Consider the following 71,093-nt stretch of genomic DNA (forward strand, 5'->3'; position numbering starts at 1 on the left):
GGAAGCCGAAAAATTAACCCTGGGTGGAGACACTGAGGTGGTGGTACCTCACGGAGTACCCCAGATACTAGGAACAGGGGCGGGGGACAGACACCTGAACCCTAGTCGGTATACTAAGTATGAGGTGGGACTCTTACTAGCCCCGAACCTAACCTTTAAAACAGTTAGTTCTCTCAACCCAGCTACTTTACTGCCTGACCCTCAGGCTCCCAGTGTTGCTGGCCCGACTCATGACTGTATCGAAGTCCTGCAGCAAGAAACTAAACCCCATCCCGATCTTTCGGATTTGCCCTGGCCCAACCCTGATCTCGAGGCGTACGTCGATGGTTCTAGTTATGTACTAGACGGGAAGCGGTATACGGGGGCTGCTGTGATAATTAAAAGCACAGAGATGGTGCATCCATTTAAACTCAGGCCCTCTCTATCCGCCCAAGCGGCAGAATTAGTAGCACTCATTGAGGCCCTCCGACTGGGAGCTGGGAGAACCATCAATCTGTATACTGACAGTTGCTATGCGTACATGGTAGTGCATGCTCATGGGACCTTGTGGCAGGAAAGGGGTTTCATTACAGCTTCAGGCCAAAGAATTGCTCATGGGACCCTTATCAAATTGTTACTCGAAGCCTTGATGCTTCCCCTGCGGGTCGCCGTAATTCATGTCCGTGCACACGGAAAGGCTCCTGAAGCGGAGCAGCGCAAGTATAATCGATTGGCTGATTTGGCTGCGAAGGAGGCAGCGCGCAGGGGATCTCCATGGCTTCTTTTAGTTCAAGACACTGAGGCTACAACCCCTATTCCCCACTACACAACAGAAGAAGTATCCCACGCCCAGGCTGCAGGGGCCCAGCAGACCTCCTCTGGGTGGTGGAAGTTACCTGGGGGAGAAATATTTGTACCCCATACTGTGCTTCAGGAGATTCTTCAATCCCTCCATAAAGAGGGACACTTAGGCTCGGGAGCAATGGTTGACTTGGCTGCCCGATCCCTTAGAGCAGTGGGTATGCATACGGAAGCCCAGAGAATTGTCAATAACTGCTCTGTTTGTCAGCGCACAAACCAAAAAGGATCTGGCCCCCCTGTCCCAATGGGAGGCCGACCCTGGGCTACCTACCCCTTCCAGAGGTGGCAAGTGGATTTCGCTGAAGTACCCCCTTGCCGAGGCTACAAATACTTGCTTGTTTTTGTAGACCAGCTTACCGGGTGGGTAGAGTGTTTCCCCACCCGACACTGCCAGGCTCGAGCGGTTACTAAGGCCCTGCTACATGAGATACTTCAGATTCCACCTCCCCGAGGTAATTGAGTCAGATCGGGGAAGTCATTTCATCTCCCAAGTGGTCCAACAGGTAGCGCAGGCCCTCGGTATCCAGTGGAAATTGCACATGCCCTGGAGGCCACAAAGCTCAGGCCAGGTAGAAAGAATGAACAGAACTCTCAAAGATACTCTTACAAAGCTTTGTATGGAGTCTGGTTTGAAGTGGCCTGATGCCTTGCCACTTGCGCTTACCCGCATTCGCAGGGCCCCCCGTAAGGGTTTGAGACTTTCACCCTTTGAATTGGTTTTCGGGTTCCCTCCCCGAGTACTCATCCCTGGGTTTCGGGAGAATGTAAACTGGGAGGTAGGGAACGACTCCTTGTGGAAACAGGTCTCTGCGCTGCAATCTGTCTTGTTTCAGCTACACCGGTACGCAGCACCCTTCCAGGCCCTTCCCCTGGATCGACCTGGGCATTCGTTCCAGATCGGCGACCAGGTCCTGATTAAGAAGTGGAAGCGTGATCCTCTCACAGCACGGTGGGAGGGCCCACATACTGTTTCGCTCATCAGCCAAGCTGCCGTCAAGGTTCTTGGAAGTGACAAATGGACACACTGCACACGAGTTAAACGATTTGTAAGCTCGGATCCAGAGGACGACTCCACCGAGGAGGACGACAGCCCTCTGCTCACCCCGGCTCCGGATGCCCGGGGCGACACAGGTGAAGACTCCAACTGGGAGTATCAAGGACTGGAGGGCTTAAAGGGACTTTTTAAAAGGAGGAAGCAATGAAGTTGTTCCTCCTGCCTCTGTTCTGTATATTCGCTTGCTCTTATGGTTGGGAAAACAGATTTTTACAGTTAGGGGAGATAATCGCACATTCCTTTAACCTCACTAACTGCTGGGTGTGCGGCGGCCCAGGGGAGCTGGATGAATGGCCCTGGGTAGCCCAATCAGTGCAGCCCAAATACTTGCTGAGTAACCTCAGCATCGTGCATAATGGCACGGAGCAATGGTCCACGGATAGTAGCCCCTGGCGACTCTATTCAGCTGGCATGGGTATCTTTTGCCTTAATCGGACACGGCGCGGGGGTCGGTACCTGGGAGAAAGTAAATGTCTTTGGACCCTATCCCGGGGATATGATTGCTACCATCATCCTGGCTGTCACACCTATGATTGCTCTAAATATCGGGGGCGATGGAACCATACCCATGTAAAATTAACCAATAATAGCTGGGTAAGATGTTCCTATCAACACCATACCGGTGATGGTTGTAAGGCGGTGGGACTAGATGGGTTCTTTGATTCCCTCTTTCTAGCCTGTCAACGCGATAATACCACTAGTAAAAAGCATGTAATACGGTGGTATCAATGGGCGTGGCAGCACTCTAATGGAACTCGGGTAACTCACTTCAGACACTTTTGGTCTAACACCGACAGACCCAAATCAGGTTGCAAGTGTGCGTGGAAAGCAGGAGCGGGAGCATGGAAATGTGAGTACTGTGCTTCTGATGGGGTATCGTCCTCCGTGATGGGTGGGCCATTCGGAGGACCCCTAGGAACGGGCAACCACATATACTATGAACGACCCTTGGACCCCGATACCTGGGATGGCCCTTTTGCCAAGGGGACTTGGGCCCTGAAGGGCCATTATTGGATCTGTGGCTCTTATGCCTATCGCAGATTGCCGCCAAATTGGTCGGGGATATGTTATGTGGGATATATTCGGCCCTTATTCTTCCTCCTGCCTCAGCATCAGGGAAACACATTAGGCATTAGAGTGTATGATGATCTCGTTAGGGAAAAGCGGTTTGTGGACTCCACTCTAACTGCCGGGAGTTCCCAGACCTGGGGAGCTCAGGAGTGGCCCCCAGAGCGGATCATCAAACATTACGGGCCTGCCACCTGGAATCCCACTGAACTCGTAACGGGGGCCAGAGAACCAATTTACAATCTGAACCGCATTATTAGGCTGCAAGCTATCTTGGAAATATTAACCAACCAGACGGCTGCAGCATTAGATCTGCTGGCAGATCAGTCAACCCAGATGCGAAATGCTATCCTCCAACATCATATCGCCCTTGATTATTTACTGGCGGAGGAAGGCGGCCTTTGTGCTAAGCTTAATGAATCTAACTGCTGCCTGCAAATAGACGACAATGGACAAACAGTGAAACAGTTAACTAAAGAAATGAGGAAACTCGCCCACGTCCCAGTTCAAACCTGGGGTGGGTGGGATACAGACTGGTTCACATCTTGGTTACCACAAATGGGATGGCTCCGTAAGGGCTTTTTGCTTTTTATGCTTATTATAATTACCCTTGTAACCTTCGCTTGCTTCGCCCCCTGCTTGGTTGCCATAGTCCGACGGCTGGCTACTCATGTTACCTACCAACAAATAATGACTTTGTACCGGCCTGAGGATCGACCAAAGGAAACGGAGGAGTGGGGGAGTTTAAGCTCTTAAAATGCTTTAAGGGGGGAAAGCTGTTAGAAAAATAGGCCAACTATAGGCCTGTGAGCAAGACTAGGCCTTAAGCATAAGTAAAATCAAGGCCTTAAAATGCCAGTAGAGAGAAAAAGCCTGTGTGAGCTATTATCAGTTTATGCTTAGGCTATTATCAGTTTATGCTTGGTTTGTACTAGTTCATGCTTATCAGTCAGACCCACGCTTGGCGTCACATATGTGCAGCTGTCTTCTCATGCCTATGGCCAAAAGTAGTTAGCCTAATGGGTCACCTTCTCATGCGTGAAGCCAAAAGTAGTTAGTATGTTAGTATAGTAGGTCAAAGGAGATATCTTATGTCTTCCTTACAATGATAAATGTATCCGCACAGCTGCACCCTTATCATGATGGATGTATCTGTGACAGCTATGCATATCTTGTTCCTTTTTGATTGATATATGTATTCTATGTACTCTAATATTCCCTATAGATGCATTTACAGGGTCCATAAGGTTAGCCAAATAACGTAAATAAGACGTCAACAAAGTTGTTTGTTTCGGGGTATAAAGGTAAGCCCATCAGGCCATGTAAGGTGTGACTCTCTCGGGCATTAGCCGAGACGAGGACACCCGCTCAGCTGATCGATCAATAAAGCTATGGTACTTGTCTTCCTGGTCTTCCGTGCCTCCTTGGTGTAATCAGGTGAGCTCCGGGGAGAAACGGGCCCTTTTGGCTAACAATAGCACAGCGACAATGGACACTGCTTGGCTCACATCCTAGCAAAGGTACTTCCTAGCCAGTTGGAAGAAACTATGACAGATGGGGTAGAGACATCATGAGTTGCCCTCTCTCCCCCACAACTCAACAGGTGGAAACACACCTGGATGACAAAACTGATTCAGAAATCAGAAGAGAATAATAATAGTACATTCAGACACAATCCAAACAGACTAGTAGTGGTTTTTCAGCAGAAAATTTTCAGTTTGGGGAATTTTGTTTTCTCAGTCAGACTTTGCCAAGGGAAGCAGAGAGAAAATGGTTGAGTTGTCTCCTTCAGAACAGCTTGGCCTAGACACTAGGTCTGGTTCACTGTTGTGGCCTTGCTCAGGTTGGGGGTATTTTAATTATTTGGGGAAGTCCCAGGGTGTTTGGGGGGAGATTATGAGGCTGTTCCCTTTTGAGATAAAAACTAAGAAATGCCGGACTATAGAATTTTTTTAGAAATCTGGGATTTAGACATTTTATTTGAAGCAAGGGGGGAGGGGCAGCTGAGATTCTGAGAAGGTTTTTGTTTGCAAGAAGCAACATTGTTTGATCTGTCATTGTACCAAGGGGGGAGATGGTTGTCTATAAAGGAGAGTGAAAACTAAATGCATCCAATGAGGATGGGATTCAAACCCATGCATGCAGAGCACAATGGATTAACAGCATCACCTTAACCACTCGGCCACCTCATCTGAGCTGCTAAGACAGGGACAGGAGGAGAAATCTAAGGCCGGCAGAGATAGGGACACGAAGGAGTTTTTAAATACTAAGCATAAGCAGGGGCTGAATGAGCTCCCCCCTCACATCTAGTGAGGAGCTGGGGGAAGACTTCAGGAACAGGCCGTGTTTGCATAGACAGCCCTGCTCTGCCTAGCTATGCAGCATGATGGGGCCGCTTCCCCAAAATGACCAGTTTGGGATGGTGGTGGGTTACAAATCACTTTAGCATTGAGTGCAATGAAATGTTATTCTCCTCCCTGTACGAGTGAAGGGCAGCAGAACGTTGACCTAGGCCGTCCTGACGGAGGGGTGGGTGGGTGAGGAATCGCTTTCATTGGACGGCAGAGAAGTGATTGAGGACGTCACCCTAACCCAGTGGGCCCCAAACATTTCACACTGCGCCCTCGTATCCATGGCTGTGGCCCCTCGGAAGCCGCGGTCGAGAACCGGGGCTGGGAGTGGGGCCGTTGCTTGCTGGGGAGAGGGGTGCGGACAGGGGTCAGGGGGTCGAGGCCGGGCTGGGAGCCAGGGGCCCAGGCTGAGGGTGGGATTGGGGAAGAGCTGGGACAGAGTGGGGCTGAGTGGGGCTCCCTCCCTGCCCTCCATGGGGGCTGGCTCAGGCCCTGAGGTGCCCCCATCAATCTTCCTCTGGGTCCCCCTAGGAGTCACGCCCACATTTTGGGGACCACTGACCCCTACTCGCTAAGCAGGGGCTAGTGATGCCAAAGCCCAGGGAAAGGGAGAACAAGTGCGGGGGCCCCAGCACCGGAACCATGACCCCCCACTTCTGTGTGTGGCTCCGCCCCCTTCCACACCTTCCACCCACGGCCCCACCCACTGTCACCTCTGTTCCACCCCTTCCCCCACTGGCCCCACCCTGTCACTCCTTTACACCGGCCCTGCTGCAGCCCCGAGACCAGAGAAGCTCTGTGCCCTGCTGCAGCCCCCGGGCCGTAGCAGGCAGTGGGAGCTCCTCCAGCCCTGGGGCCGACATGGGGGAGACTTTCCCAGGGGGGCCCAATTTCGCCAGGGCCCCTAGTCATGGGCCCCACTGTCCCCTTGGCGACGCAAGGTTTGGGGAGGCTGAGCCCCCCCGAGCCTCCATTACGAGCCGCCCAGGCTACCTCTGCTCAGTGGGTGGCCAGTCTCCCTGTGTCTCTGCTGCTCGTGCTGGGGAGCCCGGCCGGCCTTAGGGGTGGGGCCCCCGGCAGCCGCCCAGGGCTCCAGGGGGTCAAAGGGCACCATGTGGCCGTACAAAGGTGCTCACTGCTCTCCCCTGCCCCAATGCTCCTCCGTGGCCCCATAGAGGGTGGGGGGAGCGAGGAGCAACACTATGTGCTCCCTGCGTCCTGGCCACTTTCCCCACCTGGGCTGGGCTGTGAGGGGAGCATCAGAAGCTGCTGCTCTCTGCCCTCCCCTGACACAGCCCGGCTGAGGAAAGTGACCTGGATGCAGGGAGCTCGGATGACGTCCCTTCTCGCCCCCCTGCCCCTGCTAGGGAAGGCTGCTGTGTGGTGTCTCCATGGCTGCACTTTCAGCGATGCAGGTTTCTCTATCCCATTGTTCCAGGGGCATCCTACTAGATTGCCAGCTGCTTTTCAACTGCAGTGGGAAGACTGTGTGTGTGGGGAGAGACAGTGTGTGTGTGTTGGGGAAGAGTGAGTGTGTTGAGGTAGGTAGGAGCGGATCATTATTATCCCTACTTGAAACAGGGAGAAGCTCAGGCTGAGAAAGGAGAATTGACTTGTCTGAGGTCACACAGCCAGTCAGTGGCAGAGTTGGGAATAGGACCAAGAGCCCTGATTTTCAAACTAACCATCGGATCTTGAATTTCAGACATTGAATGACCTGAATAAAATGCTCTGATGAGCTACAGACCAACAACAGTGCACAGGAATTATTAAGCAAGTATTTGAGAACTGCAATGTTAGAGAGAATCATGAACTGCTCAGAGACCATTAATGCAGAGAAGCAGCAAAATCCATCAAACACAGAACTGGTTCTGACTTATTTCCTTGGTCTTAAAAGAGAACAACAAGGACCTGAGTCTCCTCCCTGTCAATAATCCCCTGCTCAGCCAATCAGGGTAGAGACTGAGGGCGGGAGGCTGAGGGTTCTCACCAGAGAGCCCAAAGGATGGCCCAGGTCACTGATGGGGATCACTGCCCGAGCACTATTTCAGCCCCATATTTTTGCGTGGACCTCCCACAGTGGGAGCTGCAGAGCACTCCCCCGCAACACACAAACACACACACACACACACACACACACACACACCTCCTGGTGTTGGGAGGGGAACAGGAGAAAGGACAAAAGAAGCAAGAGATAAAGAGAAAGGAGGGAGGGACGGAGGAAAAGGTAAAACAAAAAGGACAAACCCCAATGTCCCCAGTGATTCTAAGGGACAAAATCCCAGGTGTGGAATAAAATTCTGCCTCCTTAAGCTCATGTTTTCCATGCCTAGAATTCAACTGTCACCAGATGGATCCGACTGAACAGGTTTCAAACCTCCAGGAGGCTCTTACCGTCTAAACAGGGACGGCTGTTTTCTAGTAAAATCACTAAAAGGGAAGGAGAAAACTCAAAAGAGGTTCCTCCTGGCGCTCACGTCCGTGAACCCAAATACTCCCTCAGTCCTCAAAGAGAGACCTGGAGAAGGAGACTTGCTGAAGCAAAGCCACAGGGGTCTCTGAGGTTTCCCTGGCCCCTCGCCCCGGTCCTGCCTGGCTGATGTCAGCATCTCTCTGTGAGGTCACCACCTCCCCACCAATAGTCTTTGACCAATAGTCTGAGGTCCTGCAAAAGGCCTTTGTGATGTCACTGCCACACCCCTCCCTTGCTGTGCCAATGTCCTGCCCCTGGCCAGGCACTTTGGAGGTTTGAGCTACTCCCTGTGGATCACCCCACTCAAGGAGCGTTCATTCTAGGCAGCAAGCCGGCTAGACAGGGAAACATCAGACGCTGCTCCCAATGCTGCACTCAGTTTTTCAGAAATTATGGCCAGAAGAGACCATTAGAGCATCTAATCATAGAATCATAGAATATCAGGGTTGGAAGGGACTTCAGGAGGTCATCTACTCCAATCTACTGCTCAAAGCAGGACCAATCCCCAACTAAATCATCCCAGCCACGGCTTTGTCAAGCCTGAGCTTAAAAACCCCTAAGGAAGGAGATTCCACCACCTCCCTAGGTAACCCATTCCAGTGCTTCACCACTCTCTGAGTGAAAAAGTTTTTCCTAATATCCAACCTAAACCTCCCCCACTGCAACTTGAGACCATTACTCCTTGTTCTGTCCTCTTCTACCACTGAGAACAGTCTAGATCCATCCTCTTTGGAATCCCCTGTCAGGTAGTTGAAAGCAGCGATCAAATCCCCCCTCAGTCTTCTCTTCTGCAGACTAAACAAGCCCAGTTTCCTCAGCCTCTCCTCATAAGTCATGTGCTTCAACCCCCTAATCATTTTTTGTTGCCCTCTGCTGGACTCTTTCCAATTTTTCCACCTCCTTCTTGTAGTGTGGGGCCCAAAACTGGACACAGTATCCAGATGAGGCCTCACCAATGTCTAATAGAAGGGAATGATCACATCCCTCGATCTGCCGGCAATGCCCCTAATTATACAGCCCAAAATGCCGTTAGACTTTTTGGCAACAAGGGCACACTGTTGACTAATAGCCAGCTTCTCGTCTACTGTAACCTCTTGGTCCTTTTCTGCAGAACTGCTTCCTAGCCATTCGGTCCCTAGTCTGTGGCAGTGCATGGGATTCTTCCGTCCTAAGTGCAGGACTCTGCATTTGTCCTTGTTGAACCTCATCAGGTTTCTTTTGGCCCAGTCCTCTAATTTGTCTAGGTCCCTCTGTATCCTATCCCTACCCTCCAGCGTATCTACCACTCCTCCCAGTTTAGTGTCATCTGCAAACTTGCTGAGGGTGCAGTCCACGCCATCCTCCTAATCATTAATGAAGATATTAAACAAAACCGGCCCCAGGACCGACTCTTGGGGCACTCCACTTGATATCGGCTGCCAACTAGACATGGAACCATTGATCACTACCAGTTGAGCCCGACAATCTAGCCTGGTTTCTATACACCTTATAGTCCATTCATCCAGCCCATACTTCTTTAACTTGCTGGCAAGAATACTGTGGGAGACTGTATCAAAAGCTTTACTAAAGTCAAGGGATAACACATCCACTGCTTTCCCCTCATCCACAAACCCAGTTATCTCCTCATAGAAGGCAATTAGGTTAGTCAGGCATGACTTGCCCTTGGTGAATCCATGCTGACTGTTCCTGATCACTTTCCTCTCCTCTAAGTGCTTCAGAATTGATTCCTTGAGGACCTGCTCCATGATTTTTCCAGGGACTGAGGTGAGGCTGACTGACCTGTAGTTCCCTGGATCCTCCTTCTTCCCTTTTTTAAAGATGGGCACTACAGTAGCCTTTTTCCAGTTATCCAGGACCTCCCCCGATCGTCATGAGTTTTCAAAGATAATGGCCAATGGCTCTGCAATCACATCCGCCAACTCCTTTAGCACCCTCGGATGCAGCGCATCCGGCCCCATGGACTTGTGCTCGTCCAGTTTTTCTAAACAGTCCTGAACCACTTCTTTCTCCACAGAGAGCTGGTCACCTCCTCCCCATACTGTGCTGCCCAGTGCAGCAGTCTGGAAGCTGACCTTGTTTGTGAAGACAGATGCAAAAAAAAGCATTGAGTACATTAGCTTTTTCCACATCCTCTCTCCACTAAGTTACCTCCCTCATTCAGCAAGGGGCCCACACTTTCCTTGACTTTCTTCATGTTGCTAACATACCTGAAGAAACCCTTCTTGTTACTCTTAACAGCTCTTGCTAGATGCAACTCCAAGTGTGATTTCGCCTTCCTGATTTCACTCCTGCATGCCTGAGCAATATTTTTATACTCCTCCCTGGTCATTTGTCCAATCTTCCACTTCTTGTAAGCTTCTTTTTTGTGTTTAAGATCAGCAAGGATTTCACTGTTAAGCCAAGCTGGTCGCCTGCCATATTTACTATTCTTTCTACACATCAGGATGTTTTTTTCTTGCAACCTCAATAAGGATTCTTTAATCCTTTAGAGGATTGGAACTGATTTCAGTGAAGGGAGATGTTTGCTAGGTTTTTATGCATTTGCACAGGAAAACATTGAGTGTTTCTATTCATTTCAGGGATCCCTATTCAGTGGAACTCCTGAACATAATGGAAATGCCATTATTTTTGTTGAAGGAAGAGGTTTGTAAGGGGGCACTTGGATTTGAACCAAGGACCACTTGAACTGCAGTCAAACACTCTACCACTGAGCTATACCCCCATGACTGCTGTGTAGGTAAGTCAGAGATCTTAAAGATTTTGAAGGACAGACCCTGCCTCAGCGATCTCCTGTTCTGTTCCCAGACCACAGTGCTTTTAAAAATGGGGTTTGATTAAACTTATAGATCCATGTAAACACCACAGCTTGCACACCCACCCACATAGCTTCCCCCAGTGACATAGCTACCACCTCTCGGGGAGATGGATTAACTACACGGATGGGACAGCTCTCTCCCCTCCGCTTAGAGCATCTTCATTATTTATGAATAGGTGGGAAATAACCTCCTGAATGTACAGTAACCAATTTATCAAATATTGCTGGGCTGCATTCAATATGGCTACCTGGTCGTATTGGCTGGATTAGTAGGAGCATTGCCGGCAGATCGAGGGAAGTGATTATTCCCTTCTATTCGGCACTGGGGAGGCCACATCTGGAGCATTGCGTCCAGTTTTTGCGCCCCCCCCCCCCCCCCGCACTACAGAAACAAATTGGAGAGAGTCTAGGGGAGGGCAACAAAAATGATTAGGGGGCAGGGGACTTACGAGGGGAGGCTGAGGGCAGGGCCGCCCAGAGGGGGGGCAATTTGCCCCAGGCCCTGCAGGGCCCCCATGAGAATACAGGATTCTAGAGTATTGCAACTTTTTTTTATGGAAGGGGCCCCCGAAATTGTTTTGCCCCAGGCCCCCTGAATCCTCTGGGCGGCCCTGCCCACTCCACCCCCTTGACTCATTCTCCTCCCTCTGAGGCCCCACCTGTGCTCCGCCCTCACTCCCATTGGCCACTTCCCAGCCCCGCTCTTCCACTGTGGCTGAGACCTGCTGGTCCACCTTCCGCTCGCTCCTCTCCTCCCTGAAGGCCTCCTTGTGCCTCTCCACCCCCTACCCCAAGGCCTGCCTGCTGCCCCCACCTCTCTGCCCCTCCCCTGAGACCAGCCCCGCCCACCGCCCCCACCTCTCTGCCCCTCCCCTGAGACCCGCCCTGCCCATCGCCCCCACCTCTCTGCCCCTCCCCTGAGACCCACCCTGCCCACCGCCCCCACCTCTCTGCCCCTCCCCTGACACCCGCCCTGCCCACCGCCCCCACCTCTCTGCCCCTCCCCTGAGACCCGCCCCTCCCACCGCCCCCACCTCTCTGCTCCTCCCCTGAGACCCGCTCTGCCCACCGCCCCCACCTCTCTGCCCCTCCCCTGAGACCCGCCCTGCCCACCGCCCCCACCTCTCTGGCCCTCCCCTGAGACCCGCCCTGCCCACCGCCCCCACCTCTCTGCCCCTCCCCTGAGACCCGCCCTGCCCACCGCCCCACCTCTCTGCCCCTCCCCAGAGACCCGCCCTGCCCACCGCCCCCACCTCTCTGCCCCTCCCCTGAGACTTGCCCTGCCCACCGCCCCCACCTCTCTGCCCCTCCCCTGAGACCTGCCTTGCCCACCGCCCCACCTCTCTGCCCCTCCCCTGAGACCCGCCCTGCCCACCGCCCCCACCTCTCTGCCCCTCCCCTGAGACCCGCCCTGCCCACCGCCCCACCTCTCTGCCCCTCCCCTGAGACCCTCCCCGCCCACCGCCCCCACCTCTCTGCCCCTCCCCTGAGACCCTCCCTGCCCACCGCCCCCACCTCTCTGCCCCTCCCCTGAGACCCGCCCTGCTCACCGCCCCCACCTCTCTGCCCCTCCCCTGAGACTTACCCTGCCCAGGGCTCACACCTCTCTGCCCCTCCCCTGAGACCCGCCCTGCCCACCGCCCCCACCTCTCTGCCCCTCCCCTGAGACCCACCCTGCCCACCGCCCCCACCGCTCTGCCCCTCCCCTGAGACCCGCCCCGCCCACCGCCCCCACCTCTCTGCCCCTCCCCTGAGACCCGCACTGCCCACCGCCCCACCTCTCTGCCCCTCCCCTGAGACCCACCCTGCCCACCGCCCCCACCTCTCTGCCCCTCCCCTGAGACCCGCCCTGTCCACCTCTTTCCTCGGTCGTCTGTTGTTATTCCTTGAAACATCAAGGATGGAATTAAAAGCTGAGTTTACTCCAGGGTGAGGAAAGAAAGGAGCCACCAACTCCCTGACAAATCTCAGTGCTGCAGAGAAAACCTGCCCCCTGCTATTGCAATCGCTGCTGTGCTGGGGATATGGCAGGAAAGGGACTGTCTGAATGATCAAGGCAGGAAATGGACAACAATCTACAGCAACGTCATTGACCACAAACACACTCTCCTCATGCTCCAGCCAGAAGGGAAATGAGCAGGAATTCTTGCAGTTCAGCCATGGACACACTTACACAAGGGCACAGCAGTGTGTGTGTTGTGGAAGCTGGTCTGAGGAAACAACTGGAATTGATCACTCAGTGAGAACAGAACTAGAGTGCGGTGAGAGACACATCTCAACTAAGTAGTTGTGGCTGAGTGGTTAAGGCAATGGACTAGAAATCCATTGGGGTCTCCCTGTGCAGGTTTGAATCCTGCCAACTATGGAGAAAGTTGTGGTCCTTTAGTTTCAAGGGAGCTGGGTCTTGTCTCACTCTCCAGCTGTGTCTACACTATTGGGTAATGTGGCTTTCAAGTGTTTTAATTAAACAGCTGCTGCATGTCCACACTATGCCCCTTGTGTCACCAGAGCACATCCACGCTAGAATCTTGGATGGCCACAGAGAGCAGTGCACTGTGGGTAGCTGTGCAACTGGCTGCAGGGTGCTTTGGGAAGGGTTTGCAATGCCTCATGGGCTGGTACAGCATCACATGATGCAGGTTTCTCTATCCCACCGTTCCACGGGCATCTTACTGGATTGCCAGCTGCTTCTCAACTGCAGTGTGCGTGGCGGGGTAGAGACTGTGTGTGTGTGTGGGGAGAGGGAGTGTGTGTGTGGGGAGAGGGAGTGTGTCGCACACTGTCTCTATGTTCAGACAGCTGCTGCAAGCAACCAGGCCTGAGGCAGGGGGAGGGGGCAGCCCCAACATCAGCCCCCGCTTCCCTCACTGGCTCAGCTCAGCACAGCAGCCTCTGTCGCACACACACACACACCGCTGCTGCTGAGCTCTGTGTCAGGGGTGCTGGAACAGGGGGTTTAGAGGGCCGTGGCCCCACCACTCTTAACTGGCTGTTAGGACAAATGATGGAGGGAGGAAAGGGGGAGTCTTGGGGGGGGAGAGGCATTCTGTGGGTGTGGCCTCGGAGGGAGAGGTGGTGTGAGTGTGGGTCCTTGGGGAAGGGGTGTCATGGGAGTGCCACAGTTCAGACAATAGTGACCCCCCCACTGTAAGGAAGCTCCCGCTGCCCCTGCTCTGTGTTGGTAGCACGGAGAGAGCAGCGTTCCACGGCAGTGATTTGCTCCCCGGGGCTCTGCCAGGGGGGCTTGGGAGGCTGCAGGGAGCCCTGGGCCCTTTAAATCACCAGCCTGGGGAAGCCGGGCCGGGCTGGCACAGCGTACCCGCTCTTGCCAGGACCCCATACCGGAATGTACCAGCTTACGTTCACCTCTGGAAGGTCCTCACGTGGATCAATAACTGGTTAAAAGCTAGGAAACAAAGGGTAGGAATAAATGGACAGTTTTCAGGATGCAAACAGGTAACTAGCGGTGTCTGTACTGGGACTAGTCAACATATTCATAAACGATCTGCTGAACAGCGAGGTGACAAAATGTGCGGATGATCCAAAACTACAGAGGATAGTTAAGTCCAAAGCAGACTGGGAGGAGCTAAAAAGAGATTTCACAAAACTAGGTGAAAGGGCAACAAAATGGCAGATGAAATTCAATGTTGATAAATGCAAAGTGATGCACATTGGCAAACATAATCCCAACTCTACATATAAAACGATGGGATGTAAAATAGCTGTTCCAACTCAAGTGAGAGATCTTGGAGTCACTGTGGATAGTTCTCTGCAAACATCCACTCAATGGGCAGTGGCAGGCAAAAAGCGAACAGTATGTTGGGAATCATTAAGAAAGGGATAAAGAATAAGAGAGGAAATCTTATTGCCACTGTATAAATCCATGGTACGCCCATATCTTGAATACTGTGTGCAGATATGGTCACTCCATCTTAAAAAAGATGTATTGGAATTGGAAAAGGTTCAGAAACAGGTATGCAGGGGTGAGCTGCAGACGGTTCGCAACGGTTCGCGCGAACCGTTTGCTAAAATTAGACGCCGGACAGAGAACCGGATGCTAAAGTTCTCTGTCCGGCGTCTAATTTTAGCAAACGGTTCGCGTGAACTGTTGCGAATAGGGTGACCAGACGTCCCGATATTTGCTTGTTTGTCCCGCGTCCTGACCAATGTTAGGTCGGGTCACTGGGCAAACAAGCAAAGGCTCCGGAGCCCGAAAGGGCTCGCACCCTCCCCCGCCCCAACTCCGCCCCTCCTTCCCCCATTGGATCCCTCCCCAAATCCCCGCCCCCTCACTGCCCCATTGGCTCCCTCCCCAAATCCCCGCCTCTTACCAAGCACGCCATGCCCAGGAGATGCAGGGGAGCACGGAGTTGGGGTGAGTATGAGTCCGGCCTGGCACCTGGAGGGAGAGTAGGGGGGCGGCCCTTCTCCCTACCTGGACAGCGGGACTTGGGAGCAGCCACTGCTGCAGCTCCCACTGCCGCGGGGGGAGGACGTGACCAAGCACATGGCGCCCGGGCCCGAACCTGGGCCTGCTGCGGGGACCCAGCAGCATGCACGCACGCTGCGCCCAGCCCCTAGCCAGTCGCGTCTGGGCTGGCTGCCCAGCTGGTGCAATCCCACGGCGGAGGCATAGGCAGCCCAGCCCCGTTCGTTCCCCTGTGGGACCTGGGGGGGCTGGAGCCTGCTGCCCCTATTCCGGGGCCGCCCGCGGCATTGCACCAGCTGGGCAGTCAGCCCAGACGCGACTGGCCAGGGGCTGGGCGCGCGCGGTGTGCCCGCTGGGTCCCCACAGCAGGCCCAGACTTGGGGGGTTCGTGGGCGCCAGAGCTGCAGCCGCCGAGCCTGGCCAGCAGCCGCTTCCTCCCTCCGCGGCAGTGGGAGCTGCAGCAGCGGATGCTCCCGAGTCCCGCTGCCCAGGTCGGGAGAAGAGCCACCGCCTGGCCCCACAGGCCACCCCCTACTGGCTCGGGTGGAGCTAGGACAGTAGCCCGGGGTCCCCTCTCCGTCCCTGGCGCGTGTGGGGGGCGCCGCACGGCCGGGGCGGCATATCCGTCCCCGCGCCACCCGGCTGTTGAGCGCCTGCAGCTCCCCTCCTGGAGCCTCGCCCGAGCACCCGGCCCCTGCCGTGCAGAGAGCGTGCGGCGCCGCCAAGCCCCGCTGCGGCGCCTGACCCGGCCGTTCCCCTATGTACCAAGCATCAGGGTGCAGTGGGCATCATCCTCTTCTAAGCCAGGGCAACCAGTGTCTGACTCTAGCGAGGGACAGATCTACCTCAGCAACAGCTGTGTGAAGAGGCTGCTGGAGATTATAGAAGGGTCTGAGTTTCTCAGGCTGCAGGTGGAGGGAGGTGGCTGCTCTGGATTCCAGTACAAGTTTTCCTTGGACACAGTTATCAATCCTGATGACAGGTTGTTTGAACAAGGTGGTGCTCGTGTTGTTGTGGATGTGGACAGCCTGGCCTTTGTGAAAGGTGCAATGGTGGATTTCAGCCAGGAGCTAATCCGCAACTCATTCCAGGTGGTGAGCAATCCACAGGCTGAGAAGGGCTGCTTGTGTGGAACATCCTTCTCTGTCAGACTCTGAGTGGACTCCTTCTTGGGTGTTGCTTGGGTGGACATTGAGCCGGAGACTGTCCTCAGCATTGTCTCCAAGGGTTTCTCATTTTGCTATTTTCTCAGCTTCCCCAGTTGTCCTCCTCAATCTGTTATACAGTTACTGCAAATATCCCCGTTTGCCTATTTGAACTGAGTCTGCAGCCAAGACCTATAGGGCTCTCCCTCCAAGGGTTTGAAATAGGCTTTAAATCCCACACAAAAGCATCTTCTGTCCTCTATGAAGCTCCAGGAACTGCTGAATATAATGAGTGGACGAATATCCCTTAAATCAGAAGCAGCAAAGAATCCTGTGGCACCTTATAGACTAACAGACGTTTTGCAGCATGAGCTTTCGTGGGTGAATACCCACTTCTTCGGATGCAAGACAGAACTTTTAAACCTTAAATCAGAACTTTTTATAGGGAACCCGTTGTTAAATCAGAACTTTTTATAGGGAACCCGTTGTTAAGATTTTGGCAGCTCATCACTGCAGGTATAGAGTGTCTGCCATATGAGGAGAGAATAATAAAACTGGGACTTTTCAGCTTGGAGAAAAGATGACTAAGGGGAAATATGCTAGAGGTCTATAAAATCATGACTGGTGTGGGGAAAATAAATAAGGAGTGTTACTTATTCCTTCTCATAACATAAGAACCAGGGGTTACCAAATAAAATTAATAGGCAGCAGGTTTAAAACAAACAAAAGGAAGTATTTTTTCACACAACGCACAGTCAACCTGCGGAACTCCTTGCCAGAGGAGGTTGTGAAGGCCAAGACTATAACAGGGTTCCAAAAAAGAGCTAAATCGATTCATGGAGGACATGCTCTGAGCCAGGATGGGCAGGGATGGTGTCCCTAGTCTCTGTTTGCCAGGAGCTGGGACTAGGTGACAGGGGATGGGTCACTTGGTGATTCCCTGTTCTGTTCATTCCCTCTGGGGCACCTGGCTTTGGCCGCTATGGGAAGACAGGATACTGGGCTAGATGGACCCAGTCTGACCCACTCTGGCCGTTCGTATGTCCTTACGTCCTTATGCTCCTTTCATAAGATGCCTGGGATTCTGCCTCACAATGTGTCCCTGAGTTCTCAGCCAAAATGCCCAGACAGGCAAACACTCTGGGCTCCTGAAGCCTCAGCCACCCACCTAGTGCCCTATGGCTCATCCCTAACCCTTGATGCTGCTCCTTGCTGTAGAATGTGAAAGGAGCTGAGGCAGCGCAGGAGCCTTCTGGGGACGCAGAGCTGAGGATTTGGGAGAGACACATTGTCTGAGACATCAGAGCGCTGCAAACCCTGCAGCCACCCCCTCAATCCGGGGCCTGTTCCAGCCCTGAGTCTGGGCTACCGCGATCCCTCCCCCAGAGCAGGGCGCCCACAGATTACAGCCTGGAAATAGGCATCTGGCACTAACTCCTGTTCTCCTTGACAGGGCCTCCCCTAGACCAAGTGCCTCTCCCAGGCAAGACGTGTCTTCGGTGCCCCTCCGCCCCATATGTTAAAAATTTGAATATCTTATTTTTCATTGCATTTGTAGCTCAGCTCATGATTTTGACGCACAATTTTGATGCATGATTTTCTCTGTCATATAAGCTGATAAATTTGCAGGCTAGGTTCTGTAAACCTGTATTTATTCATGCCATATACAAGCAAATAAAACAAATGCATTTTCTTTAAGCATATAGAAACTTTTTAATTTTGACAGTAACTGAAATGTACTAACATCTAGCAATGGAATTGTCACCAGCACAGGATGGGCCGGTATTAAATAGTGTTACAGTCAGAGACAGACAGCGTTAGGATGTTAACCCCAGGCCTTTAGTTGAAAGGTCGCTTCTCTCGCCTTTCCACCATGAACTAAAGCGCAGCATTAAAGAGATCCAAAGATTGGCCAATGGCATTTCCAAGTGCTAAAATAGCAAGCGATGTCAGTCTCTCATTGGCCATCAGTGACTGAAGATGTGGTTTAACGAGCCGGAGCTTCAAGGTGAGGGTGGCTCTGTCCACTGCCTTCCATTGCGCTGCTGGGCACCAAGTCCCTGGTGGCCAATATGTGATGCTGGGAGAAGAGAGTGGGGTGGCAAGTGGTGGCAGGACTTTTGCCACCAGGGTCTAGCTGCCCAACTTCCTCCTGGTACTGCTGGCCCCCCGTCGCCTTCAGGTAACCCAGGAACTGAGGCAGGAATAGGGCGAGGAAGCAAGTAAAGCCGAGCAAGGAAGGCAAAAGTGAATCTTGTCTTCATGGGCCGCTCGCAATGACGTCCTTTTTCTGTGCCACAGCTGACAACAACATCCCAGACAGAAAAGCAGGAGGCCAAAAAGAAACCGAGCAGCTGCTGAAGTAGTTCAGTTGGGAGCGTGCTAGACTAACAGGCTCTTCTATCCCCCTGTGTGCACGGGTGGGATGTTTTCTGAAAGTGCAGCAGTTCCTTTAACTGCCACGAGTCCCTCATTTCAGGCTATGCAGCAGGAAAAGGCAGCATGGGCTTCTGCACCGAGTTGGCCCACCTGACCTTTCATTCTTCTCTTGCTCTTTGTCAGCAAGGGGAAGAAAAAGAAGCTCTCCCTCAAGCTGGAGTCACAAGGGCGACGTAAGGACGACTTCCTGAGTGCCCGCTCCAGTCCTCTGCTCTGCCAGCTGACCCATCGAAGGGCTGTCACCACTTTCTCCAGGTTTGTCCATCGGTCTGTGCTAGGGTGAGCAACAGCCAAGCAGATGGATTTTCTGTAGTGTAGTGGTTATCACGTTTGCCTAACACGCAAAAGGTCCCTGTTTCAGAAACATGCTGGCTTCTTTTTCCCAGATCCCCTTGCTGTTCAGGAAGGCCTCCTCCTTCTCCTATTGGCCTGTCCCTGGGATAACTCCAACCCCTGCATGACAGAGGGTGCTGACAGCAGTGGAGAAAGCACCTTGGCGTCAGGCTGGAGAACCTAGAGGAGTGCGGCGTGTCACCTTTTGGAGGCTTGTGGCTTGGCCTCCTCTGCTGTTGGAGGTTGGCCGGTGGAGGCTGGCTCTTCCTGCTGGCCTCCTCTGCATGACTTGCCAAAGGAGGAAGTGAAGCAGGAATGGGGCAAAAGAGGAAAGTCGTGCTGAGGAAGGCAGGACAGAAGCTAAGCACCTCAGTGCGGCTAAATGGGGTTAGTAGAGCATCACCATTCATTCTGCAAAGCCGGGGGAGGTGCGGTTGGCTGCTGGGAGGCAGAATCCTGTGCCTGCCTCTTGGCTTCCCAGGGGTGGCTCCTTGCAGCCCAGGAGAAGCGGGGTTCTAGGGGGACGGAAAAGCAGCAATGGCGAGGCTGAGTGGGCTCCTTTCTGGCCGACATGGTGGGCTGTGGTGGCTTTGGGAGTTGCCTGTAAGCCATAAGTGGACTTGGTGCAGTGAAAACCGCTGCTCCATTCTGGCTGACCTGGGGGAGCCATTAATGACTTGGGAGTGGGGGCAGGGCACTGGCTGTGAGCAAATGGGATCCAGGAAGCCCCAGCCTGCCCCTCCAGGGGCCGAGTCTTCTTCTCTCCTGCCATGGGGAGCCTGGCCTTAAGCCTGCCCAGCATGCACTGCAGCTCGAGCATTAAGCCTTCCTGTGGCATAACCGAACTACGGCCTAGTGTAATAAGGTGTAAAGTTTAGATTGTGAATTTATCTTTAATTTCCATGGTAATTTACTTTGATCTTTTATGCCTACCACTTATAATCCTTAAAACTCCATCTTTCTGTAGTTAATAAATCTGTTTTATGAAACTGGTGTATTTTGGTTGAAGTTCTTAGGAAATCTCAGCTCCTTTACAAAGCTGGTTCATGTACTATTCACAGTGAGGGAGGGGTGGACCCGGCGTAGTAAACTCACTATTGTGTCCTACAGGAGGCTTGTGATATGCAGGGGGTCAGATTAGATGCTCTAATGGTCTCTTCTGGCCATAAAATCGACTAATTTCTGAAAAACTGAGTGTAGCATTGGGAGCAGCGTCTGATGTTTCCCTGTCTAGCCGGCTTGCTGCCTAGAACGAATGCTCCTTGAGTGGGGTGATCCACAGGGAGTAGCTCAAACCTCCAAAGTGCCTGGCCAGGGGCAGGACATTGGCACAGCAAGGGAGGGGTGTGGCAGTGACATCACAAAGGCCTTTTGTAGGACCTCAGACTATTTGTCAAAGGCGGTGGGGAGGTGGTGACCTCACAGAGAGATGCTGACATCAGCCAGGCAGGACAGGGGCAAGGGGCCAGGGAAACCTCAGAGACCCCTGTGGCTTTGCTTCAGCAAGTCTCCTTCTCCAGGTCTCTCTTTAAGGACTGAGGGAGTATTCGGGTTCACGGACGTGAGCGCCAGGAGGAACCTCTTTCGAGTTTTCTCCTTCCCTTTTCGTGATTTTACTAGAAAACAGCCGTCCCTGTTTAGAAGGTAAGAGCCTCCTGGAGGTTTGAAACCTGTTCAGTCTGATCCATCTGGTGACAGTTGAATTCTAGGCATGGAAAACTCGAGCTTAAGGAGGCAGAATTTTATTGCGCACCTGGGATTCTGTCCCTTAGAATCACTGGGGAGATTGGGGTTTGTCCTTTTTGTTTCCGCTTTTCCTCCATCCATCCATCCATCCCTCCCTCCTTTCTCTTTGTCTTTTGCTTCTTTTGTCCTTTCTCCTGTTCCCCTCCCAACAGCAGGAGAGGGGTGTGGGTGTGTGGGTGTGTATGTTGCGGGGGAGTGCTCTGCAGTTCCCACTGTGGGAGGTCCACCCAAAACTGGGGGGCTGAAATAGAGCTCGGGCAGTGATCCCCACCAGTGACCTGGGCCATCCTTTGGGCTCTCTGGTGAGAACCCTCAGCCTCCCGCCCTCAGTCTCTACCCTGATTGGCTCAGCAGGGGGTTATTGACAGGGAGGAGACTCAGGTCTTGTTGTTCTCTTTTAAGACCAAGGAAATAAGTCAGAACCAGTTCTATGTTTGATGAATTTTGCTGCTTCTCTGCATTAATTGTCTCTGAGCAGTTCATGATTCTCTCTAACATTGCAGTTCTCCTCAAATACTTGCTGAATAATTCCTGTGCACTGTTGTTGGTCTGGAGCTCATCAGAGCTCTTTATTCAGGTCATTCAGTGTCTGAAATTCAAGATCCGATGGTTAGTTAGAAAATCAGGGCTCTTGGGTCCTATTCCCAACTCTGCCACTGACTGGCTGTGTGACCTAAGACAAGTCAATTCTCCTTTCTCAGCCTGAGCTTCTCCCTCTTTCAAGTAGGGATAATAATGATCCGCTCCTACCTACCTCACAGTGCGTGGAGGCAGGGTCGGCTCTAGGTTTTTTGCCTCCCTAAGGAAAAAAAATTTTGGCTGCCCCCACCCCAGCCCTGGGCTCCCCCTCACACCCTCCTGCTGCCCGAGCCCTGGGCTCCCCCCAACCTGCACCCGCTGCCGCCGCAGCTCTGGGCCTCCCCACACCTGCATCCCCCTGCCACCCCACCCCTGGGCTCTTCTCCCCCCAACCCCCCCCCCGCCATTCCAGCCCTGGGCTCCCCCCCACATCCTGTGCTGCCCCAGATCTGGGCTCTTCCCTTCCCCCCCCACCAATGCTCCCCAACCCACACACCCCCTGCCGCCCCAGGCCTGGGTGCTCTCCCCCCCACCTGCACCCTCCTTCCACCCCAGCCCTGGGTCACTGGTAACTCGCTCCCAGGGTGGGTCACTCAGCACGGATTTTGGATGTGCACAGAACACAGACAGGATTGGTTCCCATATGGTTACAGAACTGCAGTAAAATGGAACAATTTTCAGCTTGTGTGATTGGAGGATACCTGGATGCATATTATAAGACTGTCCTCCATAAATGAGGAAAAGTTGAGGTGTCTTTATTATTCTTTTGTTCCACTCTTTCTTTCTCTGGGGAAGTTGCCAATGCAATATCACTGTCTTCCTTTTAAACAAATAAAACAAAAACAAACAAAAAGGCAATGGCTGATGAAAATAGCAATTCCAGTCCTAATAACCCCTGGGAAGCATTTCTTGCTCAATTTTATCCTACTTTTTCTACAGCAAATGACAGTGGATCAGCCTATTTGATTTGGGAGAAATGAAGTAACAGCTGCCCAAACTGAGCTGGAGCACTCCTGAATGTTGAGGTGTTCAAATCTGGAAGGCAGGCGCTAGATTCCCTTTCTGAACATTAACTAAATCTGGAAAGGAAAAGTCAATTTCTGCTTCCATGGCTCAGGAGTGGAAATCATCCTACATGCCTGGGGCTGTATCTAGAGCTGCCCAGGTCCAGCAGAGCCTCCCCTCCCTCACTTTTAATTTTAAATTCTGGTGGGATCCACGTACCTCCCTTGCCAGGCTTCAGCTAGAGAGGGGCCCTGTCCACTTAGTCCCCCCAGTTCCTTCTTTGGGGGCTGCCAGGTGAGGTCACACCAGTATCCCTCAGCCCGTCTGGGGATGTCTTCTGAAGGGGATGTCTGGGGCAAAGCTTTCTAGTCCAAAACGTCGGTGGCTGGAGTGGGGCGCCATTTTCAGTAGTTTAATGTTTGGTGCTGCAGTGAGTGACTGCTGGGTGCAGTGATATAGTGACCGCCCTGGGGCTTTGAATGAGGCTTTATACTGGGGTGGGGGGAGTGAGGAGTTAAGCAGCGAGTCGGTGGATGGAGAGGGGCAAATCTCCGAGATTCATAATCCGGGACTGTGTCTGTTGGTCCTTTTTGCTGCGTATCTTTGGGCTGGGGGTTGTCCCAGTGCTGCACAGAGGGGTTCCCACAGAAAGGTGCTTGCTCCTAACCCCCGAGGCCGTCAGTGTGTCGGCTCTTCTCTAGCCAGCCCACTTGCCAAGTCTGATTGGCCTTGGTCTGGCTCCCAGCCCCTCTCCAAGGGCTGCAGCTGTCTGGAGGTGCTGCCTTCCACGCCTTCCTCAGTCCCACCTCATTCACTCCACAGGGCGACTCATTACCAAGGAGGGGGAAGATCTTATTCTACTTCTAGCAAAAAGACATTTTTCTGTTACCTTAATTACACTACCTTAGGGGCCCCCTATAACATATTACCAAGGTTCAATACAAAGTCATAGACAAGTTATACAAAAATGCGTAATGCAGAGATTTATCTACAACCGCACTGAGTGACTGCTGGGTGCAGTGATATAGTGACCCCTGGGGCTTTGAATGAGGCTTTACACTTGGGGGAGGTTGAGGGGGCAAGTGGGGAGCAGGTGGGTGAGCGGGTGGCAAGTGGCAGGTGGGCACAGAGGTGAGCAGGGAGCCAGCAGGGTCTCTAGGGGCGGGCATGGGGGTTTCTGGCAGTGGAGGGAGGAGGTGAAAGGAGGTGAGTGGTGGGTGGGGGACTGACTAGCAGGAGATGCAGCAGGCCAGTGGGGGGGCTAGGGGGTGAAGAGGGGTGTGACGGTGAGATCTGATCACCCTACGGGGGCCGTTTCTTCCCCCTCCCCCAAACCTTCCTTTTCGGCCCCCAGCTGTTTCGGTGGAGCGGTGTTGGGGAAGGAGGGTTGGTTTCTGTGGGGCGGGCTGCGCTGTGGGGGGGGTTGTTTCCACAGGGATTGGTGGCGCGGGGGAGGTGTTTCAAGGGGGCTGGGTGGCACAGACGGGAGCGGAGCAGCTCCTGGGGGCAGGGCTCTGGCACAGCCCGGGGGCGGGGCCTCTCCTGGGGGCGGGGCTCAGGCTGGCGGCGGGGCTCTGACACAGCCCGGGGGCGGGGCAGCTCCTGGGGGTGGGGCTCTGGCACAGCCCGGGGGCGGGGCAGCTCCTGGGGGCGGGGCTCTGGCACAGCCCGGGGGCGGGGCAGCTCCTGGGGGCGGGGCTCTGGCACAGCCCGGGGGCGGGGCAGCTCCTGGGGGCGGGGCTCTGGCACATTGTGACGCAGGAGCCCGGGCTCAGCAGCTGCTCCCTGGTGGCCACGTGCTGCCAGCAGCGCTGGAGCCGCCCGGCCGGAGCGGAGCCGCTGTTCTCAGCTGCAGCAGGAGCTGCCCCCGGCCCCGCTGGGCTCCAGGTGGGGACAGAGCCTGGGGCCCGGGGCTCCCCTGGGTGCGGCGGGCGGAGCGGGAGGGGAGGGGAGAGGCCGGAGCAGCAGGCGGGGAAGGGGGGGGGCAGGCGGGGGGTTGATCGGTCTCTGGGCACCAGGGGAGCCCCGGGGCAGAGTGTGTGTGTGAGTGTCCCGGGCCCAGGCGTGCGCAGGGGGGGAGCCCCGGCACCCCAATGACCTGAGCCCCGGCTGGAGCCACGCTGGGGTGGGGAGGAGAAGCCCCGGGCCTCTGCAGGAGCTGCAGTGCGCGGGGCAGGGGAGAAGCGCCAGGCTGGGGCAGGGGAGGAGAAGCCCCGCTGGGTTGGGAGGCGGGGGGCGGAGCCCAGACCCCAGCAGGAGCTGCACGGGGGGAGAGGAGCCACCCTGGGGCAGGGAGGAGAACCCCGGACCCTGGCAGAAGATGTGGGGCTGAAGTCCCCGGCTCGGGAGCCCCAGCCACCTTAGGGCAGAAGTTGCAGGGCTGAAGCCCTGACCCCCCTCTGCGTGGAGCTGGCCTGAGCCCCTGTCGCCCCATCCCCCCTGTGGAGCTGGCTCTCACTCTCCGGCTGTGGAGAAATTCAGCCCAAATCTCCCCATGTTGGTATCTCCATTGCCCGCCCCCCCATCACCCAGCCATGGATGGATTTAGCCCAGGAGGCAGGGTCAGTGTTGGCCGCATTGGGCAGGTGGGATCTAGGGCACAACGAGGTGAAGTGACTTTCCCAAGGTTGAGCAGGGAGTCTGTGGCAGAGCAGAGACTCAAACCCAGAACACCTGAGCCTGAGTCCTGTGCCTTAACCACTAGGCAACCTTCCCCCCGAAGGAGAGGGAACCTCCTCTGCCACTTTGAGTGTGTGGGTGGGAGCAGGCACTAGACAGAGCTGCCAGGAGGTGGGGAGGGGGGGGTTGGATAGTTGGGGGGGTGATTAGACGGTGGGGGGGTCTCTGAAGGGGGCGGTCAGGGGACAAGGAGCAGGGGAGTTGGATGGGTTAAGGGTTCGGGGGGTGCCTGTCGGGCAGTGGAGCGGGGTTGGGGCAGGCAGGGAGCAGAGGGAGTTGGATGGGTCGGGAGTTGTGGGGGTCCTGTCAGGGGGCGGGAAGCGGTTGAATGGGGCGTGGGAGTCCCGGGGGTCTGTCTGGGGGTGTGGATAAGGGTCAGGGGGACAGGTAGGGGGTAGGGTCCTAGGGAGGCAGTTACGGGGGGGGTCTCAGGAGGGGGCAGTCAGGGGACAAGGAGCAGGGGGGGTTGGGGTTCTGAGGGGGGCAGCCAGGGGGCAGGAAGGGGGAGGCAGTGCATGGGGTGGGGCTAGGGCGAGGCTCCCTGGGTGCGCACCCTAATGAAATGTGCTGCACACGCCTATGGTCACGGGGGTGAGCTACTCGCATCCTTTTCCTGTTTGTGCCGTTTCTTTCTGTCTCAAAGCCTGAGAACAATTCTCTCTAGTTCTTCCCCTTCTCTCTCCCCTCCCCACATGTGGCTAGAAAATCCAAGGAGATTCCCTGGTTTTCCCTAAAATTATTGACTCTCTAGTCTCCTATTTTCCCTATTTTCTCTGTAATTCTTAAATGCTCCTCAGCTTTGGGATGTGAACCCAGCCCGTTTATCTGCAGCAATTTGTCCTTGGGTAGGTGGAATTTGCTGTCCTGTGTCACTCCCCCACCGTGGGTGGGGGTTAGTAGGTGCTGGCTGGGGGAGCCCGCAGACACGGCTGCCTCTGCGGGGGAGATAGGGGGGCCGATCTCTGCCAGCGACAGGACATGGCCGCACAGGAGGGGAAGGGAGGAGCCAGTGTCCCTATGGAGCCTGCCCAGCCCCTTTGGTTCTGCTCCTTTCCAGCATTTTGTTCAGAGACTTTATTACTGGGGAGGCTGAAAAATCTCCCTGTGGGCTTAGCCTGGCAGGAGGGGCCAGGTCTCCCCTGCAGTAAAGAGATGGAGCATGTTCCCAGCATGGCAGAACCTAGGCTGTGTCTCTGCAGGGAAAGATCCTGGGGGAATCGTGATGTGACATGAACTAAAGCCTGTTCTGAAACCTCCGCAACTGCCCTTCTCGCCCTGCCAGGCTGCAGGATGTCGTCCATGTTTCGCTCCAGCTCATCCCATCCTCCCATGGAACAGGGAAGGGAAACAGCTGCAGTGGAGCCAGCTCAGGTAGGGGTTATGGGGGTGAGGGACAGCAAATACACAAGAGGTGGGAGGCTTGGGCAGTCTGGTTTGGAGGTTGGGGCAGGGCAGGAAATTCCCAGGGGGGAGAATGGGAGGAGGCCAGGGTGTAGCAAACCTGTTGGGACTTGTTCAATATGCGACTTCCATTCTAGGAACAGAGCCACGAGGTTGGAAGGTGGAAATGCTCTAATTTGTGGGATAGGAAACAACCCCCCTCGGTGGGGCTAGGAAAATGGGCCAGACTCCCAGGGCTGGAGCCCGACCTGATTAACCAGCGGCTGCTGTGAGATGTGAGGGGGCACCCACCAGGGAGGCTTAGGGGGGAGGTTCTTAACCTTTTTCTTTCTAAGGCCCCCTACGTGCTATTAAAAACTCCATGGCCCTGCATGTGCCTGGTTCTCTGCATATAAAAGCCAGGGCTGGTGTTAGGGGGCAGCAACCAGGGCAATTGCCTGGGGCCCCATGTGACAGGCCCCCCTGCAAAGCTAATTGCTCAAGGTTTGGCTTCAGCCCCTGGTGGGAGGGCTCAAGGCCCCAGGCTTTGGCCCCAGGCAGGGAGGTTTGGGCTTTCTGCCCTGGGCCCAAGCGAGTCTGACACGGGCCCTGCTTGGAGGCCCCCCCTGAAACCTGCTCGCAGCCCCCCAAGAGGTCCAGGGACCCCTAGCTGAGAACCACGGCCTTAGGGGATGTGCCCCTCCCCCAGACCCAGCTCCAGGGCTGGCCTTAGAGAAAATGGCGCCCTGGGTGAACTTGTATTTTGGTGCCCCCCATCCCCCCTGGCCGTCACGGGCTCCCCACCATCACGTCCAGACCCCAATGCCTCCCTCTAGGGCTTAGTTTGTATTGAAAGAGGCGCCAGAGCTCAGCCCTGGCACAAATTCAGCACTGGCAGGGCAGCCTCACAGCAGCGGCTGCTGGCCGAGCGCCCAGCTCTGAAGGCCATGCCACCGCCAGCAGCAGCGGAGAAGTGAGGGTGGCCTGGTGTGTGGTGTATTGTGCAACCTTTTATTTTATGTAAAGTGCAGTTTGTAATGTGGCATTACACCCCCGCGGGGTCGGCTCTGGTGGCGACAGTTTCAAGCTTAACAGAGTGAAAGTCGCCTCTGCTACTTGCTTCAAATGTACAGTCTCTAGGAACACACAAAGACCAAGGGAAGTGACCACACAGACACTCACAAGCACAAGGTCTAGTCAGTTTTACAAGTTTTATTAAAGTTGCAGTTAAGGTTATGACGACCCAAGCGCACAGAAATTCTATAAAGACCTGTGCAAAAGTTACGACTCTAGTTCTACTCACATCCTGAACAATAGTATTAGGGGCTGATGAGTCTCTCATGGACTGATCATCAGTAGAGGGGTGGTTCCAGTGATGAGCTGCCAAAATCTTAACAACCGGTTCCCTCCTCACCCCACAAGTGGGTCGTGGCCTGCCCCTGCCCCCCGGGACTCTTGCCCCATCCAACTCCCTGCATTCCTTGATGCTGCCCCCACCAAGAGCCCTGCCCCATCCATCCCCCTTCCCTGTTCCCTGACTGCCCCCTACTGCCCCATCCAACCCTTCCTCTCATTCCTGACTGCTCCCCCAGGGCCCTGCCCCATCCAGCCACCCCTTCTCTCTCTTCCCTGACTGCCCCTGGAACGTCTGCCCCTGACTGCCTCCCACCGCCCCATCCAACCCCCACTCCTTGACTGCTCCCCTGGGACCCCTGCCCCAATTCAACTCCCCTGTTCCCCACCCTCTGACTGCCCCGACCCCTCCTGCCTGGAGGTGGCTGGCGGTGCTACAGCTGTGCCGCTTGGCTGGAGCTGGGTCACGTCGCTGCCGCGCGGTGCCTAGAGCACTGGGTCAAGCAAAGCTCACGGTCCTCCACCTCCCCGCTTCCTGCGAATCAGCTGTTCGCGCGGGAAGCCTGGGAGCGTGGAGAAGCAAGAGGCGGCTTCACACTCAGGCCAGCGGAGGCGGAACAGAGGCTTCCCGCACGATTCACGGGAAGTGGGGGGAGAGGGAGAAGCAGGGCAGAGCTTTCAGGGGAGGAGGCGGAGCGGAGCTGCATCTTGCTGGAGCCCCAGATACCCTGCAGCCCTGTGTCCGCTCCTGGTTCACCAGGGGCCATTTCAGATTTTGGGGCGGGGGCAACTTTAACTGTGATCCCAGGGGCTACTGATGCCCTGAAAACTGTAGGTTTTTTTGCAGAAAATAACTTAGAAATTCGCTGACGAGCTCTGTATCTAATTGTTATATAAAGAAAGATAAATATATACTGACTCCAATTACAGCCACGTATTCAATTTAAAATATAAATTTAGAACAATCTGGAGATAATACAGCAAGATATTCCCTATCCCAAGCCTTGAGGTATCAGTTCTGGAGCTTTGATGCAGGTATCAGAAACACAAGTTTGATACTTTTTACCCTATCTTTAGCAGAGATAAACAGAGAAAGTAAGCAGATTTTATTTATTTTTAAGAAAAACGCTCTGTGTTAGTGCCATTATCTCCTCTATTTTAGTAGATTGTTTTTCACTCCACTGAAAACATATTTACTTAATTTTACACAGGTGATTAAGGTTTTTTCTCTTTTATTAAGAACGGGAATTTATTTTTCTAGCTATTTTGGCATTTATGTTTACTGATCACGATCATGTATGTGACTCACTAACATTTGACTCCATCATTGCTATTAGTATCATACTTGGAGCTGCATTTATTTTCATAGAAATTTTAAGTTACTTTCCAGATATAACTGTACCATGAAGTTTGGGGGAGACAGGGCCCTGCACCTCCCCCACTTCCTGCCATTCACCGTGACTCTCAGCCAGCCAGTAAAACAGAAGGTTTATTAGTCGACAGGAGCACAGTCCCAAACAGAGCTCGTAGGTACAAACAACAGGACCCCTTGGTCAGGTCCGTCTTGGGGGGTAGGGAGCCAGACCCGGTTCTGGCCTCCCTCCATTTCCCCAGCCAGCTCCAAACTGAACTCCCCCCTCCAGCCGTCTCCTCCAGCCACACACACCCCGGCTCCTCCTCCAGCCTTTGTCCAGTTTCCTCAGGCAGAAGGTGTTACCTGGGCCCATCCCCCTCCTGGGCTCAGGTTAAATGCTCAGCTATCGACTCTCAAGTGAAGTCACACCCTGATATCCCATCCCCAATGCAGACTGTCCCAGTAAAACTCCCCCGCAACATCCCCAGCTCAATCCTCCCCACTCCCTGCTTCATCACAGACTAAAAATACAATCTGAAGATAAAGATCTTCATCTGCACAGTGTCTGAAGTTTTGAGTTTAGCTATATTTTTTTAAATGAGCCCTGCTAAGGTGAGTACAAGCAAAATGTACAGTCTGTTATTTGCCAGTACCATTTAAATAACGAATGCCAAAGCAAAATGTGGTAATAACAGTAATAATGATAATTACTCCAGCCAGGACAGGTGAGGCATTTTAGAATTCGTTACTCAGAGAACTGAATTTAAGCATAAGACAGAAATAAAATGATGACATGCACAGACCAGTTAAAGCTAAAATACCAGCACTGTCATCCTGACTGAATGTGAAAGAATAAAATTACAGAGACTACATGTACTTTGTGCATTTTGACAGGAAGTAAAAGGAAGTAACAACAGTAACTGAAGTGTCTGTTGTGGGGTGTGTGTGTCGGGGGGGGAGTGTGAGACACACCCGCTGTCACTTCCAGCCCAGCGGCACTCACTAGGCCGAAGGCTCGTTCACATGGCAGCAGGGCCAGCAGCCCCCACTCCTGACCCAGAGGCAGCAGCACAGAATCTTGTCCCCCCACCTCAGCTCAGCAGAGACCGGGCACAGAGGCAGGAGGGTGGGGCCACACACACACACACACCCCGCACAGCACACAGGAGGCTCCTGGGAGCAGTTTGGCTGGGGCAGCTCCAAGTGTGGGGGGGCAGGGCTGCAGGAACAGGTGCAGGGCAGACAGCTGAAGAGAAGGGGGAGGAGAGACAGGACACCCCTGCTGGAGGATGTGGACCCCGCTCAGAGAGCCCTCTACAGGGACGTCATGCAGGAGAACTATGAGACGGTGACCTCGCTGGGTAAGGAGTCCTGTCCCCTGGGTTATTAGAAGCTGTGGGGTCTCTAAAGAACCTGAGCAGTAATAACTTTATACCTTTATTCGTCATACAAGTTTTGACAAGTTTCCTTGCCCCCCTTTTTTGCCTTATCTCCCACCCACTAGAATAATTTTTAGACATTTGTCATCAGTGATTTTGAAATTGCATTTAATGTGTCCTTATTGGCTACATTAATAACTGTCGCTTTCATGCCTTTTCCTCATTTTAAGAGGAAAATACGCCACCTGTAGAATTCTAAATTGAGTAAATAGGTGTGTGACCGATGCAGGGCTTGTGTGACAGTCAGATGAGCTCCTCTTTTGATAGGAGAGCGTATAATGTTGTCATTCAGGAGCCCAAAGGTGAAAGGAGAACAGAGCCATGTGAGAGGAGGAGAAGGGGGGAGTAGATAATTCTGGGGTGCCTGGACATGGGGAGGGTGTGTGCAGGGTTAGAGCTAAGATGGAGAAAGGAGGGATGAGGTTGTGAGAGACGAGGAGGGAACAGAAGATGCTCCCAAGGCGCCGGGAAGTGGTGACAGCTGAGAGTAATGGGAAGAAGGGGAGGGGAGTGTGGAGGAAGTGCACCCAGGAAATGGGCTGGGTGGGTCAGTGGGAGGGAGGAGAGGTTTGGGGATCCAGAGCTGTGGGGGATCCCAGACATTTCACCCCGAATCCCTACCCAAGCCTTGTTCTAGAGCCTACGCTCCAGTTTTCTTTCTGTTCAGTTTCACTTATATACATGTTTTCCCCAAATATTATTTTAACTCTTGACCTCCCTCTCCCACTCATTACACCCTCCCCATCTCTATGCACAGAGACCTCGGCCACCGATCCTGAGTCCTTGCTGCATCCTCCCGCCCATAGCAGGGCCCCTACCCAGGCACACATGGGCACTTGGTTGATGATGTCACAGGGTGGTGGTGTAGCCTGTACAGTTTTTACACCTATAAGATTATGTGTTGGGGTACAGCTCCCCCTTGTACATGGCTACTCAAAGTTAAGGGAGAAGATGAAATTTGGTGAAACACACAGAAACTTGATTGAATGGAGACAGTTATAACTGAAATCATAGGCAAGGATCAATCCACATAATGTACCCGTCGCCGAATTGGCGCCGAATCCACGGGACCGGCGGACCTCCCGCAGGCAAGCCGCCAAAGGCTGCCTGACTGCCACCCTCACAGGGACCTCCAGGGCGGTCCCCGTGGCTTGCCATCCTGGGCGCGTGCTTGGATAGGGACTCGCATGCCTCTCCTTTTTCACCAGGGTTTGAGGATTGCAGCTTGTCCTCCACTGTGTTCACTGGACTAATGTCCAGTTCCTGTGCGTTGCTTTCTCTCCAGGGGCTGTGAGCAGTGTGTGTGTGTGAGAGGTGGGAATTTCGGTGATACTTGTATGATGCCAATACACACCTCAGTTTCCCTCTGTGATTGGTATTGCTATGATTATAAAAAGCAGGAGACATGAGGTGATTTGTCACATAGCTGTCATGGGGTGATATGAATGGGTCATTAAGGACAGGCTGGGACCAACCTACATCATTGGAATACCCGACAAAGACAAGGGAATGATTGTCACCTGTCCATGGGAGGATCTCCGCTTGGCTGAGTGAAGCATACATGGGCTCGTTACATTTTTGGGAGCAGGAATAACTGGGCTCGCAGATGCAGGGAGATCTACTGGAGCAAAGACAAATGGACAGGTGCAGTTAAAGGAAACCAAAGCGTTTCCTACAGCAGCCTGGCTCAAGGGCATTGGCCAGTATGGACTATATTGTCTTCTTTGCTTCTCTGTGCTAATCTAAGGACTTTCCAGTGCTGTGTTTCAGTTCACTAATGAACCCTCTATGTTTTAACAGTCTGCCCAGTGCCACAGCAAAAACTTGCTCTGTGCATTGACTGAGGAACAGTCTCTGAAGAGGAGTGTCGTTCAGCTGGACCTGCTGGCAGAGCTCACAGGTTAAAGTAGGAGTGTTGAAGCCAGAGGCTTCCCAAGCACTGTTTTTAAAAGCCCAGGCATTGCACAGATCCCATGGATCCATGACAATGTGCCTAATGGGGAAAGGATATAAAACAAGACAAGGATCTAAATGCATATTTTCCATAGTCCCCTCATCAGTGCTCATGGGAATCCCTGATCATTTCCAACGTGTATTAAAATCTTCCTTAAAAGCTCACCTCTTAGTTATCAGGTCATGTCAGTTATGTTGGAGGCCTCCCGCTTCCCTGGTTCTTGTCACGCAGACAGCAAGCAGCAAAAGACCAGAAGTCTGAAGCGCAGACAATGCCATGTTTATTGGGGTTAGTTTCTAAGCAAGCATATTCCGAAGCCCTTCACACCAGTTGGGCTTGTCTCTATACGCCCATAGAGTCTGTTCCCCAGTGTTTCCTTCCCAGCTCTGATGCCGCAGAGCCTGGCCTGTGTTCCTGTTCCACGTTCCCCCCGTTAACAAACATGATTCCAATTTCCCTTCCCCTTCCTGTTTATATAGTAATATTCTTGGCTATATGTTAACCAACCATTGTACTGAAATTTAATGAACCAATTCGAACAGATTGTAACATAATTCTCTAACCAATTATATCCCACTACCCTAATTAACTTACACCTAGCAAAATTAATTATACAGCAGACAGAAACAATTAGAGAACCAGACAGATTAACAATGGAAAATTGTGAGACGTAAATATAAAGCAATACAGAAATGAGTTTCACAAGCATTGAGAAGTGATTTCTTGCCAGACCAGCTGCTGTCGAACTAAGTTTTCTTTAACCATCTTAAGATCTGTTTCTTTATCTGGTGGTGATGGGCACTATCAGGACTGGATCATCTTCCTAACAGCCCAGTAGCACCTTATTTCAGTGTGACTGGTTTGGGATGTGAGGATGTGACCCTTCGCTTCCCAGCTTATGGCTGCCCCTGCTGTTTAGCCTAAGGCCTTAGCCTAAGAACAAGGCCTCAGCCTATCCTAGTGAGAGAAGGCTCTTACACAGGCAGACAGTGATTTTGATTCTTTGTTTTTATACCCCTGTAACTAGCTAAGTGATAAAAATACACCTAAGTTATTAAAGTCTAGGCTTTACAGGCAGGCCTGAATATCTCTATTCTAACAGTGGGGTCTATCCCTTCCCCCGTTCTGTGTCTGTCTTGTGTATTTAGATTGTAAATTCTTCAGGGCATGGCCCAGCTACTATTCTCTGTTGTACTTTGCCTAGCACAATGGGGACCCACTGTTAGTTCGTTCTTAGGCACGAAGGTAATGCATATGATTAACAACTCTCCTGCCACTTTGAGCTAAGGGAAGCTGGCCTTGGGATGTTACTGCTTAACAATGAGCTGGGGGTAAAACCATGGACTATTCCTTGTGACGAGTATCCCACAAATTCCGCTGACCTCCCTTGTTTTCTTTGCCTGGAGTAGGGCTTCCAGATTCCAAACCTGATGTGATCTCGCAGTTGGAACGAGAGGAAGAGCCGTGGGTCCCAGACCTCCAGGGCTCTGAGAAAGAAGTGCTCCCAAGTGCTGCCTTCACAGGTAGGGAATTCGTTAAACCAACTCAAAAACTGTCTCTGAATTCAGGAAACATTTGGGATGCCCTAGAAAGACCCTGTGAGCTTTCCAAGTTCAGGATTGTTCCCTGCAGATGTGGAATCATTAGGCAGATGTGACTCATGGCTTCCCACCTATACTCTGACAAGTGGCAGCAGGTCCCTGCCCAATGTAGCTTTCCACAGAGTGTTCTGGTGAGATGCGAACTAAAGCTGATCCCTTCCTCTCTCCTCTGGGGAAGGGTTTAGGGAAAACCGGCTTCTGATCGGTTTGATCTCTCCCACGCATATTTTGGTTTGTTCATCCCTTTTTCCATTCCTCTCTCTGACATTTCCTTTCTCTCCGGTGCAGGGAGTGACCTATGTCTGGATTCTCTCTGTATCCCATCGGGTGTTGGGATGATGAGTGAGAATGAGGAGCAGAAACCCCAGCAGGAAGACGCTGAGCAAGTAGAACCACATGGAATGTTGTCAGGAAGATCCAAAGGGAATGTTTCCGGGAGTTGTGCACTCCCAAAAAAAGAAACAGCTTGTGAGACTCAGCAGAGGTCAGAAGAAAACTTAAGTAGCCTCTCAGACCTTATTCCACACGAGAGAATCAACTTGGAAGAGACACGCTACACATGCCATGAGTGTGGGAAAAGCTTCAATGGGAGCTCAGACCTTGTCACTCATCAGAGAATGCACAGAGGAGAGAGACCCTACATGTGCTCTGAGTGCGGGAAATGTTTCAATCAAAGCTCTGCCCTTATCATGCATCGGAGAATCCACACAGGTGAGAAACCTTATTGATGTTCTGAGTGTGGGAAACACTTCATTGATAGTTCAACCCTCATCTCACATCAGTGAATTCACACAGGAGAGAGACCCTACACGTGCTCTGAGTGTGGGAAAAGCTTTAGTTGGCGCTCACACCTTATCACACATCTTAGAATCCACACAGGAGAGACGCCCTACACATGCTTTGAGTGCGGGAAACACTTCACTGATAGTTCAGCCCTCATATCACATCAGAGAATCCACACAGGGGAGACGCCCTACACGTGCTCTGAGTGCGGGAAAAGCTTCAGTTGGAGCTCACACCTTACCAGGCATCAGAAAATCCACGTAAGAGAGAACTGTAATAAATGCCTTGACTAGGGCTGAGCAAAGATTTTTTTTTAAATCACATTTGCTAATTCCCACATAGTGATCTTTGCACCATCTTCACCCTAGTAGCTCAGCTCCCCCAGATGAGTTGCCTGCTTCTGCCTTTTCCAGCTCACCCTTCTTTGGAGTCAGTCCTATGATCTTTTCTATTGAGTCGTAGGAGTGTATGTCATAGAACCATAGAATATCAGGGTTGGAAGGGACCTCAGGGAGGTATCTGGGCCATGCTCCTGAAAGCAGGACCAACCCCAACTAAATCAACCCAGCCAGGCTTTGTCAAGCCAGGCCTTAAAAACCTCACAGGATGGAGATTCCACCACGTCCCTAGGTAACCCATTCCAGTGCTTCACCACCACCTTAGCAAAATTAGTTTCCTAATATCCAACCTAGATGGCTCCCACTGCAACTTGAGACCATTGCTCCTTGTTCTGTCATCTGCTACCACTGAGAACAGCCAAGCTCCATCAGCTCCAGGTGGGAGAGAGGTTTGATTCCCAACAAGCTACACTGAGGCAAAAACTACCTGTGCCTGACATCCACTAGGACTGTACATGCCGTTGGCTGCTCAAGTTAGTGATCTTGGTGTAACAAGACAATTATAGTTGTAGAGCAGATGCAGCCCAGGTGCAGTGGTTGGCATTAGCTTTCCCCTTGTCCTGACCTAAACTCCATCACTTTCCCTAGTCTAAACAAACCCTGAGCATCACGGTTATACTGTTCCCCCTTTTCACAGCAATTGTTAGTCATCGAGTTCCCCCTTTGGGAACAAATTGTTTCATTTCCCCGTTGCTCTGATGTTGGTTCAGGTTGTGCTGGAGAGCAGATATTTTTACTACCATTTTCCTCACTTAAACTATATTGAACTATAACAAAGAGCAGGAACAGGGCAGGGATAGGGGAAAATGTCATTTCACCCTCTGTAACAATAGGAGATAGGGTAAGTCAGAGGGATTCCCCATCACCATCCCAGTCCCCCTGTTGTGCAGTTGGTTAGGTCAATCTTTTTTCTAAAGGGCTGGGAAGATGATACCCTAGTAAATGACTTGGAACTAAGCAAAATACCCATGCATTGGGCTCCCAAAGCCATTGTGGCCCAGGCCCTATCACTCCTGAAGAGATCTCCTTCCTAATCAGGTGCATGTTGCCTATTATTTGGGAAATGCAATCCCTTTCTAGGTAGAGATGGGGAAAAATGGAGGTGACATTTCTGTTCAGCTCACGGCTGGGAGATGCTGCAAATGTGTAGAAATTGAAACCCATGTTGAATGTGATATATCTGCAGAAAGATACCTATTTTTAATAGAGACCTGACATTTGGTATCTTACAGGGATTCTAAGCCGCACCTGAATTTAGTCCCTAATTTAAATCTGTGCCACCAGATTAAAGAAATAAAAGGGCACAGTAGGGGGAGTTGTACCTCACTGTCGCTACTGATCTGTTGTGTGGTTGGTGAAGAATTCTACACCAGAGACGTGTAAAATTACTCCAGGTAAGGTCAAAGATTTGACAAGAGCTCAGGTAGAAATTGCAGGTAGTGATGGTTGATTTTCACCCCAGATATGGAAGCTATGGTGTTTTTAGAATCCTGCTCCCTAGTTAAGTGGCATTGATCACACTCCTGAAGGACGCCATGATTAAACTGGGCACAACTGTCTCTTACCATCTGGCTCCAAAGTTAGATGAAGCACAGAGAGAAACAGCTGATTCCTTCAGAGCCATTCCATGCCTATGGGTCCCAATCTGGCTGCCTTGTTGGACAAGGATCACTTCCTTGCTGGCCAAATAATGATAGCCAATGAGGGAATGTATCAGATGCGAAGTTCAGACTGAAGGATACTTGAATGCTGAGTCCAGAGTCTGTGGTTTGGTCTCTTAGGTCAGGTCTATGCTACTCACCGGATCAGCGGGTAGCAATCGATCTATTGGGGTGTTGATTTATCTCATCTAGTCTAGACATGATAAATCAATCCCTGAGCGCTCTCCCGTCGACTCTGGTACTCCAGCACCACGAGAGGCGCAAGCGGAGTCGACAGGGGAGCAGCAGCAGTCGACTCAGCGCCGTGAAGATTCCGAGGTAAGTCGACCTACATACGTCGACTTCAGCTCTGCTATTCCCGTAGCTGAAGTTGTGTATCTTAGATCGATCCCCCCTCCTAGTGTAGACCTGTCATTAGTTTTTCTCTTGAGTCTAATGTATTTGTATCACCTCTCTGCCTCCTGCTTCTTTGAAAAATTAGAAAGTGTGAAAATAGAGCACAGGTGGTTCTAATTCCTCAGCATCTTCCTGCTGGGGTTTCCCCTCCTCATTCTCATTCACAGTCCCATCACCCGATGGGAGACAGAGAGAATGAGACATAGGTCATGCCCTGCACTTGAGAGAGAGGAAATCTGTGCCAGTACCTGGTTCCTAAACTGCAGCTACAGTTCCTACTCCGGGCGAATCCAAAGCCCGAGAGGTGCAGAGATCCAACCCCTTATTATCTTAGAAACGTTTTGTTCCCTTTTCTATTTTTGTCTGTTTCTTTTTATGAAGTTGGAGAACTCCCAGTCTTTCTATTTCATTGGGGTGTAACAGTGCGGCTCGGTGAGGGTGTGAACACCTCTGAAATCTACAACGGGAAGATGCTAGGAAGAATAGTTCCCCAAATCTTAATAGCCTTAAAACCCTGCCCTATGAAATGACAGAATGCATGCGCCTCACCCGTGCAAGCATTGCAAGGAATTGAGCAGTCAGATACATGTTGTTCACCAAGAGCTGTTTGAATTCTTTTACTAATGTCTCTCTTAAGGTCTGTATGTATTTTGGGGCGAGAGGGCGAGGAGAAATATTAGCTACATAATAGTGAAATCTAAGGAGAAAACTAATTAGCTTTGAGGTTGTGAGCTAAATGTCAGCAATGATTTTGTTTTGGTATTGAAATATTCAGCTGGGTAAATCTGGGTTGCACTCCCTGGGTGGAAAATCTCTGATTGGGGTTTCGGCATCATTAAATGTGCACCTGCCTTCTTGGGTTGCTCTTTTAGGATTTATAGAGGTTGGTTTTTCTGCTGTATTAATCTGACAGTTGGACTAAATTGACTACTTGATTCCAGCGCAATATCCTTGTTAACTCATTGATTTACTGATTTGGCCTGATCTTTATCACTGTGTTGTTTAACCCTTAGCTGAGTGGTGTCTATAGTCATTTAGCCTTAGTGACGTGCGCTCTTGGATTTATTTGTTCATGTTAATAAAACCTGTAACTGGGAAATTGAGTCATTTCTTTCAATAATTAACAGGGGCTGGAACTTTTCTTTGTGTATTTCCCTTTAATTCAATCTCCATTTTCTTCATTTCACACTGTTCTAAGTTAAGGAACGTGGAGCAACAAAAACTGACACAAACCTGTTGCTGCCCCATTCTGTGCCCATCCAGCAGGAGCAGAGAACAAACCCCTCCTGGAGCCGGGATTGTCACACTGGAATGGAAATACAGACGTGTGTCCCCAAGCTTTGCTGTCTTTCTCCAATCATGGCATAAGGGTGACACCTACACCTGCTTGTAATCACGCCTGGCAGGAAGGAGACCCCTATGTGCATTGCCTTGGGAGCAGGGGGATCTGGGAGACACTGGGGGCTATTTACCCAGAGCTCAGGAGCAATCTGCTCAGGGGTGATGCAGTAGAAAAGAGCTGGGTGCTGCTTTCCCCACTTATTTCTCCTTATCCCCTTTCAGTCTCTCCTCTTTCCCTTTCTTCCCCCTCTTCCCCCACCCTCTGGCAGGGAGACGTGGTCACTTCCCTGCTCCCAGGGGCGCTCACTCTCCCGTAGCTGGATTGGCCCCTGTGAGCGCTAATAGGAGCGAGAGCCTGGGTGCGGGTCAGTCCCTGCAGTGGCTCTGGGACACACAGGGGCAGGAGGAGGAGCGGAGATGGGGCTAGTTCCCACCTCAGACAGTCCCTGGCCCGGTGAGTGCGGCAGCTGCAGCCAGGGTTGGGCTTGAAGGAGCCAGGAAGGGGCTGGAGCAGTGGTGGGCTGGTAGGAAGGAAGCAGGAAAAACAAGGAAAAGAGCCGTGGGGCAGCTCCTGGTGGCCGGGCTTTGTAAGGTACCAGACGCTGCTGGTGCTGCTGCCTCCAGTGTGCGCTGGGAGCCGGGGCTGAGCGCCGGGCTGCTGCTGCGGTGCCAGAGGGGCTGCTCCAGGGACAGACTTTCACTGAAGCACTTTCTGTGCCCATCCGAGGTGGGGACTTTCTCCAGCTGGACCCAGTCCAAGGCTCTGCTGCCCCCGGCCAGGGGCTGCAGGCACCAGGGGCCAGAGGGACCCCAGGGGCAGCCCTGGGTGGGCAGAAGAGAGACTCCACACACGGGTCCCAGAAGCTGAGGGTCTCGCAGCCCCTGGGGATCTGCCCTTGGGTGGGGTCTGGATAGCGATGGAGCCCCTGCCTCATGCTGCCTCAGGTGCAGTGTGAGAAACTGCTGTGTGTAGGAATTTGCTACTTATGGTGCATTGAGCATGCTCACATGAACTGACCATGCTCAGTAAATCTGCTGAAGCCACTTCACTTCACTCTGCTCTTTCACAGAATCAGATTCTGCAGATTGCTATTTACAGGGAGTCATAAACGTATAGCTACAGGTAGCATAAAATACCCTGTAAAGGGTTAAAAAGCTCAGATAACCTGGTTGGCACAGGACCAAAAGGACCAATTAGGGAAGAAAATACTTTCAAATCTGTGGGGGAAGGTTTTTGTTTTCGTGTTCCTTTGTTCTCTCTGGGTCAGCGAGGAACCAGGGCATGGAAAATACATCTCCCTAAGCACATGGCATAGAAAAACCTTAGAGTTCTGTCCATAGACAGGTCCTTGCATAGCTTGCTGAGTCACAAGGTGTATCTGCCTTTTCTCAGTGGGTCGATTGTAGAGCTGATGGTCCGTAATGGGCCATCAAGCAGGCTAGGCAGAACTGACACCAACTTGTCTGGCTGAGGTGTTCCCTGGAAACAGCACAAGTTTGAAATGCGGGAAGCATAGAGCCAATATTCTTAACATCAACTACAAAAATGATACACAGTTAGAGATAGCATAACTATAATCAGCCAATCAGAACCTCTCCATAGATCCCTTACACAACAGCCTCTCTACAATATTGGCTGCAAATATAGAACAGTGGTCGCAACGGTGATCTATACAGTTACAGATTATGTCAATAATGTCACAGGAGGTGACACGGCATCAATGAAATTGGAGCTGGGACAGCAAAGAGCCACCAAATGTTCTGAGGGCTGGAGAAAAATGCCTTCTAGTGAGCTGTTGAAAGAGCTCAACCTGTTTAGCTTATCAAAAGAAGATTGAAAGGTGACTTCATTGAAGTGTTGAAGTGACTTAATGGAGAGAAAGGATTGGGTATTAAAGGGCTCTTGAATCGAGCAAAGAAAGGCATAACAAGACCCAATGGCTGGAAGGTGAAAAGAGACAAATTCATATTACAACTAAGGCACAAATATTCAACAGTGAGGATGATTCACCACAGGAACAAGCTACCAAGGAAAGTGATGGATTCTCCATCTCTTGATGTCATTTAATGAAGACTAGATGCCTTTCTGGAATGCGTTTGCCCCAAAAGTAGCTCTTGTGTCATACAAGAGGCCTGTGATATGCAGGGGGTCAGATTAGATGCTCTAATGGTCTCTTCTGGCCATAAAGTCGACTCATTTCTGAAAATCTGAGGGTAGCATTGGGAGCAGCGTCTGATGTTTCCCTGTCTAGCTGGCTTGCTGCCTAGAACGAATGCTCCTTGAGTGGGGTGATCCACAGGGAGTAGCTCAAACCTACAAAATGCCTGGCCAGGGGCAGGACATTAGCACAGCAAGGGAGGGGTGTAGCAGTGACATCACAAAGGCCTTTGGCAGGACCTCAGACTATTGGTCCAAGGTGGTGGGGAGGTGGTGACCTCAAAGAGAGATGCTGACATCAGCCAGGCAGGACCAGGGCAAGGGGCCAGGGAAACCTAAGAGACCCCTGTGGCTTTGCTCCGGCAAGTCTCCTTCTCCAGGTCTCTCTTTGAGGACTGAGAGAGTATTCGGGTTCACGGACGTGAGCGCCAGGAGAAACCTCTTTTGAGTTTTCTCCTTCCCTTTTAGTGATTTTACTAGAAAACAGCCGTCCCTGTTTAGAAGGTAAGAGCCTCCTGGAGGTTTGAAACCTGTTCAGTCTGATCCATCTGGTGACAGTTAAATTCTAGGCATGGAAAACACGAGCTTAAAGAGGCAGAATTTTATTGCGCACCTGGGATTTTGTCCCTTAGAATCACTGGGGACATTGGGGTTTGTCCTTTTTGTTTCACCTTTTCCTCCATCCCTCCCTCCCTCCTTTCTCTTCTTCTCTTGCTGATTTTGTTCTTTCTCCTGTTCCCCTCCCAACACCAGGAGGGATATGTGTGTGTGTGTGTGTGTGTTGCGGGGGAGGGCTCTGCAGCTCCCACTGTGGGAGGTCCACCCAAAAATGTGGGGCTGAAATAGTGCTCAGGCTGTCAGGGCCAGATTAACCTTCTGTGGGTCCTGGTACCAAACATATTTGTAGGCCCCTATGTAGTCACTATGGGCTCCGAGTATGGGCCTGGTGGGGCAGTGCCATTGGTGCCATAGCATACCTGGTACTGAACCTCAGAGACATTTTTCATTTTGATCACACACCTCTACATGACTGTACGCATTGCCCTACACAGCTCCCGCAGCCCCCGGGTTTTCTTATTGAGCTGTACACCCATGTGGGTTTACCAGTGTCCACAGTGCGCAGAACTTTCATAGTGATCAAGGAAACTCCCCACAGATTTATCTCCTTCCTCATTCAGACCCTCTCTAGCCATGTCTCCAGTACCCCCCATGTCACCAGACCACACGGGTGGTCCTAGTCTCAGCTCAGACTTCTAAAGACAGCAGACACCTGATCAGTTCTGACAGATCCCTCCCTCAGCCCCCATCCTGCCATGTGAGCCAGCCACCTGCAAACACCATTTTCCCAAAGTCAGGATTTAGCCCTTGGGAATCTGAAGCCACCAGCCTCTCTCCCTCTGCTCCCATCTACATGCTAGTCTGCTACGTGGTCCCCACCACCTCTCCCCAGACTTGTTTCCTTTCTACTTTGGACATGCTCCCATCCAGCTGGAAGCTCCCTCTGCCAGCCTCACCTGCTCCCTCTTTCCCTGCTCCCCTTGACATTCCTGTCCTACGGGTGACCTCTGTTCCTTGAGGTGAACTCCAGTGTCTTTAGCTGCTCTAGCTTAATGGTCCCAGTAGTCACAGAGCCACCTGCAGCTTCTCTGGCTACAGCCATGGGGCCAGTTCCCAGAGGCCAGCCTTAGCCAGCTGCAGCTACTAGCCGCAGGAGGGGTGGCAATGCCAGGGCTGAGCATGCTTGAACCTTGCAACGGCAGCACTAGGGACTCTAAATCCTCAGCGCTGGCCCTAGGCAGCTGCAGACTCTGGAGTTAGGCACTTCCCTCCTCTAGGCCATGGCTTTAAATACCTGCGATTCCCATCACCTGCAGCAGAGGCCACCAATTCCCACACCCCCCCTCAGCCAGCACCTAGTCGTGCAGAAAGTGCAGCCTGAGTGATTTTGGACGCTGGGTGCCAGGAGGTTCCCGTCCCTGAGCAGCAGCCCTGCAACAAGCTCACATGCTTCCCAGTTAGGACATTAGCCGTTACTGACAAGGTTTGTCTGTGATCTTTTTTTTATCTCACTGTTAGGTGTGAGAAGTATGAACTGTTCAATAGGTTCCATTAGTTGGTTAATAAGATGTTTATGAGGTAAATCACCGGCTTTAAAATAAGATCCAATCTGGAGCATATGAACTATTGACCCCTGGACTCCATCTCTGAGAGGGGACTTGTTTACCATCAGGGGACAGGCTCAAACCAGTCCAAACCGGTTTTTCCCGCCAAAACCAGCCCTCAGCGTTCCATCTCCTCAGACCTTTTCCCGCCAGCAGCACATTCCTACCCCAGCCGGGGGGGGGGCTTTCTCCAGCTGGGACCGGCCCCCCTGGGCAGCCCCGGGCTCTGCCTGCACCAGCCCCCTGGGCCGGAGCCCCCCAGTGAGTGAGAGACCCCGGGGGGGGCACTGGGGCTGGGCAGGAAAGTGACTCTGCCCCGGGGAACCAAGGAGAAGCCTCAGAGCTGCCTCAGCCCCAGTGGAGCTGCAGCAGGATCTGCCCCCGGCACCGCTGGGATTTGGGGGGCAGAGACTGGGGCCTGGCGGGGGGGGATCCCCTGTGGTGTGGGGGGAGATGGGGGGTGTCAGGCAGGGAGGGGAGAAGCTGGAGTTGTAGGGAGGGAAGGTCGGTGGGACGCGGGGGGGGTTTGAACTGTCTTTGGGCAGCCAGGAAATTCCCGGGGGGGGGGGAGTGGCGGGCGGGCGAAGGGGGGAGGGGGGTTAATTGGATCCTTCCCCTGTTTGTGCCACTTGCCTCTCGCCCCCGATACAAATTCTCTCTAGTTCTGCCCCTTTTCTCTCTCACACGGGCTATAAAATCTGGGGTGATTCCCCCCCTTTCCCCTCCAATGATCAGCTCTCCCGTCTCCCCCGATTTCCCCCGTTCCCCCCATGAGTCTCAAACGTCAGTTTAAAATCTTCTCTAGTGAGGGGCATTTTCCCACCCATTTTATCTGCAGCGATTTGTCCTTGTTTAGGTGGGAAATTGTTGCCCTGAGTCATTCCCCAGCACATGGCTGCTCCTGGAGTGGGGGTGGGATGGCTCAGTGGTTGGAGCACTGGCCTGCTAAACCCAGGGCTGGGAGCTGACTCCTTGCGGGGGCCATTTGGGGATTTAGTTGGGGATTGGTCCTGCTTTGAGCAGGGGGTTGGACTCGACACCTCCTGAGGTCCCTTCCAACCCTGATATTCTAGGAGGTGCCTGTTCTCTGCCAGGGCAGGGAAGGGCGGCGCACGTGTCCCCCATGGGGACTGCCCAGACCCCCGTTTCCCAATCCCAGTTGCTGCCCCCTAACTACCAACACAGTTACCCCCAACCATCAGTTGCCAGTCACCCGCCCGTCCCCCACTGCTGCCCCTTTCCCTCATCCAGGGACCTTTCAGCTCCCCCTCCCTTGCACTTTTAATCAGCTCCTCAAAGGGCTCCCTGCTGCCCATGGCAATGGTGGGGGTGGGGGGAACCATCACTTTGTGTTTATGTATTGGACAGTCGTATAAAATCCAGTCCAACAGTCCCCCTTTCCCACTAGTTCGTTAACAGCAATATAAAATCCCTTCAGATCTTGGTGTTTTTCTCTCATGTTATCAAATACGCAGTTTGACACATTTTCTTTGCAAATCTCAAAGATTCATATAAAATACCCTAAACGTTTGCCCCACTGCTCTCTAGTTGTCTATTTCTAATTGAATATGCCCTGAGATTTCCCCCTGTCTCTCTAATTATAAAATACCAAGAAAATCTCAGATTTACACCTTTTCTCAGATTCTTGAACCTGGATATAAAATGTTTGCAAATGTTGCCCATTTCCTCTTTATTCATTTATCAAATATTGATGTGAAACACTCAGATTTTACCTCCTATCGATAACTGATATAAAATCCCTCTGATTTTCCACTTTCCTCTCTATAATTTGCAAAATGGATCCAAAATCTCTCAGATTGGGAACTCTTTCATTTCTGAACGTTGCTCTCAAAGCTCAGGTTTTGCCTCTTTCTATGTCATTATCAAATGTCATTTAAAAATCCTCTCAGGTTTGGGGCTGTTCCCCGTGTTTCTAAATCCCAGCAACTTCTTCCTTCGAGGGAACCTGTTGCCCTGAGTCCTTCTCCATCCTGGATGTTGTAGGGGGTTAAATTGCCCAGAGATCATCTTTCCCTTCTCCTTTGTGAATCATTTGTTCCCTCCTTTACCTCTGTTAAAATGTTTGCCAAAGAAAGAGACCAGCCACATATTTAATACCCATCAAAGCCAGAGGCCTCCCCCTGTTTGGGGATCAGTGGTTCCCAACCGGTAACAGAAGAGTTGGCTGGACCCTTTTCTTTTCTCCAGCTAGCACAGGATGAGGAGGTCACTCTGAGTGCAGTGTGAGTTGAGAAGTATCCCAAACCCCATGGCAAATGGCCTCTGTGAAGGGGTTGCTTCCTCCAGTGCTAAGATGCAGCCACCTCTGGGGTGGATCCATGGTGGCCATTATTTGTTAGTGACAGGCATGGACATTTCTTACCTATTTTGTCCCTCCAGGCCTTCCATACTCCAGTTCAAGAGACATCCCCCAGGGCTCCCTCTACCTGTGTGACTGGCCAGCAGGGGGCGGTGGTCACTTTCTATCCACTTCTCAGGCACTGTGAGGTAACAGTGTTGCTGGGTGGGGGTGGGGCTGTGTGGGGAGATAGCAGCTGAAGGGGGATTCTGGTGGGGGAGGCCTCTGGGTGGCTGGGCAGGGGGTACCCTAGTGAGGTTGGTGGGTTCTGGAGATTTGGGGTTTCAGGGGGTGGGTGTGATGTGCCCAGCCCTGAGGCTGTGGGTCCTGGAGGTGGGTATCGCTGGGGGTCTGGTGGCTGCAGAACAGCCGGGGTGGGCGTCTCTTGGGGAGGCGGGACAGGGGGTTAGAGGGAGCCTGGTGCTGTGCCACGGGCTCTGTCTGGGCTTCCCCCGCAGACTCCTGGGATCGCTGCCCTGCCCAGTGCACAGAGTGTGTGGGGGAGAATCCCCGGTGCTAGGCCAGGGGGTGCCCCTGTAAAGCACCAGGGGATCCCGCAGGGGGGAGGAGGGGGTGCCAGGCAAAGGGCAGGGCAGATCCTGCTGGAGGGCGGGGGGTGGATCCTAGGCAGGCAGTGAGGGACTGAGTTCCCAGTGGGGGTCCCTTTTTGGGGGTCTCTGGCTGTTGGGGTCTCTTGGTGGGGGAAACCCTTTGGGATTCCCAACCTGTCATTGAAGATCTGGTGGGGGTTGTCTGGCTGGTGGGGCTCTGAGGGGTATCTGAGGTCCCTGGCCAGGGACTCTGGGGGCTGGGTCCCAGGGAATATCTGGGTGGGGGCTGGCTGGGGTTCTGGGGTCTGCGCCTCACTTCTTCTCCGTGATTAGCTTATGCCAGAATCCTGGCTCCAAGCACTGCCCGACATTCCCCGGCCAGGCCCAGTCACTGTGATAACTTTCTATCCACTTATCAAACACTGTGAGGTGAAATCACAGATTTTTGCTCTTCTCCCTTCTTGAAAACCGCAGGAACTTCCAGTTCCATTCTCCTAGATTATCCAGTCCTCATAGGTGGCAGGTTTGTATAATTTTTGGTGGGGCCCAAAATGGTGGGGCCCCCCCGCTCCCGCCCTGTAAGCCGATATAAAATGAAGGTACAATGCGTCAGTGCCACAAGATTACAAGGATCAATTAAAAGTGGAAAGTCAGAAACCGCACTTGCCTACTTCAATATACAGTATTATATTTTGTTGCACCTGTTGTGATGAAGTGGGAATGTTCTTAATATTTTCTCTGAAAACTGTGTGGGTGCCTCAGTTTCCCCTGCAAGATGCCAACTGAAGGTGTTGGGGACAAAGAGATCAGGTGGCCTCCTTGTCCGGAAGAGACACAGAGGCCAGAGGAGGGAGTGTCAGTTTGGAACTGGCTGGGGAAATGGGAAGAGACTCAGAACTTGGTTCTGGGCTCCCCACCCCGCAAGATGGACCTGACAGAGGGGTTCTGTTTTCTGTACCAACAAGCTCTGTTTAAACTGTGTTCCCGTCATCTAATAAACCTTCTGTTTTACAGTCTGGCTGAGAGTCACATCTGACTGCGGAGTTGGGGTGCAGGGACCTCTGGCTGCCCCAGGACCCCGCCTGGGCGGACTCACTGCGGAAAGTGCATGGTATGGAAGGGCATGCTGAATGCTCTGAGGTCAGACCCAGGAAGGTGTAAGCTTCTTGCCCTGGAGACAGTCTGCTCAGAGAGGAGGCTCCCCCAGAGTCCTGACTGGCTTTGAAGGAGTGGTTCCAGAGCATCCCAGCATCCCCTTCCACCCCATGCACTTCCCAGAAGTCCGCACAGGCACTAACACTCCCTCCTCTGGCCTTTGTCAAGAAGGCTAACAGCATTTTGGGCTGTATAAGTAGGGGCATTGCCAGCAGATCGAGGGACATGATCATTCTCCTCATCTAGAGTACTATGTGCAGTTTTGGGCCCCACATTGCAAGAAGGATGTGGAAATATTGGAAAATCCAGTGGAGGGCAACAAAAATGATTAGGGGGCTGGAGCACATGACTTCTGAGGAGAGACTGAGGGAACTGGGATGGTTTAGTCTGCAGAAGAGAAGAATGAGGGAGGATTTGATAGCTGCTTTCAACTACCTGATAGGGGGTTACAAAGAGGATGGATCTAGACTGTTCTCAGTGGTAGCAGAGGACAGAACAAGGAGTAATGGTCTCAAGTTGCAGTGGGGGAAGTTTAGGTTGGATATTAAGAAAAACTTTTTCACTAGGAGGGTGGTGAAACATTGGAATGGGTTACCTAGGGAGGTGGTGGAATCTCCTTCCTTAGAGGTTTTTAAGGCCCGGCTTAAAATGGGCGGGGCATTCACTCAGGCCAGGGCTTTATAAAGCCGCGCACAAGCGACCAGGGAGCTTTGCGAACAAGGGCTGCTAACAGGGAGTTTCGCAAGGGAGTTCTCCAGGTGAAGGAGGAGCTAATACAGCATCTGTGGGGTAAGTGACTGTCTGTAGTGTGTGTTTGTTTGTGTTTGGGGGTTACTTGCTGTGTGCTGAGCTTGTGTTTGTCAGTCTGTTTGTTTGTTTGGTTGTTTGAGGGACCGTGTGCTCTGGCTGGCAGTTGGAGGCAGGTTTGAAAGCTCGAAGCCTCTGGTAATTGGCTGAGCCTTAATCAGTGGGCGGGGCATTCACTCAGGCCAGGGCTTTATAAAGCCACGCACAAGCGACCAGGGAGCTTTGCGAACAGGGGCTGCTAACAGGGAGTTTCGCAAGGGAGTTGGGAAGGGAGTGGGAGCCCCTCGCCTGCTCTAACCCCTTCCCCGTGGCCCCCCCCTAAAATCCTAAAACCTATATACCAAACTACATTCTAAAACTACTTTCCGTAAATCACCCTTTCACTAACTAGGAGACAATGCAGGCAGAAGCCCAGCAGCAGAGTGGGGGCTATCCAGTTTATTGCGCTGACTGTCGCATGTATGATTACCTGCCCTGTGGGCGGGTGGCGTACGTGTGCAGTCGGTGCAAGGAGCTCCTGGCCCTCAGAGACCATGTACGGACTTTGGAGGCCAGGGTGGCGGAACTGGAGGAGCTGAGAGAGGCAGAGAGGTATGTTGATGAGGCTTTCCGGGACACTGTAGAATTGTCCCACCTCCGCTTAGACAGCTCCTGTGCTGTTGAGGAGGAAGAAGGGCCCATGGAAGTAGAGCAGTCAATGGGAGCAGAGGGAAACCTTCCCGTAGTTGGGACCCTCCTTCCAGATGGTGCTGGGGTTGCCTCTCGCACTGAGGTTGCCTCTCCGGGGGAGGGAACTCCAGTTTCTAGGAAAAGGCAGGTGTTAGTAATGGGAGATTCGATTATTAGAAATGTAGATAGCTGGGTCTGTGATGACCGGGAGAACCGTATGGTGACTTGCCTGCCTGGTGCGAAGGTTGCGGATCTCTCGAGGCATCTAGATAGACTTATGTGTAGTGCTGGGGAGGAGCCGGTGGTCGTGGTACATGTAGGTACCAATGACATAGGGAAGGGTAGGAGAGATGTCCTGGAAGCCAAATTTAGGCTGCTAGGGAAGAGACTGAAATCCAGGACCTCTAAGGTGGCATTTTCAGAAATGCTCCCAGTTCCACGCGCAGGGCCAGGTAGGCAGGCAGAGCTTCAGAGTCTCAATGCGTGGATGAGACAATGGTGTAGAGAGGAGGGGTTCACGTTCATTAGGAACTGGGGAAACTTCTGGGATGGGAGGAGCCTATACAGGAGAGATGGGCTCCACCTAAACCAAAGTGGAACCAGACTGCTGGCACTAAACATTAAAAAGGTTGTAGAGCAGTTTTTAAACTAGGAGATGGGGGAAAGCCGACTGCTGCAGAGGAGCGTGTGGATCGGACACAGACGTCTCTTAGGGGAGAGTCTGATGATAGAGAATCTCCAGGTTATAGTCAGGAGCAGAGGAATGAGAAATATAATGTAAGGGCCGGATCAGATGATAAACAGTCACATAAAAAAGAATCTGGCACATCAGAAAAAGGCAGGCTAATAAACAGGGACAAGTTCTTAAAGTGCTTGTACACAAATGCCAGAAGTCTAAATAATAAGATGGGTGAACTAGAGTGCCTTGTGATAAAGGAGGATATAGATATAATAGGCATCACAGAAACCTGGTGGACTGAGAGCAATCTATGGGACACAATCATTCCGGGGTACAAAATATATCGGAAGGACAGAACAGGCCGTGCAGGGGGAGGAGTGGCACTATATGTTAAAGAAAGTGTAGATTCAAATGAAGTAAAAATCTTAAGCGAATCCACAGGTTCCATAGAGTCTCTATGGATAGAAATTTCATGCTCTAGTAAAAATATAACAGTAGGGATCTATTATCGACCACCTGACCAGGACAGTAATAATGATGATGAAATGCTAAGGGAAATTAGAGAGGCTATCAAAATTAAGAACCCAATAATAGTGGGGGATTTCAATTATCCCCATATTGACTGGGAACATTTCACTTCAGGACGAAATGCAGAGATAAAATTTCTCGATACTTTAAACGACTGCTTCATGGAGCAGCTGGTACGGGAACCCACAAGGGGAGAGGCGACTCTAGATTTAATCCTGAGTGGAGCGCAGGAGCTGGTCCAAGAGGTAACTGTAGCAGGACCGCTTGGAAATAGTGACCATAATACAATAGCATTCAACATCCCTGTGGTGGGAAGAACAACACAACTGCCCAACACTGTGGCCTTTAATTTCAAAAGGGGGAACTATACAAAAATGAGAGGGTTAGTTAGACAAAAGTTAAAAGGTACAGTGACTAAAGTGAAATCCCTGCAAGTTGCGTGGGCCCTTTTTAAAGACACCATAATAGAGGCCCAACTTCAATGTATACCCCAAATTAAGAAAAACAGTAAAAGAACTAAAAAAGAGCCACCGTGGCTTAACAACCATGTAAAAGAAGCAGTGAGAGATAAAAAGACTTCCTTTAAAAAGTGGAAGTCAAATCCTAGTGAGGCAAATAGAAAGGAGCACAAACGCTGCCAACTTAAGTGCAAGAGTGTAATAAGAAAAGCCAAAGAGGAGTTTGAAGAACGGCTAGCCAAAAACTCCAAAGGTAATAACAAAATGTTTTTTAAGTACATCAGAAGCAGGAAGCCTGCTAAACAACCAGTGGGGCCCCTTGACGATCAAAATTCAAAAGGAGCGCTTAAAGATGATAAAGTCATTGCGGAAAAACTAAATGGATTCTTTGCTTCAGTGTTCACGGCTGAGGATGTTAGGGAGATTCCCAAACCTGAGCTGGCTTTTGTAGGTGACAAATCTGAGGAACTGTCACAGATTGAAGTGTCACTAGAGGAGGTGTTGGAAGTAATTGATAAACTCAACATTAACAAGTCACCGGGACCAGATGGCATTCACCCAAGAGTTCTGAAAGAACTCAAATGTGAAGTTGCTGAACTATTAACTAAGGTTTGTAACCTGTCCTTTAAATCGGCTTCGGTACCCAATGACTGGAAGTTAGCTAATGTAACGCCAATATTTAAAAAGGGCTCTAGAGGTGATCCCGGCAATTACAGACCGGTAAGTCTAACGTCGGTACCGGGCAAATTAGTTGAAACAATAGTAAAGAATAAAATTGTCAGACACATAGAAAAACATAAACTCTTGAGCGATAGTCAACATGGTTTCTGTAAAGGGAAATCGTGTCTTACTAATCTATTAGAGTTCTTTGAAGGGGTCAACAAACATGTGGACAAGGGGGATCCGGTGGACATAGTGTACTTAGATTTCCAGAAAGCCTTTGACAAGGTCCCTCACCAAAGGCTCTTACGTAAATTAAGCTGTCATGGGATAAAAGGAAAGGTCCTTTCATGGATTGAGAACTGGTTAAAGGACAGGGAACAAAGGGTAGGAATTAATGGTAAATTCTCAGAATGGAGAGGGGTAACTAGTGGTGTTCCCCAAGGGTCAGTCCTAGGACCAATCCTATTCAATTTATTCATAAATGATCTGGAGAAAGGGGTAAACAGTGAGGTGGCAAAGTTTGCAGATGATACTAAACTACTCAAGATAGTTAAGACAAAAGCAGATTGTGAAGAACTTCAAAAAGATCTCACAAAACTAAGTGATTGGGCAACAAAATGGCAAATGAAATTTAATGTGGATAAATGTAAAGTAATGCACATTGGAAAAAATAACCCCAACTATACATACAACATGATGGGGGCTAATTTAGCTACAACGAGTCAGGAAAAAGATCTTGGAGTTATAGTGGATAGTTCTCTGAAGATGTCCACGCAGTGTGCAGAGGCGGTCAAAAAAGCAAACAGGATGTTAGGAATCATTAAAAAGGGGATAGAAAATAAGACTGAGAATATATTATTGCCCTTATATAAATCCATGGTACGCCCACATCTCGAATACTGTGTACAGATGTGGTCTCCTCACCTCAAAAAAGCTATTCTATCACTAGAAAAGGTTCAGAAAAGAGCAACTAAAATGATTAGGGGTTTAGAGAGGGTCCCATATGAGGAAAGATTAAAGAGGCTAGGACTCTTAGTTTGGAAAAGAGAAGACTAAGGCGGGACATGATAGAGGTATATAAAATCATGAGTGATGTTGAGAAAGTGGATAAGGAAAAGTTATTTACTTATTCCCATAATACAAGAACTAGGGGTCACCAAATAAAATTAATAGGCAGCAGGTTTAAAACAAATAAAAGGAAGTTCTTCTTCACGCAGAGCACAGTCAACTTGTGGAACTCCTTACCTGAGGAGGTTGTGAAGGCTAGGACTATAACAATGTTTAAAAGGGGACTGGATAAATTCATGGTGGCTAAGTCCATAAATGGCTATTAGCCAGGATGGGTAAGAATGGTGTCCCTAGCCTCTGTTCGTCAGAGGATGGAGATGGATGGCAGGAGAGAGATCACTTGATCATTGCCTGTTAGGTTCACTCCCTCAGGGGCACCTGGCACTGGCCACTGTCGGTAGACAGATACTGGGCTAGATGGACCTCTGGTCTGACCCGGTACAGCCTTTCTTATGTTCTTATGTTCTTAAGCCCTGGCTGGGATGATTTAGTTGGGAATTGGTCCTGCTTTGAGCATGAGGTTGGACTAGCTGACCTCCTGAGGCCCCTTCCAACCCTGATATTCTATGATACTCTAAACTGACCACCAAATTTAAGTTGCATGTTTTTCCCGTCAGGTGAGGACTCTGGGGCAGGTCTGGGGATAAGGAACTTGGGGTGCAGACAGGCTGCCCCAGGGCTAGGGCCAAAGAGGACTCCCCTCCACCCTCCCTGGCAGCAGCAAGCTCCAGGGGAGGGACCCCTCCTCTCCCCCGCAGTTCACTGCACATGCTCCTAGGTCCCTCTCAGGTCCAGAAAGCCCACTCACCTCCCCTATGGTGGGAACCGAGGGGGGAGGTTGCCATCACGTGTGGCCTCCCCTGCTGCCACCCCTCACCATAGCCTCACTGGGGATGGGGCTGCCCCTTGCCCAGCATGGTGCAGGAGTGGGGACTGCAGGGTGGTAGCTGGGGAGGGGCACAGTATCACAAAATTCACCTAAGCCCCAGCTGCACAGGTCTAGGAAGCTCCCCTCCCCAGTGGTGTAGCCAGGTTCTAACATCAGGGGGAGCGAACACGTAAAAAAAGATGCCAGCCAACATATCCAATTACTAATCAGGTAGTTCTATAACAGGCTATAACAGGCTGCCCTGGACCCCATCACCCCCTGAAGCACAAGGTAGGGGTAGGCACCACCATGTTGTGCAACAAACACTTGACAAAATTACTGGACTTAGTGATGGACAATGCGGGCAGGTGGGTATTATGTCATTCAATCATTCAACCCATAACATTGCACACATTTTGCCTCAGTGAAATTAAATATCTAGAGAATTACTGGGCCTGTGATGATGACCAAGGCTTGCTCACCTGTGGCTCCCCCTCCCTGTGCTGTGGAGGCACAGCCAGGCAGGTCTGCATCTGCAGGCAGGCACCCTGCCTCATGTGCAGCTCCTGTGGGCCCTGATAGCCACTAGACTGGGAGCCTCCCGGCCAATGGAATGGGCTGGGCTGGGGGGCGGAAGGCAAAGGGGGAGATTGTAGGGAGCTTTGGAGGAGGGGAGGCAGGGGGGAGGGAAGTGGGCTGGCACAAACGGGAGGGCTCTCTGGAGAGGAGTGACAGGGACACAGGGGTCATTGGGAGTCTCGAGGGGGCAGAGGGTTGTGTGGGTCTCTGTGGGGCAGGGGGCTGTGATGGGCGGAGCCAGCTGCAACCTGGGTCTGCTCTGCGGGGGGTGTTGCTGTAGTCCCCTCAGGAAGCTCCCCCCATCCTGTGTATTTTATACCAGCCCCGGGGTGCCCATTGCTGCTCCTTTCCCCACCCACGGCTCCATCTGTCTGTCCCCACATCTCCCCCGGCTGTGTCCGTCTGTCTGTCCCACAACCCCCCTGGCTGTGTCCTGGTGTGTGTCTGTCCCACAACCCCCCAGCTGTGTCTGTCTGGCTGCCCCCACCACCCCCCGCTGTGTGTGTCTGTCCCACAACCCCCTGGCTGTGTCTGTTTGTCCCCACCAAACCCCCCTCCCCGGCTGTGTCTCTGTGTCTGGCTGCCCCCACAGCTCACCGGCTGTGTCTGTCTGACCGGCACAGACCCTGCTGCTGCTCTGCCCAGGGCCCAGCCGCTGCCGGTGGCTCCCTCCCCCTCCCTGCTGTGGAGGCGTGGCCAGGCAGCTCCGGCACCGCCCCCGGCAGCTCCCATTGGCTGGGGTTCCCGGCCAATGGGCTGTGAGCCCAGTCGCTGCTGGGGCCTCTCCCGGGAGCTGATACTGCGGTGAGAGCGCCCGGCAGTGCGACGCGGGGACCCCCGAAGCACAGGGCCTGGGGCCCAAACATAGCTGGAGCTGGGCCCAGCTTCAGGATTATTGGTGGGGCCTGGGCCCCACGGGCCCATAGAACTCGCCACCTATGTGCCAGGGCCCGGGACACTCACACACACACTCTGCCCCGGGGCTCCCCTGGTGCCCAGAGACCGATCAACCCCCCGCCTGCCCCCCCGCCCTTCCCCGCCTGCAGCTCCGGCCTCCCCTCTCCCCTCCCCTCCCGCCAGCCGCACCCAGGGGAGCCCCGGGCCCCAGGCTCTGTCCCCACCTGGAGCCCAGCGGGGCCGGGGGCAGCTCCTGCTGCAGCTGAGAACAGCGGCTCCGCTCCGGCCCGGGCGGCTCCAGCGCTGCTGGCAGCACGTGGCCACCAGGGAGCAGCTGCTGAGCCCGGGCTCCTGCATCACAATGTGCCAGAGCCCCGCCCCCAGGAGCTGCCCCGCCCCCGGGCTGTGCCAGAGCCCCGCCCCCAGGAGCTGCCCCGCCCCCAGCCTGTGCTAGAGCCCTGCCCCCAGGAGCTGCCCCGCCCCTGGGCTGTGCCAGAGCCCCGCCCCCAGGAGCTGCCCCCGCCCCCGGCCTGTGCCAGAGCCACGCCCCCAGGAGCTGCCCCACCCCCGGCCTGTGCCAGAGCCCCGCCCCCAGGAGCTGCCCCGCCCCCGGGCTGTGCCAGAGCCCCGCCCCCAGGAGCTGCCCCGCCCCCGGGCTGTGCCAGAGCCCCGCCCACAGGCGCTGCCCCGCACCCGGGCTGTGCCAGAGCCCCGCCCCCAGGAGCTGCCCCACCCCCGGGAGTTGCCCCAGCCCGCTCTGTGCCAGAGCCCCGCCCCCAGGAGCTGCCCCACCCCCCGTGTGTGCCAGAGCCCCGCCCCCAGGAGTTGCCCCGCCCCCGGCCTGTGCCAGAGCCCCACCCCCAGGAGCTGCCCCGCCCATGGGATTTGTTCTCCTTCCTCCTTCTTCCCAGCACCCCCCGGTCCCAGCTGCTCCCTTCCTGTGTCTGCAAACACCCCCCCGGGCGGGCTGCAGCACTCGCTGTGGCTGGCTCCAGTGGCTGAAGTTGCCTTCATCTCTGCTCACCTGGGGGTGGTGGGGGACGAAGAGAGGAGATGGGCCCAGGGTGTGAAAGCAGAACCAGGGGGCAGGGAAAGAAGGACTGTTTGGAAAGGTGGATTTTTTGCAAGGGGGGGGGTGATCCAGATGGAGTCAGAAGCAGTTGGGCAGCAGAGGCTCAGGGAAATTGAGGGGAACCCCCTGGGTGTCCCAGTGTTGGCCAGGGATTGTACAGCACCTAGCGCAATATGGGGTCCCAGAGCCGTAACTAGCTATTTTTACACCAAAAGCAAGAATATAAAATTGGGCCCCTGCTGTGCCACACAGCCCCCTTGAAACACCTCCCCAGTGCCACCCATCCCTGTGGAAACAACCCCCCCCACAGTGCTGCCCACCCCGCAGAAACCAACTCTCCTTCCCCAGCACCGCTCCACCGAAACAGCTGTGGGCCGAAAAGGAAGGTTTGGGGGAGGGAGAAGAAACGGCCCCCACAGGGTGACCAGATCTCACCATCACACCCCTCTTCACCCCCATCCCCCCACTGGCCTGCTGCATCTCCTGCTAGTCAGTCCCCCACCCACCACTCGCCTCCTTTCACCTCCTCCCTCCCCTGCCAGAAAGCCCCCTGCCCGCCCCTAGAGCCCCTGCTGGCTCACTGCTCACCTCTGTGCCCACCTGCCACTCGCCCACCCGCTCGCCCACCTGCTCCCCACTTGTCCCCTCACCCCCCCCCAAGTATAAAGCCTCATTCAGAGCCCCAGGGGTCACTATATCACTGCACCCAGCAGTCACTCACTGCAGCACCAAACATTAAACTACTGAAAATGGCGTCCCCCACTCCAGCCACCGACGTTTTGGACTAGAAAGGTTTGCCCCAGACATCCCCTTCAGAAGACACCCCCAGATGGGCTGAGGGATACTGCTGTGACCTCACCTGGCATCCCCCAAAGAAGGAACTGGGGGGGCTAAATGGACAGGGCCCCTCTCTAGCTGAAGCCTGGCAAGGGAGGTATGTGGATCCCACTAGAATTTAAAATGAAAAGTGAGGGAGGGGAGGGGCTCTGCTGGACCTGGGCAGCTTTAGATACAGCACCAGGCACGTAGGATGATTTCCACTCCTGAGTCATGGAAGCAGAAATTGACTTTTCCTTTCTAGATTTAGTTAATGTTCAGAAAGGGAATCTAGCGCCTGCCTTCCAGATTTGAACACCTCAACATTCAGGAGTGCTCCAGCTCAGTTTGGGCAGCTGTTACTTCATTTCTCCCAAATCAAATAGGCCGATCCACTGTCATTTGCTGTAGAAAAAGTAGGATAAAATTGAGCAAGAAATGCTTCCCAGGGGTTATTAGGACTGGAATTGCGATTTTCAACAGCCATTGCCTTTTTGTTTGTTTTTGTTTTATTTGTTTAAAAGGAAGACAGTGATATTGCCTTGGCAAATTCCCCAGAGAAAGAAAGAGTGGAACAAAAGAATAATAAAGGCACCTCAACTTTTCCTCATTTATGGAGGACAGTCTTATAATATGCATCCAGAGATCCTCCAATCACACATGCTGAAAATTGTTCCACTTTACTGCAGCTCTGTAACCATATCAGAACCAATCCTGTCTGTGTTCTGTGCACATCCAAAATTCCTGCTGAATGACCCACCCTGGGAGCACGTTACCAGTGATCCAGGGCTGGGGTGGAAGGAGAGTGCAGGGGTGTGTGGGGGGGGCGGGGGAGAGCCCAGGGCTGGGGTGGCAGGGGGTGCAGGTGGAGGGGGCAGAGCCCAGGGCTGGGGTGGCAGGGGGTGTGTTGGTGGGGGAGCAGTGGGGGGGAAAGGGCGGAGCCAAGAACTGGGGCAGCATTGGGGTATATGTGGGGGAGAGCCCAGGGCTGGGTTGGCAGGGGGTGCGGGTTGGGAGTGGAGAGCCCAAGGCTGGGGTTGCAGGGGGGTGCGGGTTGGGAGTGGAGAGCCCAAGGCTGGGGTGGCAGGGGGTGTGGATGGAGGGGGCAGAGCCCAGGTCTGGGGTGGCAGGGAGGTGCAGGGGGGAGCCCAGGGCTGGGGTGGGGGCAGCCAAAAAAATTTTTTTGCTTGGGACGGCAAAAAACCTAGAGCCGGCCCTGCCTCCACGCACCGTGAGGTAGGTAGGAGCGGATCATTATTATCCCTACTTGAAAGAGGGAGAAGCTGAGGCTGAGAAAGGAGAATTGACTTGTCTGAGGTCACACAGCCAGTCAGTGGCAGAGTTGGGAATAGGACCCAAGAGCCCTGATTTTCAAACTAACCATCGGATCTTGAATTTCAGACATTGAATGACCTGAATAAAGTGCTCTCAGATGAGCTCCAGACCAACAACAGTGACAGTAATTATTCAGCAAGTATTTGAGGAGAACTGCAATGTTAGAGAGAATCATGAACTGCTCAGAGACAATTAATGCAGAGAAGCAGCAAAATTCATCAAACATAGAACTGGTTCTGACTTATTTCCTTGGTCTTAAAAGAGAACAACAAGGACCTGAGTCTCCTCCCTGTCAATAACCCCCTGCTCAGCCAATCAGGGTAGAGACTGAGGACGGGAGGCTGAGGGTTCTCACCAGAGAGCCCAAAGGATGGCCCAGGCCACTGGTGGGGATCACTGCCCGAGCACTAGTTCAGCCCCACATTTTTGGGTGGACCTCCCACAGTGGGAGCTGCAGAGCACTGCCCCGCAACACACACACACACACACACACACACACACCCACACACACACACCGACACCCCTCTCCTGCTGTTGGGAGGGGAACAGGAGAAAGGACAAAAGAAGCAAGAGACAAAGAGAAAGGAGGGAGGGAGGGAGGAAAAGCGGAAACAAAAAGGACAAACCCCAATGTCCCCAGTGATTCTAAGGGACAGAATCCCAGGTGCGCAATAAAATTCTGCCTCCTTAAGCTCGTGTTTTCCATGCCTAGAATTCAACTGTCACCAGATGGATCAGACTGAACAGGTTTCAAACATTGAGGAGGCTCTTACCTTCTAAACAGGGACGGCTGTTTTCTAGTAAAATCACTACAAGGGAAGGAGAAAACTCGAAAGAGGTTCCTCCTGGCGCTCACGTCCGTGAACCCGAATACTCTCTCAGTCCTCAGAGAGAAACCTGGAGAAGGAGACTTGCTGCAGCAAAGCCACAGGGGTCTCTGAGATTTCCCTGGCCCCTCGCCCCTGTCCTGCCTGGCTGATGTCAGCATCTCTCTGTGAGGTCACCACCTCCCCACCACCTTGGACCAATAGTCTGAGGTCCTGCAAAAGGCCTTTGTGATGTGACTGACACACCCCTCCCTTGCTGTGCCAATGTCCTGCCCCGGCCAGGCACTTTGGAGGTTTGAGCTACTCCCTGTGGATCACCCCACTCAAGGAGCGTTCGTTCTAGGCAGGAAGCCGGCTAGACAGGAAAACATCAGACGCTGCTCCCAATGCTACACTCAGCTTTTCAGAAATTAGTCGACTTTATGGCCAGAAGAGACCATTAGAGCATCTAATCTGACCCCCTGCATATCACAGGCCTCCTGTATGACACAATAGTGAGTTTATTACGCAGGGTCCACCCCTCCCTCAATGTGAATAGTACATGAACCAGCTTTGTAAAGGAGCTGAGATTTCCTAAGAACTTCAAGCAAAATACACCAGTTTCATAAAACAGATTTATTAACTACAGAAAGATGGAGTTTTAAGGATTATAAGTGGTAGGCATAAAAGATCCAAGTAAGTTACCATGGAAATTAAAGATAAATTCACAATCTAAACGTTACACCTTATTACACTAGGCCGTAGTTCGGTTATGCACACAGGAAGGCTTAATGCTTGAGCTGCAGTGCATGCTGGGCAGGCTTAAGGCCGGGCTCCCCATGGCAGGAGAGAAGAAAACGACTCGGCCCCTGGAGGCTGGGGCTTCCTGGATCCCATTTGCTCACAGCCAGCGCCATGGCCCCACTCCCAAGTCATTAATGGCTCCCCCAGGTCAGCCAGAATGGAGCAGCGGTTTTCACTCCACCAAGTCCACTTATGGCTTACAGGCAACTCCCAGACCCACCACAGCCCACCATGTCGGCCAGAAAGGAGCCCACTCAGCCTCGCCATTGCTGCTTTTCCGTCCCCCTAGAACCCCACTTCAAGGCTGCAAGGAGCCATCCCTGGGAAGCCAAGAGGCAGGCACAGGATTCTGCCTCCCAGCAGCCAACCGCACCTCCCCCGGCTTTGCAGAACGAATGGTGATGCTCTACTAACCCCATTTAGCCGCACTGAGGTGCTTACTTTCTGCCCTGCCTTCCTCAGCTCGACTTTCCTCTTTTGCCCCATTCCTGCCTCACTTCCTCCTTTGGCAAGTCACGCAGAGGAGGCCAGCAGGAAGAGCCGGCCTCCACCAGCCAACCTCCAACAGCAGAGGAGGCCAAGCCACAAGCCTCCAAAAGGTGACACGCCGCACTCCTCTAGGTTCTCCAGCCTGACGCCAAGGTGCTTTCTCCACTGCTGTCAGCACCCTCTGTCATGCAGGGGTTGGAGTTATCCCAGGGACAGGCCAATAGGAGAAGGAGGAGCATCTTCCTGAACAGCAAGGGGATCTGGGAAAAGGAAACCAGCATGTTTCTGCCTGGTTTTGAACCAGGAACCTTTTGCATGTTAGGCAAATGCAATAACTACTACACTACAGAAACTCCATCTGCTTGGCTTTTGCTCACCCTGGCACAGACCGATGGACAAACCTGGAGAAAGTGGTGACAGCCCTTCAATGGGTCAGCTGGCAGAGCAGAGGACTGGAGCGGGCACTCAGGAAGTCGTCCTTACGTCGCCCTTGTGACTCCAGCTTGAGGGAGAGCTTCTTTTTCTTCCCCTTGCTGACAAAGAGCAAGAGAAGAATGAAAGGTCAGGTGGGCCAACTCGGTGCAGAAGCCCATGCTGCCTTTTCCTGCTGCATAGCCTGAAATGAGGGACTCGTGGCAGTTAAAGGAACTGCTGCACTTTCAGAAAACATCCCACCCGTGCACAAAGGGGGATAGAAGAGCCTGTTAGTCTAGCACGCTCCCAGCTGAACTACTTCAGCAGCTGCTCGGTTTCTTTCTGGCCTCCTGCTTTTCTGTCTGGGATGTTGTTGTCAGCTGTGGCACAGAAAAAGGACGTCATTGCGAGCGGCCCATGAAGACAAGATTCACTTTTGCCTTCCTTGCTAGGCTTTACTCGCTTCCTCGCCCTATTCCTGCCTTAGTTCCTGGGTTACCTGAAGGTGACAGGGGGCCAGCAGTACCAGGAGGAAGTTGGGCAGCTAGACCCTGGTGGCAAAAGTCCTGCTGCCACTTGCCACCCCACTCTCTTCTCCCAGCGTCACATATTGGCCACCAGGGACTTGGGGCCCAGCAGTGCAACGGAAGGCAGTGGACAGAGCCACCCTCGCCTTGAAGCTCCGGCTCATTAAACCACATCTTCAGTCGCTGATGGCCAATGAGAGACTGACATCGCTTGCTATTTTAGCACTTGGAAATGCCATTGGTCAGTCACTGGATCTCTGTAATGCTGTTACAGAACAAAGGAAAATAGAATCTCAGTGTGACATACTATACCTTTGGGGGAGCGTGCTGTAACCTCCATAATCCTCATTTTCATATCATCGTGATCTTACATATAGATCATGACTTGTAAGGTATCGGGGAAAGGATATGATCGGCTGAAAGTCATTTCTCTACCCATAGATGTAGACCATTCATGCATAGGAAGTTATGAGAATTGTGCAGTGTGGTTGTCACTGTGCTGTAAGGTGGGGGAGTCAGCCAAATATTAGCTCCCTAGTGGCAACAGCAAGGAAAGTAACCAACACCCGGACAGGGTGTCAAACAACCCATCGGCAGCCATTGTCCAGCAAGGGAGCTACAATGCAATGACTCACCTGCATGAGGACACCCCAGGGGAATTGCTCAGACTTGCTTGGAGAGACGCAGTGATGCTCACCTGACTCTGAAGGGGGGAGGGGGGGCAAAGCCATGAGGGAAGAAAGGACATGATAAAAGGAGAGACACTTGCCAGGCTTTATCTCTCTCTGTCACCTACATCTACAGACACCCCCACACCAAGCAACTGAAGCGCTGATGAAAGGGGAGAGCCTGGCTGAAAAGCCACCAGCCAGCCTGTGGTGAGAAGCATCTGAGTTTGTAAGGGTACTGAAAGGGTTAAGATCAGCTTAGAATTAAAAGCAGTGAGGAGTCCGGTGGCACCTTAAGGACTAACAGATTTATTTGGGCATAAGCGTTCGTGGGTAAAAAGCCCACTTCTTCAGATGCATGGAGTGAAAATTGCAGATAGAGGCATAAATATACATTGGAACATGAAGTGAAACTGGGCGGTTTCAAAGTGAGGACCCGCATGTCTTCCCCCACCCCAAAATCCTAGGGTAGGTCTCCCCTTCGGCTGCCACCACCCGGTCAATTCCGTGGGCCGGGACACCCCTGTTTCCCCCCTTGGGAACACAGATCAATTCACAGAGGAGGAACCTCCCCCCCTCTTCCCTCTCTCCAGCCTGCTCTGGAGACAGAGTTGCCTGGATTCAAATGCCTTGAATCTCTACAACACAGGGAAGCAGCCCACTTCCCCCTCCCCTTCCCCTGAATTTCCCCAAGGGAAGGAATTAACCAAGTCCAAAGAAAAGAAAAGAATTTATTAAGAGAACAAAAAGAAAGTACAGAATCTCTATGAGCCCAAGCTGGACACTCATAGGATATAACCTTATCAATCTCTGGAGAGAATCCCCTCTCCCCCTTTTCTCAGTAAAAGCAATATCAGCAAACAGGAATAAAGCATTTCCTTTAGCAAACACACCATTGCAAATATAGAAATTAAATCATAAGACTAATTCGCCTTTCTAATTAATACTCACTATTAATTAGCAGAAACTACTCCAGGAGAATTTGGAGACATGACTGTCCTCTGTTAGATCCAAAAACAGTTCTCACCCAGACAAAGGCTTCCCTCCACAGAGATTTGAAAAAATCTTATCTCTGATTGGTCCTCTGGTCAGGTGGTCACCAGGTACTACATGTTAACCCTTTCCAGGGAAAAGAGACCTTAACCCTGATCTGTTTATTTATGACACGCCCCCCAAATCGCAGACAGTGGGGGAACCACACTGGCGGTGATTTCCTTCTAGAACTTTAAAATAAACAGATTAACAAAACACATGCACTATTACATATACTACTAAGTATGTAACAACAAGATATTTGACATTGAAGAACACTTTGTATGCATTTGAGCGGACATACTTGGCAACGTCCTTGCCCATCCTCCCAGTGGAAGGAATGTTTTTAACCTGTTTTTGCTTTGTTGACCCCAGAATGCCCACTGGGATGTCAGGGCCCAAGCTTAAGAGCTTGTCCCAGTACTTAGTTGGAACTACCAACTGTCTTTGAGGATGCTGGCCTTCCTGGTGTCCACCAGAAAGAATGTCCTTATATAAAAGTCCTTGTTTTACAACAAACTGGAATTGGGTAGAAGAGCTGAGAGGCGGTGGGTTGCTGCGTGCCGCCGCCCAAGCTTTCTTAAGGCTGTCATCGGCTTCCTGCTCTGTCTGGAACTGTTCCCTTGAGACGGGAGACACCAGTTCCTCTGGGAGCGATGTAGGTGATGAGGTTGTTTCCATTGACTGTGGACCGCTCTCCGCTGGTGCACAAGGTGATATTTCAGGCTCTGGCTGAGCCTCTTGGGTAGAGTTGTCTGCTGCTTCTGCCAGTTTAGGCCCGTTGGCGCCCCCTGGCAGTGGAGTTGCAAGCGCTGGCGTCAGTGCTGGCGCTGGTTCTGCCGCTGGTTGCTTTTCCAGTTCCGGTCCTGGGACTGGATGTACTATGGCTGCTGTAGTTGTTGGCATGAGATCCGGTTCCACCACCTCTGTCTGGGTCTCTGGTAACACAGACAGGGTCCTGGTGGATGGCTCAGGAACAGGGATGGGAGTGCCTGCTTGTTTGGCCTGGCCGCGGGTGACCACTCCCCCCCTCTTGGCCAGCTGCACATGGTTGGCCAAGTCTTCCCCCAGTAGCATGGGGATGGAATAATTGTAATAGACAGCAAAAGTCCTTTTTCCTGACCAGTCCTTGTACTGGTCTTCAGGGATGCTGTACCCATGGTAGGTCCTTTTAACCTTTTTGAAGAAGGCCTCAGTGTCCTCACCTGCCATGTAGGTGGGAAATTTCTTGGGATGGGGAACAGTGCCTTCTGGTGTTGGCCACACCCCTCTGCAGTCAGTGAATTTTATGTGTGGCTTGCTGGTGTTGCTTTTTGGTGCTGGTCACACCCCTCTGCAGTCAGGGAATTGGTTTCCCCAATTCCTAACCCTCTCTATTCCCGAGAGACTGAATAGAAAAGAAACAAAACCTTTTCATTTGCAAATGTGTAGTTGCTGTTTGCTGATATACTGAGAAGACCAAAAAAACTGGTTTGTCCTGTTTCTAGCACTTGCTAAGTACCTCACAGTGGGGGTCCTTTCTAACAAGCCTCCTAGAAAAACTTGCACCTCTTTCCTAGCTGTTTTTAAGCAGACAGAAAGAAAAAAAGGAGAAAAAAGAAAAGAAGAAGGAAGAAAATCCTTTTCTAACACAGCCTGTTAGAAACCTTATGCCTCAGCTAAACCCAGCTGAAAATCTGTTTCCAAAAAAACAATCTTCCTAATAAGCCCAGCGGACCGGCTGGTGCTACTTAGTACCTGCAGAAAAGTGTAGTAAATCCTCTCAGAGATTTGTATTCCCTGGCTCCAGAGGATTTGAAAAGACACAGGGAAAAAAAATCTGGCTGGAGGGTTTCTGTCTCCCCCCCCAAACCTGTTTTCCCTGTTGGATGGGAATGTACTTTGTCGAGCACTTCCCCCCACCTTAGGAATCCTGAGTGATACCTGATATCACAAAGGAAGGACACACCTCTAGGGAAGAGTTTTTCCTCAGCATAGCCAGCAGAGAAAAAAATTCCTCCTTTTCCTGAAAACTGCTTGAAACTTGCCTTTTCCTCAAGCTGCCTCAAGCAACCAGAAGAAAACTGCTTCCAACAAAGCCTGCTGGAACTAAATTGCCTCCAGCCAACCTGGCTGAAACTGTAAACTGCCTCTGCTCTGAGTTGCTGTACTCAGCAGCCCAGCTGAAAGGCTGCTGCTAACAATACCCCTGAGAAAAATCTGGTCTATTCCTGAGGGATTTGTGTTCTCCTGTCTTCTGATCCTTTCAAAAGACACAGGGAGAAAAAAAACCTGGCTGGAGGGTTTCTGTCTCCCCCCCCAAACCTGTTATTTCCTGTTGGATGGGAATGTACTTTGGCGAGCACTTCCCCCCACCTGAGGAATCCTGAGTGGAACCTCGTATCACAATGGACGCAAGAGGGCTTTGTAACAGAAAGCCCTGCAAAAAACTGAAAATACTTCTAACCCTGAAACTGCCTCAGAGTGCCTCTGGTAGAAAAGCCTTGCCTCTCTCTCTGGGTCCGAAACACCACTGCCACCATGTCAGGAGTCTACCCTCACTTGAAACTGGGCGGTTTCAAAGTGAGGACCCGCATGTCTTCCCCCACCCCAAAATCCTAGGGTAGGTCTCCCCTTCGGCTGCCACCACCCGGTCAATTCCGTGGGCCGGGACACCCCTGTTTCCCCCCTTGGGAACACAGATCAATTCACAGAGGAGGAACCTCCCCCCCTCTTCCCTCTCTCCAGCCTGCTCGGGAGACAGAGTTGCCTGGATTCAAATGCCTTGAATCTCTACAACACAGGGAAGCAGCCCACTTCCCCCTCCCCTTCCCCTGAATTTCCCCAAGGGAAGGAATTAACCAAGTCCAAAGAAAAGAAAAGAATTTATTAAGAGAACAAAAAGAAAGTACAGAATCTCTATGAGCCCAAGCTGGACACTCATAGGATATAACCTTATCAATCTCTGGAGAGAATCCCCTCTCCCCCTTTTCTCAGTAAAAGCAATATCAGCAAACAGGAATAAAGCATTTCCTTTAGCAAACACACCATTGCAAATATAGAAATTAAATCATAAGACTAATTCGCCTTTCTAATTAATACTCACTATTAATTAGCAGAAACTACTCCAGGAGAATTTGGAGACATGACTGTCCTCTGTTAGATCCAAAAACAGTTCTCACCCAGACAAAGGCTTCCCTCCACAGAGATTTGAAAAAATCTTATCTCTGATTGGTCCTCTGGTCAGGTGGTCACCAGGTACTACATGTTAACCCTTTCCAGGGAAAAGAGACCTTAACCCTGATCTGTTTATTTATGACACAGCCTGTGGTGAGAAGCATCTGAGTTTGTAAGGGTACTGAAAGGGTTAAGATCAGCTTAGAATTAAAAGCAGTGAGGAGTCCGGTGGCACCTTAAGGACTAACAGATTTATTTGGGCATAAGCGTTCGTGGGTAAAAAGCCCACTTCTTCAGATGCATGGAGTGAAAATTGCAGATAGAGGCATAAATATACATTGGAACATGAAGTGATGGGAGTTACCGTACAAGGGGAGAACCAGCGTTGAAGGCTAATTCAGTCAGGGTGGATGTGGTCTTCTCCCCATAATTGATGGGGAGGTGTCAATACCAAGAGAGGGAAAAATTGCTTTTGTCATGAGCCAGCTACTCCCAGTCCTTATTCAAGCTCAAATTAATGGTGTTAAGTTTGCAAATCAATTGTAACTCTGCAATTTCTCTTTGAAGTCTGTTTTTGAAGGTTTTTTGAATGGCTACTTTGAATTATTGGGTGTGAATGTGTAAAGGTGCTATTGACTATACAAGTCCCATATGGTCTCATGATTTGGATCCCTGGTTTTTTCACCCCAGCAGCCTTTCTGTGAAGGTCTGATCTTTGCCAGCTAGGCGAGGCTGGTGTGTGGTGTCTCCATGGCTGTACTTCCAGGGTCTGCTCACAACAGTGCCATAGGGAGCCAAGCCTAGACATATTCAGAGGCTAAGGCCAGGTTAATATTTCAAACAGTGAGTCTATGCTGCTGCAGCTCAGTAATGGAGATGCTCTGTGCCAGGGTTTCTCAAACGTCCTTTCACTACAACCACCTTCTGCCAAAATAACTTAATACGTAGCCCTGGAAAGAGAGACCAAGCCCCTTCACTGAGTGCCAAAGACTGAGCCCCGGGGTGGAAGGGCAAAACCAAAGCCTGAGGGATTCAGCCCGGGGGGCTCAGACTTTTGGCTTCAGCCCCAGGACCCAACAAGTCTAATGCCAGCCCTGGTGACCCCATTAAAACAGGGTCACGACTCACTTTGCAGTCCTGACCCACAGCTTGAAAACCACTGCTCCATGCTGAGGGGGGAGAGTTCTCCTGTTGGTGTAGTCAATCCACTTCCCCAGGAGGTGGCAGCTCTGTCATGGGGAGAAGCTATATCAGTGGGGGTGCAAGCTGTGGTGTTTACCACATTTAAGAAGTTTAATCAAACCCCATTTTTTAAACCACCTGTGGTCTGGGAATGGCAAAGGAGCTCGATGAAGCAGGGTCTGTCCTTCAACGTCCTGGAGACCACGATTCCATATTCCTGTTGTAATGGGGGTACAGCTCAGTGGTAGAGTGTTTGATTGCAGATCAAGTGGTCCTTTGTTCAAACCCAGGTGCCCTCTTAAAGAAAAGAAAAACATTTTCATTTCCATTCTCCATTATGTTCAGGAGCTCCACCATACGAGGATGCTTGAAATGAATGTGAACACTCAACATTTTGCTGTCCAAATGCATAAAAACCTACCAAACCTGTCCATCAGCTGAAATCAGTTCCAATCCTCTAAGTGTCTAGTTTATATTTTCATCAATTAAACAAAGGGATCATTCCCTGAAGCAGAGCACAAGTTTGAAATACAGGCAGCATAGAGCTAATATTCATAATGTCAACTACAAAAAAACGATACATATCTAGAGATAGCATCATTATAATCAGCCAATCAGAACCTCTCCATAGACCCCTTCCACGACCACTTCTCTGTAATATTGGCTGCAAATATAGAACAGTGGTCGCAACGGTGAGCTATACAGTTACAGATTATGTCAATAACGTCACAGGAGGTGACACGGCATCAGTGAGACTGATACTGGAATAGCCTCCAGTTTTGGTGTCCTCGTTTGAAAAAGATGTTGTGAAATTGGAGCTGGGGCAGCAAAGAGCCACCTAATGTTCTGAGGACTGGAAAAAATACCTTCTAGGGAGCTATTGAAAGAGCTCAACCTGTTTAGCTTATCAAAAGAAGATTGAAAGGTGACTTCACTGAAGTGTTGAAGTGCCTTAATGGAGAGATAAGATTGGGTATTAAAGGGCTCTTGAATCGAGCAGAGAAAGGCCTAACAAGAGCCAATGGCTGAAAGGTGAAAAGAGACAAATTCATATTACAACTAAGACACAAAAATTCAACAACGAGGATGATTCACCACAGGAAGAAGCTACCAAGGAAAATGGTGGATTCTCCATCTCCTGATGTCATTTCATGAAGACTAGATGCCTTTCTGGAATGTGTTTGCCTCAAAAGTAGCTCTTGTGTCCTACAGGAGGCCTGTGATATGCAGGGGGGGTCAGATTAGATGCTCTAATGGTCTCTTCTGGCCATAAAGTCGACTAATTTCTGAAAAACTGAGTGTAGCATTGGGAGCAGCGTCTGATGTTTCCCTGTCTAGCCGGCTTGCTGCCTAGAACGAACGCTCCTTGAGTGGGGTGATCCACAGGGAGCAGCTCAAACCTGCAAAGTGCCTGGCCAGGGGCAGGACATTGGCACAGCAAGGGAGGGGTGTGGCAGTGACATCACAAAGGCCTTTGGCAGGACCTCAGACTATTGGTCAAAGGTGGTGGGGAGGTGGTGACCTCACAGAGAGATGCTGACATCAGCCAGGCAGGAAAGTGGCGAAGGGCCAGAAAAACCTCAGAGACCCCTGTGGCTTTGCTCCAGCAAGTCTCCTTCTCCGGGTCTCTCTCTGAGGACTGAGAGAGTATTCGGGTTCACGGACGTGAGCGCCAGGAGGAACCTCTTTCGAGTTTCCTCCTTCCCTTTTAGTGATTTTACTAGAAAACAGCTGTCCCTGTTTAGAAGGTAAGAGCCTCCTGGAGGTTTGAAACCTGTTCAGTCTGATCCATGTGGTGACAGTTGAATTCTAGGCATGGAAAACATGAGCTTAAGGAGGCAGAATTTTATTCTGCACCTGGGATTTTGTCCCTTAGAATCACTGGGGACATTGGTGTTTGTCCTTTTTGTTTCACCTTTTGTCCTTTCTCCTGTTCCCCTCTCAACACCAGGAGAGGGGTGTGTGTTGCGGGAGAGTGCTCAAAATGCGGGGCTGAAATAGAGCTCGGGCAGTGATCCCCACCAGTGACCTGGGCCATCCTTTGGGCTCTCTGGTGAGAACCCTCAGCCTCCCTTCCTCAGTCTCTACCCTGATTGGCTGAGCAGGGGGTTATTGACAGGGAGGAGACTCAGGTCCTTGTTGTTCTCTTTTAAGACCAAGGAAATAAGTCAGAACCAGTTCTGTGTTTGATGAATTTTGCTGCTTCTGGGCCAAAGCCGCCTACTCCTTGGGCACATTTGTTCCCCATTCACAGTGCCACCCCCCTCTCCATTCACAGCGAGGTGCAGCATGAGGTTTCGGCTACCATATGTTATATCCTTGGGGCAGCCGGTGTAGGAAGCAATCACTTGAGGCCAGAGAGCAGGCAGCTAACCAAAACCTCCATTTTATTTACATATATACAGAGAGCTCCCCAGCCGGTTGCAACCGGTTGAGCTAACCCATAATAATCTAACTCAGTTGCCATAGCAACAAAACCATGACAACCAAATACACAACATATTCCTCCCCCCTAATAAGAACATCCCCTAAATAAAACACACACTAGACTAGAGAAGGAGGGTAGACTGCCTCCATTCCCGGCTAAACCCTGGGGATTATTTTGCCCCATAACCATGGGTTCGCCCTAGCTAAAGATCCAGCCGATGAGGAGGCCTTCTGTCTCTAGGTGGATTACGGTGAACTACTGGTGTTATTGCACCCGAAAGCACTAGGGGCTCAGGGTCCGCAGCACGAACAGGTGAGGAGGTGGTATCAGCTCGTGCTGGGCAAAGGGGTATCTCAGCCGCCAGCAGTAATGGAGGAGAACAGTCAGAAACTGGTGACTCATGATTCGATCCCTCACCAGAAGAGGTGAAGTCAGACCCCTCAACTGCAGATGGGTCCTGAGGACTGGCATGACCTGGCAACAGCTGATCTACATGTCGCCGCCAGGTAAGATTCTCTGCAGTCCGGACTGTGTAGGAAACAGGTCCTGTTTGAGTGATGACTGTGGCCGGAACCCATTTAGCTCTGGAAGTATAATTCCGAGCCAAAACTGGCTGTCCCGGGCTAAAGGTTCGGTCTTTTGCTCTGGGTGCCCTTCTGATGACTTGATATTGCTGCTGATGTTGCACAATTTGTCGGGGTTCAGAAGGTTTCAGCAGATCAAAGCAAGTGCGCAGCTGTCGTCCCATCATTAGAAAGGCCGGAGATGCGTGGGTCGTAGCATGAGGTGTGTTTCTGTAGGAAAGTAAAAAGGTATCCAGACGCTTTTGAATGGAGTGTTGTCCCCTTGCTGATTTCAAAGCGTTTTTCATCGTCTGCACAAATCTTTCAGCTAATCCGTTGGTGGACGGATGATATGGTGCTGACGTGATGTGGTGTATCCCATTTGCTTTCATAAAATTTTGAAACTCCTGAGAAACGAACTGCAGTCCGTTGTCGCTCACAAGTTGTTCTGGCAGACCAAAACGACTAAAGAGTCCTCGTAGTTTTTGGATAGTACTCTCTGCAGAAGTGGACTGCATTATAGAGACTTCTGGCCATTTAGAATGGGCATCTATTGCCACCAAGAACATGCTTCCTTCAAGGGGGCCAGCAAAGTCAACGTGAATACGTTGCCACGGGTTTTCAGGCCAGTCCCATGGGTGTAGGGGTGCCCACTGGGGTGCATTCCTCACACCCTGACATGACATACAAGCTTTTGCCTTCTCTTCAATAGCGCTGTCCAGTCCAGGCCACCAAAAATAGCTTCGTGCAATTTCCTTCATGCGCACTATTCCACAGTGACCGGAATGTAGCTGTTCTAACATCTGTGATCTCAGTGGTGGTGGAATAATGACACGTCTCCCCCACAACAAACAACCAGATTGGACCGATAACTCCGTCCGCTTGGACATGTAGGGAACAAGGTCGGATGAGACCGGAGAGGTTTGTCGAGATGTTCCATGCATCACCAGGTCCATAACGTGGGACAATACTGGGTCAACGCGAGTTGCCTTCTTTATCTGAGTAGCAGTGATGGGTGTATTCTCTACCTGTTCAAAGTAGAAGATTTCCTTGTGGGCACTATCTTGGTGTTTGACCGGCAAAGGCAACCTTGAGAGGCCATCTGCATTGCCGTGTAGAGTGGATTTCCGATATTTGATTTCATATGTGTGTGCTGAAAGTAACAATGCCCAACGTTGCATACGACTAGCAGCTAATGGGGGAATGCCTGTGTAAGGTCCAAAAATTGATGTCAGAGGTCGATGGTCTGTGAGAAGAGTAAATTTTCGCCCAAACAGGTACTGATGAAACTTCCGAATTCCAAAAACAATTCCTAATGCCTCACGTTCGATTTGGGCGTAGTTAGTTTCTGCTTTGCTTAGAGTGCGTGAAGCAAAAGCAATAGGTCTCTCTTCTCCTGAAGGCATAATATGTGACATGACTGCTCCCACTCCATAAGGGGAGGCATCGCAGGCCAATTGCAGTGGTAAGGATGGATCAAAGTGTGTTAGAACTTCAGAATTTAGCAATGCATCCTTAGCCTTGTTAAACGCAACATCACAGGCTTCAGTCCACTTCCAGGCCTTGTTCTGCCCAAGAAGCTCA

At 51.9% G+C, this 71,093-nt stretch overlaps 2 non-coding genes across 2 annotated transcripts; one reads left to right on the plus strand and one right to left on the minus strand.

Annotated features, from left to right (window-relative positions):
* Window positions 1-10,436: 10,436 nt before the first annotated feature.
* On the minus strand, window positions 10,437-10,508 carry TRNAC-GCA. Its single transcript has one exon. It is a non-coding gene; the product is annotated as a tRNA-Cys (tRNA).
* A 2,376-nt stretch (window positions 10,509-12,884) lies between these two features.
* TRNAS-AGA lies at window positions 12,885-12,966 on the plus strand. Its single transcript has one exon. It is a non-coding gene; the product is annotated as a tRNA-Ser (tRNA).
* Window positions 12,967-71,093: the final 58,127 nt, after the last annotated feature.

The sequence above is a fragment of the Mauremys mutica genome, unplaced genomic scaffold, assembly GCF_020497125.1.
Source record: "Mauremys mutica isolate MM-2020 ecotype Southern unplaced genomic scaffold, ASM2049712v1 Super-Scaffold_100183, whole genome shotgun sequence".
Classification (NCBI taxonomy): domain Eukaryota; kingdom Metazoa; phylum Chordata; order Testudines; family Geoemydidae; genus Mauremys; species Mauremys mutica.